This window comes from Bufo bufo, chromosome 4, assembly GCF_905171765.1.
Source record: "Bufo bufo chromosome 4, aBufBuf1.1, whole genome shotgun sequence".
In the NCBI taxonomy this organism is placed as follows: domain Eukaryota; kingdom Metazoa; phylum Chordata; class Amphibia; order Anura; family Bufonidae; genus Bufo; species Bufo bufo.
This window is the reverse complement of record NC_053392.1, coordinates 14454942-14526636: the sequence shown is the minus strand read 5'-3', so window position 1 is coordinate 14526636 and position 71695 is coordinate 14454942. Positions and strand designations below refer to the sequence as shown.

Sequence of the window (71695 nt, the reverse complement as noted above, 5' to 3'; positions counted from 1 at the left end):
CAAAATGGATATTTCATAAAGGAAACCATAAGTGTCGCTCTTTGGGAGGTCCACAAATCTGTCATGTGTTCCATAGAATGGCCTTCAAAAAATGGCCTGCAAATATAATTAAAAGTAAACCTCCATTGCTCACAGGTTTTACAGCCATTTCTGGGCCATCATGGGTTGACTCTTGATTGTATGTTTCCTGGTCATGCTTTCAGATGGGAAACCACCTTCTTCTTACTACCTCTTGAATCCCAAGGTAAATTCTTAGAGATCTACCATACAGACCTCAGGAACCTTGATACTCTTGCGACCAACAACCTCACAAAACAGAGGCACTTACAGAAGGGCAGTCCTACAGAACAGCTACTGTAATAATCTAGCAGATACCACCTTCCTGGTACCTCTTCTGGACCCTTCATTGACTTACCACCAATAATTATCTTCAACTTAAATATTTGACCATTATTACTAAGTTTTCATTTTTCACTGATAATATACTGTATACTCTACTGTTCTTTTACCACCTACTAAAAACTCACAAATCTCACCAGAACTACCAATTATGTCTGGCATAAATTAACAACTATCATTTATCCCATAAATTTAGGGAACAGCAATGGGTACCAACATAGCCCCTATCATGCAAATCTATTTATGACATCAACACACTCCCGAGCTCTTCTCCCGAGCGACATATTTCCTATTTGAAGCATTATAACTGTGGAGTGGATCCCATTTAGAGGCTTTCATGTGGTCACTAAACTCTACAATTGGTCATGTTTACTGTGTACTAATCTAATAAGATTGGCTTTTCAGTGATACACATTGTTCAATGGCAAAAACATTGCATACGATTGCGCTATGTTGACTTCAGTACCTTCAACACTGATAACTCATGGTTCCAAGACCATGCCTAACACCTTTGCTGTTTTAAAGAAGCTCTCAAGTGGTACTGGTTGTGCCAATGTTCGAGGTGTTACAAATCAGCCCTCCACCAGAAGGAAGAGAACTGCTTCTCTACTGCCACCTATAGGTAGTTATCCTTTACGTCAATGCCCGACCCGTTAAAGAGTCTTGAAACATAGCTAGAGATATCACAAAAACCTGAGACACCCATATGTAAATACAGTCGTGGCCAAAAGTTTTGAGAATTACATAAATATTGGAAATTAGAAAAGTTGCTGCTTAAGTTTTTATAATAGCAATTTGCATATACTCCAGAATGTTATGAAGAGTGATCAGATGAATTGCATAGTCCTTCTTTGCCATGAAAATTAACTTAATCCCAAAAAAACCTTTCCAATGCATTTCATTGTTGTCATTAAAGGACCTGCTGAGATCATTTCAGTAATCGTCTTGTTAACTCAGGTGAGAATGTTGACGAGCACAAGGCTGGAGATCATTATGTCAGGCTGATTGGGTTAAAATTGCAGACTTGACATGTTAAAATGAGGGTGATGCTTGAAATCATTGTTCTTCCATTGTTAACCATGGTGACCTGCAATGAAACGCGTTCAGCCATCTTTGCGTTGCATAAAAAAGGCTTCACAGGCAAGGATATTGTGGCTACTAAGATTGCACCTCAATCAACAATTTATAGGATCATCAAGAACTTCAAGGAAAGAGGTTCAATTCTTGTTAAGAAGGCTTCAGGGCGTCCAAGAAAGTCCAGCAAGCGCCAGGATCATCTCCTAAAGAGGATTCAGCTGCGGGATCGGAGTGCCACCAGTGCAGAGCTTGCTCAGGAATGGCAGCAGGCAGGTGTGAGCGCATCTGCACGCACAGTGAGGCGAAGACTTTTGGAAGATGGCCTGGTGTCAAGAAGGGCAGCAAAGAAGCCACTTCTCTCCAAAAAAACCACCAGGGACAGATTGATCTTCTGCAGAACGTCTGGTGAATGGACTGCTGAGGACTGGGGCAAAGTCATATTCTCCGATGAAGCCTCTTTCCGATTGTTTGGGGCATCTGGAAAAAGGCTTGTCCGGAGAAGAAAAGGTGAGTGCTACCATCAGTCCTGTGTCATGCCAACAGTAAAGCATCCTGAGACCATTCATGTGTGGGGTTGCTTCTCATCCAAGGGAGTGGGCTCACTCACAATTTTGCCCAAAAACACAGCCATGAATAAAGAATAGTACCAAAACACCCTCCAACAACAACTTCTTCCAACAATCCAACAACAGTTTGGTGAAGAACAATGCATTTTCCAGCACGATGGAGCACCGTGCCATAAGGCAAAAGTGATAACTAAGTGGCTTGGGGACCAAAACATTGACATTTTGGGTCCATGGCCTGGAAACTCCCCAGATCTTAATCCCATTGAAAACTTGTGGTCGAGGCAGGTGGACAAACAAAAACCCACTAATTCTGACAAACTCCAAGAAGTGATTATGAAAGAATGGGTTGCTATCAGTCAGGAATTGGCCCAGAAGTTGATTGAGAGCATGCCCAGTCGAATTGCAGAGGTCCTGAAAAAGAAGGGCCAACACTGCAAATACTGACTCTTTGCATAAATGTCATGTAATTGTCGATAAAAGCCTTAGAAACGTATGAAGTGCGTGTAATTCTATTTCACTACATCACAGAAACAACTGAAACAGAGATCTAAAAGCAGTTTAGCAGCAAACTTTGTGAAAACTAATATTTGTGTCATTCTCAAAACTTTTGGCCACGACTGTAGATGTTTTGGGGGATCTTGCACCTCGTTAGTACAGAGTAAGGTTCTATCTGGCTTGACGAGATGCCTTTTTAATCTACCAGTTTCCATCATTTCAGTCCATATACCTTCACTATACTTTTACATTTTATATTGTTGCACTGTTGAAGTGGTTACATTTTTTAAATCTCATTTATACTGGACTCTGGCCCTGGTTGTTTTGTTACTATACATATACTAAGACATTAGGATCCTTCGCACTTTTCATGTGATCCCTTAAATAAATATAGGACACAGTTTTTGACTTTTGTGGTGCTTCCCGTAGGAACATGGCTGTGAACTCACACGGCTGCCTGTCACTACGCTTCTACTAACATGAGGGCTCTAAAGCTGCTCAATATCCGGATCAAGGTAAATTAAGCAATGCGTCCTGCTTCGGAATCCATCCTGACTCACTCCAGCTACAATAACCAAAAAAGGACATCTGATTGTACAGTCCAGAAGTGGTCAGGAGATGGCATCCAGGAGATGGCACCAGAACGCTTAGCAATGCCTCTACAGCAGATGTCCCCTAGTATCTTCACTGGAAGGTGCAGAATCCCCACAGCTGAACCGCCATGCATCAAATATAGCCTTGTCCACAGGCTCAGAGACCTCCTTCAGGGACTCATCAGATCATTTAGATCATTTTGTAAACCCAGATATCCAATATCTGCTGTTTTATATTCTTTTCAGACCCCTTGATAAAGGTTGTTATCCGACCGAAACGTTGGGACTATTTTCATGGTCTCTTATATTGATGTATATTCTGGATGGAAACGAAGTACAAAATGATGTGAAACTGCACATTATGTAATAAAGCATCACTTGAGAAGAATTCCTTGGTGTGTCGTAGATCTCTCCATTGTCTCAGTACTAGTTGGCTGTGCATTAATGGGGTCGTCTCACTTCAGCAAATGCCATTTATCTTATAGAGACAGTTATTGCAAGGCACTTACTAATGTATTGTGATTGTCTATATTGCTTCCTTTGTGTCATGCCCTGCTCTGACTATGTGCGGAGGTCGGCCAGAATAGCAGCACGTGTTTAGTTTTTTGTTTTGTTTTGGAGTCGTGCTAGATCCGCCTCCCTTCAGGTGCACTGGGTGGGGTCATTGGTTTAAATCTCACTCATTCCCAGTGTTCTGTGCGGGTTATAGAAATCAGTCTGGCCTTGGAAGCAAGGAAAGAAGGATTGTCTGTTCCAGCTCAGATAAGATAAGTTTGGTTTCTGTTTTTGTTGTTTGCTGTCTAGGCTGTTTGTGTGTCGTCTATCCCCTCCAGGTTCTAAGGGAGCAGGATGCCCCTATTCCCCTTTCCCCATCTCAGGGATTCTAGGGTATTTTCAGCCCAGGCACGAGGACACATTATTCCCACCTTAAGGGTCTGAATGTGGGCTTAGCAGTGTAGGGAGAGAAGTCAGGGATTTGCTAGGTGACCTTTCCCCAGCTTCTCGCCTAGAAACTTGTTTGTTGGTTTATCTGTGTATCTGAGATCCCGTCCGCCGTGACACTTTGCTGGCTAGATTCATTTTTCCATTGCATTATGCACTGCTTGTATCCATGGCTACGACCACCCTGAAATACAGCAGGGGTGGTCGTGTTTGCACACTATACAGAAAGGTGCTGGACTATGCGCACTCCAATGGTCCCGGCTACCAGAGAGGTCTGAACTTTTTCCTATATTGTGCAAACACAGCCACCGCTGCTGGATTACAGGGTGGTCGTAACCATGGAAACGAGCAGGGTATGTTTAGAGGGAAAGTTTGTAGTTTGAAGAAGAAATTTGCCCCAGCCTGGCGTGTCAGGTGAGAAGCGGGGAAGTTTAGTACTGACGGGCAGGAGCGATGACAAAGATCAGAGGGGAGCGACATTTCGGGCAGGAGCGGTCAGCTGTGGCTCAGAAAGCTCAAAGAGATGTTTATATGCCGTCTCCCGATACGTGACTGAAGCGAGAAGTTTTACCGTCCTCAGGTTCTCAGGATATCCTCTATTGTAGATCTCGCCCAGTAGGTAAGTGCCATAACCATGCGGTGACCTGAGAATGTCTATCTTCTAACAGGCCGAATGACGCGGTCGGAGATGTTCGGACTCCCTTTAGTCATCTGCTCCATTCTCCTCCCTCGGAGTGACAGCCAGTGACATCCTGTATACCGCTGCAGCCAATCGCTGGCCTCAGGGGTGTACAGCGTGGTATACAGGATGTATTCATTAGGCACAGACAAGGCGCTGTCTCTGACGATGGCGAGTCCAGACCGCCACTGATCACACATAGATGGTGCTGTATAAAGTAGGACCCTTTAAAGAGTACCCCTCGCCTCTCCTGACATGCATTCCTTGTGTAATACCAATTCTGGGGCATCTATTCTTTCAACTCTGTTATTCCTGATAGAAGTTTACAAATAAATTGTCCAATCAGTGCTGCCAGTGTCAGGCCGTGCAGAGACACCCCCCAACTGGTAACACCCATCTGTACCTTTACTTCAAGCTGCTAGCAATTCATTCATAAACTTCTAGTAGAAATAATACAAGAACAGCATTACCTAGAGTCTGAAGAACAGAGGCTCCAGAATGATTACATGGGGAATACAAGTAGTTACTAAGACTGGTAAGTGATGCAGCCTCAAAGGTGAGATCATTCTGTGCAGAAATCATTTGACTATACGTCTCGGTTTCCTGATGATTTGCCTGCCGTGTGCGCAATATCAGATTCACTCTAGAGATATAATACAGGTCATAAAAGGTGCAACAGGGGCCTCCCCACAGGGCCCTCTATATAACACGACCCAAGTGTATGAATCCTGAGTGGTATAGTGCGGCCTAAAATGTCTCTTTATGTGTGTCACGGTGCTCCTACCTGGACACGGCTGGACCCCAGGCTTTGGCTCTGAAGCAATAAATAGGGGTGTGAGAAAAATGGATTATTATTTACTGGCAGCCCTGATTGTCATTTGATTCACCTTTTGGCATGTACATCAGTATACAGGCAAAATAAGTCCCCCCCCCCCCCCCCCAGCCATCTGATTGTCAGCTGGCAAGAAAGAAAGCCCCAGGGGTCCAGGCTTCAAGGAGGCCCCAGGTGGAGAAGGTCATACCTCAATCAGCCAGTTTGGAGGCAAGCTAAATACTGCATCAGCCCTTGCCAGGATCAATGATACCTTCCAGACATGTTGGCACCTACATTTCATAAGCAATTATGAATCGACCAGCCATCGCAGGCACAAACCGGATACATATTTGTGTCCCAGTGGCCATGATGTACGTGCCCATGGTCTTTGTTTGATGGGGCGATGTCAGGGAAGGGAGATAGCCATATCTCCCCACAGAAACCAAATAACGGCACCATGTTTGGACTCTAGTTATAGCTGGAACCCTTGTGTATCAATTTGGCCCGGAACCATCTTCCTGCGACATTCTGGTCTGGGGCTATGAGCCCTAAGGGGTTTTATGGGTCAGTTACTCCCAGCACCAGAGAAGGAGGGATGGACCCTACCCATAGGCGGGGAGGGGAGCGGCCGACTACAGGTTATAAGCCCATGCAAGCCAGAGGGCGGTGTCTTTTCTGAAGGGGGTCACATCATGCCAATGTGTTTGCAGAGACCAGGAACCAGCTGACCTCACTGCCCCCACGTGACTGCAGCCAAGTACTATTCTACCCTTATGACCCAAAGGAACTTCCATTTATCCGGTAACTGACTTTTGCTCTGCTTAACCCTGTTGTACCCATATAACCTGTATCTGTAACCTCAGACCACTGTATATATTCTCTGTGTATATTGTGTTATATCTAGTGTGCCCTTACGGCGATTAAATATATAATTTAATCTTGTGCTATCTTGTATCTCGATCACGAATCCCCACGTCCGTGTTTTGGCCTAGTTATAAGCTACCGCGGGTTGGTTTCTCACCCTATATAATCCCGTTAGCGGACCGGGCTTATATCAAACAAGAGCTGGTGGCAGATACCCCGCCTGCGACAGCGCTGTTTTCACTGCGGTGGTGAAAAGGCTCTCTCAGCTTGTTGCCTCTCTGTGCCCGCGTGGACAGGAGGTGTCTGTGTAAACTGTACCAAGCTGACCTTACCTGCTCCTCTGGAGGGCGTAACGTCATGTTTTTGGTGACCCGTGACCACACCGCGTCTCGTGAGCGCGACGTCAAGCGGGCACGTGGTGTGGTATTCGTCACAAGGGGAAATAATTGAGATATTGAAGAAAGAATCGAGTCCAGACCTTGTATGAATTTGAACATCGGCTTTACTTGAATAAATGTTCATCCAAGACAATCTTCAAGCTTTATCTTGGTCCCAGCAGACTTTAGCATTAAAACTTGGCAGGCAAGCTGGTCTCTGCTACATCTGTTTCTCTCTGGCTCTGCTGTACTGACAGGGTCGCTGTATAACTCAGACTCTTCTGTCTGCTGCACTTTCTCTCTTTGTAGTCTGTCTCTTAAGTTATGCCAGGGAACTATACTCCTCCTGGCTCCTGAATATGCTTTGGCCAGCAGAGCTGAGGGCGCTCTGGTTGGCTTGGGTTGGGCGCTTCCAGCAGAGATGTGCCCAACACACCCTCCCTTTGTAGGGGTTAAGCTGGAACTCACTAGAAACTGGTCCCCACCCTTCCTGCAGGAAGTGGGACTCGCCCACTCCTCCACAGAGGGAAGGGGGGTTAGAATGGAATGGAAAGTTCCATTCTACCTAACTGTAGCTCTGCCATGTTTGCTGCCACCTGCTGGTGAACCAGACACATTACATTTAACCATACCTAGAAATGCACATTGTGAAGGACCTAAACAAAATACATAAGATGACATTTTGTTAACCCATTAGAGACAGTAGCAGGGTGCAGAAGTGGTAATGCCACTCTGGGGCGTTACAAAAAATCATAACAATCTCCACATGTGCCCCCCCAACAGTGAAGTCCTTTAGTGCTTTGGTGTGCCCTCCTTCTCTTTGCCGGCTGTGTTTACGAGATAGGTGGGACCCGCACCTATCAGACAATGGGGCATATCCTAGAGATCTGCCCCCATTGTCTGAGATGGGAAAACCCCTATAATTATGTTCAAGCCAATTGTACATATTGTACATGTGATATACGGGAATGGACACAGGCACGGTCTGTCCTTCCCTGAACCACGCTCAGTATTTCCATACACCTCCAAGGGATTCGTGTCTCAGGTTACGTTCCTGCATCTGATCCCGTTCAGCCATCAGTAGTATCAGGTATTGGAACATTTCTAAACCTGCTGAGGTGCAGACGGAGAGCAATGGCTGCTGTTGAGACTACCCTCATGTATATCTGCTTTGTCACCTTGATCCTCTCATTTCCAGGAAACATCTTTATCCTTGTTGTGAATATTATCGATTTCTTCAGGAACAGAAGGCTTCCGTTAAGTGATCAGCTCATATTTGGCTTCAGTGCCTTCAGCCTTCTACATGGAATTCATGAAGGGTATGCGATGTACAATGATCTATATGACTTGATTATTGGTATACACAATGATCTATATGACTTGAATATTAATATACACACCTTTATGTACTTGAACTTGAACACCTTATGGTTTTCCACCCTCCTTAGTATGCATTTCTGTCTGAAGATTGTCAATATTAACCATTGGTTCTACATTTGTCTTCAAAAAAGATTTCCCAAGTTGTTTCCTTGGATTGTTCTGGCTTTTCTCCTCGGATACTTTTTCCTGATTCTTTATTCTGCCCTGAATACAAAGCCGGAGTGTCTACTGAACTCGACGTCCAAACTTATCGTCCTGAAGGAGTTTGTAAGATGTTCTTGGCTATTATTCATCTTCCTGGCAGTTTGTTTCTTGTGCACTTTCCTCTGCTCGGTATCGGCATCGACCATCCTCATCTCTCTGTGTAAACACATGGAAAGAATCCAAGAGAACATCCAGGGCTCGAGGTCTCCAAACATCGAGGCTCACGTCCGGGCAGTGAAAACGGTCACCATGTTACTGGCAGCTAATATTCTACTGTTCGCTTCAGTCTCTGTGTTGGCTTTATGTTTCGACGCATGGGTGTATCTGTTTGGTATTCTCAATTTTACATGCTATATATTTGCTTCCTACTTTTTAATTAAGGGAACAAAAAAACTGGATATGACTCTCGCAGAGATACTGAAGGCCCCATCAAAATTTTTGCATGGAATAAACTGCCGATATGAATAATGGACAAACCTGATCAAGTGGAGCCCCCAGTGACACATTGTAACACTGTCACCTATAGTTCAAATGGCGGTATGCCAGAGTAGTGCTAAGGGCTTAAAAGCGTCAAGGCGTATGTGTAGGTCACCAGTATGAATGTCTCAGAAAACCCCTCTAAATAATTACATAGTTACATAGTTGATATGGTTGAAAAAACTACAAGAGTCCATCTTGGCCAACCTTCATAGTGAAAGTGAACAAAACGCACTGTACATAGGGCAATATTACCAATGATACCACTAATGGTACTACTGGCGTCTGCAGTAGACCCTCCACAGCCTCCTCCATCCGCTCCTGAGTGAAGGCTGGTGAAGGCTCTCAGGTGGATGCTAGAGAAGCAGGAACAGATTGTGAAGCGTGGCTTGCTGATTATGGAGGAAGGCCGGTGACCACCCACCTTCCTAACTCTACCGCTAAAGACATATTTGGATGGATATTACATTCTGCAATACCAAACACACAGGGGAATAGAGCACCACATACCTCTTACATCCAGTGGTGTCTCCTCTGAAGTTCTCTTTCCTCATCTTCTCCATTAGAACCAGAACGTCATGATGAATTATGTCGGCCACTTCTCATCTCTGCAGAGTGGGCCACACACACATCTTAGGTTCCTCATTTTACCATCGACCTACCGCCATACAGTATTGCCATACAGATAGCCCTTCCTCCATTATCATTAGTAATAGTGCCAATAGTGATAATGCTCCCCTCCCCTGTAGTGCCAGTCTATAATGCTCATCTCCCCTGTAGTGCCAGTATATAATGCTCCCCTCCCCTGTAGTACTAGTATATAATGCTCACTTCACCTGTAGTACCAGTATATAATGCTCCCCTCCCCTGTAGTACCAGTATATAATGCTCCCCTCCCCTGTAGTACCAGTATATAATGCTCCCCTCCCCTGTAGTACCAGTATATAATGCTTTTCTCCTCTGTAGTAGCAGTATATAATGCTTTTCTCCTCTGTAGTAGCAGTATATAATGCTTTTCTCCCCTGTAGTACCAGTATATAATGCTCCCCTCCCCTGTAGTACCAGTATATAATGCTCACCTTCCCTGTAGTACCAGTAAATAATCATTTTTTCCCCTGTAATGCCAGTATATAATGCTCTTCTCCCCTGTAGTGCCAGTCTATAATGCTCCCCTCCCCTGTAGTACCAGTATATAATGCTCCCCTCCCCTGTAGTACCAGTATATAATGATCCCCTCCCTTGTAGTACCAGTATATTATGCTCCCCTTCCCTGTAGTACTAGTATATAATGCTCCCCTCCCCTGTAGTACCAGTATATAATGCTCCCCTACCCTGTAGTACCAGTATATAATGCTCCCCTCCCCTGTAGTACCAGTATATAATGCTCCCTTCCCCTGTAGTGCCAGTATATAATGCTCCCCTCCCCTGTAGTGCCAGTATATAATGCTTCCCTCCCCTGTAGTACCAGTATATAATGCTCCCCTCCCCTGTAGTACCAGTATATAATGCTCCCTTCCCCTGTAGTGCCAGTATATAATGCTCCCCTCCCCTGTAGTGCCAGTATATAATGCTCCCCTCCCCTGTAGTGCCAGTATATAATGCTCCCCTCCCCTGTAGTACCAGTATATAAGGCTCTCCTTCCCTATAGAGTCGGAGTGAATTAAGTACCTGTTACTGCATAACGGGATCTTCTGAGCGCTGTCTCTACGATGACTGTGAGGACCTAAGGAAGACAGTGTATATGAGATCTGCTCCATTAGATCAAGGAAGGCTGAACTAAAAACTATTTAAAAATGCAAAAAAGTAAAAAAAGATTCAGTAGTATAGCGATGCATACAGAATGGATCTTTCATAAAGGAAACCATAAGTGTCACTATTTGGAAGGTCCACAAATCTGTCATGTGTTCCATAAAATGGCCATCACGGGTTGACTTTTGATGGTATGTTTCCTGGTCATGCTTTCAGATGGGAAACCACCTTCTTCTTACTACCTCTTGAATCCCAAGGTAAAGTCTTAGAGATCTACCATACAGACCTCAGGAACCTTGATACTCTTGTGACCAACAACCTCACAAAACAGAGGCACTTACAGAAGGGCAGTCCTACAGAACAGCTACTGTAATAATCTAGCAGATACCACCTTCCTGGTACCTCTTCTGGACCCTTCATTGACTTACCACCAATAATTATCTTCAACTTAAATATTTGACCATTATTACTAAGTTTTCATTTTTCACTGATAATATACTGTATACTCTACTGTTCTTTTACCGCCTACTAAAAAGTCACAAATCTCACCAGAACTACCAATTATGTCTGGCATAAATTAACAACTATCATTTATCCCACAAATTTAGGGAACAGCAATGGGTACCAACATAGCCCCTATCATGCAAATCTATTTATGACATCAACACACTCCCGAGCTCTTCTCCCGAGCGACATATTTCCTATTTGAAGCATTATAACTGTGGAGTGGATCCCATTTAGAGGCTTTCATGTGGTCACTAAACTCTACAATTGGTCATGTTTACTGTGTACTAATCTAATAAGATTGGCTTTTCAGTGATACACATTGTTTAATGGCAAAAACATTGCATACGATTGCACTATGTTGACTTCAGTACCTTCAACACTGATAACTCATGGTTCCAAGACCATGTCTAACACCTTTGCTGTTTTAAAGAAGCTCTCAAGTGGTACTGGTTGTGCCAATGTTCGAGGTATTACAAATCAGCCCTCCACCAGAAGGAAGAGAACTGCTTCTCTACTGCCACCTATAGGTAGTTATCCTTTACGTCAATGCCCGACCCGTTAAAGAGTCTTGAAACATAGCTAGAGATATCACACAGACCAGAGACACCATCTGTGAATAGATGTTTTGGGGGATCTTGCACCTCGTTAGTACAGAGTAAGGTTCTATCTGGCTTGACGAGATGCCTTTTTCATTTACTACTTTCCATCATTTCAGTCCATATACCTTCACTCTACTTGTACATCTTTTATTGTTACACTGTTAATTTGAAGTGGTTCCATTTTTTAATCTCATTTATACTGGACTCTGGCCCTGGTTGTTTTGTTACTATACATATACTAAGACATTAGGATCCTTCGCACTTTTCATGTGATCCCTTAAATAAATATAGGACACTGTTTTTGACTTTTGTGGTGCTTCCCGTAGGAACATGGGTGTGAACTCTCACGGCTGCCTCTCACTACGCTTCTACTAACATGAGGGCTCTAAAGCTGCTCAATATCCGGATCAAGGTAAATTCAGCAATGCGTCCTGCTTCGGAATCCATCCTGACTCACTCCAGCTACAATAACCAAAAAAGGACATCTGATTGTACAGTCCAGAAGTGGTCAGGAGATGGCACCAGAACGCTTAGCAATGCCTCTACAGCAGATGTCCCCTACTATCTTCACTGGAAGGTACAGAATCCCCACAGCTGAACCGCCATGCATGAAATATAGCCTTGTCCACAGGCTCAGAGACCTCCTTCAGGGACTCATCAGATCATTTAGATCATTTTGTAAACCTAGATATCCAATATCTGCTGTTTTATATTCTTTTCAGACCCCTTGATAAAGGTCATTATCCGACCGAAACTGCACATTATGTAATAAAGCATCACTTGAGAAGAATTCCTTGGTGTGTCGTAGATCTCTCCATTGTCTCAGTACTAGTTGGCTGTGCATTAATGGGGTCGTCTCACTTCTGCAAATGCCATTTATCTTATAGAGACAGTTATTACAGGGCACTTACTAATGTATTGTGATCGTCTATATTGCTTCCTTTGCTGGCTAGATTTATTTTTCCATTGCATTATGCACTGCTGGTATCCATGGCTACGACCACCCTGAAATGCAGCAGGGGTGGTCGTGTTTGCACACTATACAGAAAGGTGCTGGACTATGCGCACTCCCATGGTCCCGGGTACCAGAGAGGTCTGAACTTTTTCCTATATTGTGCAAATACGGCCACCGCTGCTGGATTATAGGGTGGTCGTAACCATGGAAACGAGCAGGGTATGTTTAGAGGGAAACAATTTTATCGACGGTGAAAATACGTAAATGGTAGTTGTGAGAAAAAGTTGTCTTTTGTACGTATTTTAGTCCCCATGTGAGGGGCTCATTGAGACTTTTTAGTATATATACATTAAAAGTTATGTTTTAGGTAGTTGGCTTCAGTGATAGTGTATGTTTAGAGGGAAAGTTTGTAGTTAGAAGAATAAATTTGCCCCAGCCGTGTCAGGTGAGAAGCGGGGAAGTTTAGTACTGACAGGCAGGAGCGATGACAAAGATCAGCGGGGTAGTGACATTTTGGGCAGGAGCGATGACAAAGATCAGCGGGGGAGCGACATTTTGGGCAGGAGCGATGACAAAGATCAGCGGGGGAGCGACATTTCGGGCAGGAGCGGTCAGCTGTGGCTCAGAAAGCTCGAAGAGATGTTTATATGCCGTCTCCGGATACGTGACTGAAGCGAGAAGTTTTGCGGCCCTCAGGTTCTCAGGATATCCTCTATTGTAGAGCTCGCCCAGTAGGTAAGTACCATAGCCCTGCGGTGACCTGAGAATGTCTATCTTCTAACAGGCCGTATGACGCGGTCGGAGATGTTCGGACTCCCTTTAGTCATCTGCTCCATTCTCCTCCCTCGGAGTGACAGCCAGTGACATCCTGTATACCGCTGCAGCCAATCGCTGGCCTCAGGGGTGTACAGCGTGGTATACAGGATGTATTCATTAGGCACAGACAAGGCGCTGTCTCTGACGATGGCGAGTCCATACCGCCACTGATCACACATAGATGGTGCTGTATAAAGTAGAACCCTTTAAAGGGGACCCCTCGCCTCTCCTGACATGCATTCCTTGTGTGATACCAATTCTGGGGCATCTATTCTTTCAACTCTGTTATTCCTGATAGAAGTTTACAAATAAATTGTCCAATCAGTGCTGCCAGTGTCAGGCCGTGCAGAGACACCCCCCAACTGGTAACACCCGTCTGTACCTTTACTGCAAGCTGCTGGCAATTTATTCATAAACTTCTAGTAGGAATAATACAGGAACGGCATTACCTAGAGTCTGAAGAACAGAGGCTCCAGAATGATTACATGGGGAATACAAGTAGTTACTAAGACTGGTAAGTGATGCAGCCTCAAAGGTGAGATCATTCTGTGCAGAAATCATTTGACTATACGTCTCGGTTTCATGATGATTTGCCTGCCGTGTGCGCGGTATCAGATTCACTCTAGAGATATAATACAGGTCATAAAAGGTGCAACAGGGGCCTCCACCCAGGGCCCTCTATATAGCACGACCCAGGTGTATGAATCCTGAGTGGTATAGTGCGGCCTAAAATGTCTCTTTATGTGTGTCACGGTGCTCCTACACCCGAGGCTTTGGCTCTGAAGCAATAAATAGGGGTGTGAGAAAAATGGATTATTATTTACTGGCAGCCCTGATTGTCATTTGATTCAACTTTTGGCATGTACATCAGTATACATGCAAAATAAGTTCCCTCCCCCCAGCCATCTGATTGTCAGCTGGCAAGAAAGAAAGTCCCAGGGGTCCAGGCTTCAAGGAGGCCCCAGGTGGAGAAGGCCACACCTCAATCAGCCAGTTTGGAGGCAAGCTAAATACTGCAGGAAAAAACCCAGGTATCAGCCCTTGCCAGGATCAATGATACCTTCCAGACATGTTGGCACCTACATTTCATAAGGAATTATGAATCGCCCGGCCATCGCAGGCACAAACCGGATACATATTTGTGTCCCAGTGGCCACGATGTACGTGCCCATGGTCTTTGTTTGATGGGGCGATGTCAGGGAAGGGAGATATCCATATCTCCCCACAGAAACCAAATAACGGCACCATGTTTGGACTCTAGTTATAGCCGGAACCCAGGCGGATCAATTGGGCCCGGAACCATCTTCCTGCGACATTCTGGTCTGGGGCTATGAGCCCTAAGGGGTTTTATGGGTCATTTTCTCCCAGCACCAGAGAAGGAGGGGTGGACCCTACCCATAGGCGGGGAGGGGAGCAGCGGCTACAGGTCATAAGCCCATGCAAGCCAGAGGGCGGTGTCTTTTCTGAAGGGGGTCACATCATGCCAATGTGTTTGGAGAGACCAGGAACCAGCTGACATCACTGCCCCCATATGACTGCAGCCAAGGACCATTCCACGCTTATGACCCAAAGGAACTTTCATTTACCTGGTAACTGACTTTTACTCTGCTTAACTCTGTTGTACCTATATCACCTGTATCTGTAACCTCAGACCACTGTATATATTCTCTGTGTATATTGTGTTATATCTAGTGTGCCCTTACGGCGATTAAATATATAACTTAATCTTGTGCTATCTTGTATCTCGATCACGAATCCCCACGTCCGTGTTTTGGCCTAGTTATAAGCTACCGCGGGTTGGTTTCTTACCCTATATAATCCCGTTAGCGGACCGGGCTTATATCAAACGAGAGCTGGTGGCAGATACCCCGGCTGAGACAGCGCTGTTTTCACTGCGGCAGTGAAAGGGCTCTCTCAGCTTGTTGCCTCTCTGTGCCCGCATGGACAGGAGGTGTCTGTGTAAACTGTACCAAGCTGACCTTACCTGCTCCTCTGGAGGGCGTAACGTCACATTTTTGGTGAACCGTGACCATACAGCGTCTCGTGAGCTCGACATAGGCGACGTCAAGCGGATACGTGGTGTGGTATTCGTCACAAGGGGGAATAATTGAGATATTGAAGAAAGAATCGAGTCCAAAGCTTGTATAAAGTTGAACAGCAGCTTTACTTGAATAAATGTTCATCCAAGACAATCTTCAAGCTTTATCTTGGTCCCAGCAGGCTTTAGCATTAAACCTTGGCAGGCAGACTCGTCTCTGCTACATCTGTTTCTCTCTGGCTCTGCTGTACTGACAGGATCGCTGTATAACTAGGTGATTTTCCTAGTCTATAACGGAAAGTCATGGTTTTATTAAAGACACGGAGGTGAGAGTATTGCTATCTCCTTCTTTACTGTCCACCAATAGCAGCAAAGAAAAGTTTACATAACATAACGTAACCATAGTAACATCACCCTCCCCTCACAGTCCATATAACAGACGGCTCCTCCTATAGATCCTCCTCTTTCTTTACGAGCCTGACACAATGACCGGAAACCACCGAACACGAAACCGGAACCTCGAATCGGGAAACGACCAGTACGGATCCATTGGAACACCTATAACGAACACGATCAGCTCAGATTAATGGAACATCTTCATTAAAAGCCAACATGGCTATTACTGGAACAGAGCAACTGAAGCCCGAAGAGATTCAACTTCCACCTGAAAGTAATAAACATTATATAGCCAGATTAAACAAAGGGCAGGAAAATACATCGCAAGTCATACGCGATCCTGCCAGTAGAAACATATTAAGCAAACTATGCAAACATAGCACGTAAACCAGACTGCAAACCACAGAAAATACCAATATACATCATAAGGGAGGGAACCATAGGGCGGGCAATACTCGCCTCCGTGTCTTTAATAAAACCATGACTTTCCGTTATAGACTAGGAAAATCACCTAGTTTTACAGCAAGACACGGAGGCTCCTATTGCTAAGTTTAAAGTTGAGCAATAACAGCAGAAAATAAATGTGGAGGCGGTCTAAAATAATACTCCCTGAATGTTGAAGCCGAAGACCAGTCCGCAAGACGTAGAATGTCCTCCAACCGTGCCCCGGAAATGGCCAAGGCGGTAGCCAATGCGCCCCTAGCGGAATGAGCGGTAAAAATAGAGGTATCAATTCCGGCTAAAGACATCACCCACTTCATCCAGTGCGCCAAAGTAGGGCTGGACACAGGACCGAACGGATGCCGAATGGACAAGAAGAGCTGAGGAACCGAAGACGATCGGTAAGTACGCGTCCGGGATTCATACTCCCTCAGACAAGCCACGGGGCAAAGAGCTGGCGAAGATGGAAAAGATGGATAAGAGACAGACCTAATGTTGGTCTTCGTACGTCTGGATATATTGAAGGTGACCCTATCCGGAGTAAATGACCTGGTGTCGTGATCAAGCGCCCGAACATCCGAGACCCGCTTACAGGATATAAGGCAAAAGAGAACCAATAATTTGGCAGACAACTGCCGTAACGTGAGATCCGGATTACCTGGCCAATTGGATAAAAAAGACAAAACCGAAGACACATCCCAAGTCGTGGTAAAACGAGGCCTGGGAGCACGAGACATGCGGGAGCCGCGAAGTAAACGACACACGGAAGGGTGCTGCCCCGCAGGGACACCATCAAAACCCTGATGCGTAGATGAAATAGCAGACCTGAACAAATTAATTGTCCGATAAGCCTTACCCGCCTCAAAAAGGGAAGTAAGAAAATGCAAAAGATGGGTCACAGGGGCCGAAACGGAATCCAAGTCTTGTTCCACGCACCAACCAGACCAAGATCGCCAGGCTGCCCGATAAGATTTTCTGGTGCCTGGAGCCCACGCGTTGTCCAAAAGGCGTCTAGTTGCCTCCGAAATATCGTTGACCTCTCTGGGCGTCCTGAGATCCGGCAAGCGATCAGCCGCAGGGATCCGTCCGACAAGAGCGGGTGGTGCAAACCCTGAGGGTCCTGGAGGAGATCCACCCGATTCGGGAGAAGAACAGGGACATCTATCAGGAGACCCAGCAGAGACAGAAACCAAGCTTGAGTCCCCCAGAAAGGGACCACCACCACCAATTCGGCCAGCTGACGACGAACGTGCAACATCATCCTCGGGATCATAGCAAATGGCGGGAATGCATACATCAGAGGACCGGACCAGGGTTGAAGGAACGCGTCCACTGCCTCTGCCGCTGGATCCGGGCGCCAGCTGAAAAAACGTGGAAGCTGGGTGTTGAGACGCGAGGCAAATAGGTCTATAGCAAAAGGACCCCAGCTCCCGGATAACTCGGAAAAGGTCTCTGGTGCCAGCATCCAATCGCTGCTGTCCGTAAGGTAGCGAGAGCCCCAATCCGCCCGACTGTTGTGGAGTCCCGGGAGATATACCGCCTGAACCATGACCTCCCTGGAGAGACAAAATGACCAGAAATCTTTCGCCAACCGAGCCAAGGTAGCCGAGCGCGTACCTCCCAAACGGTTGATGTAGCGCACCGCAGACACATTGTCCATCCGTAAACGAATGCACGCCTGAGCCATCCCGTTGGTGAAACTCCGAATGGCAAAGGAACCGGCAAGAAGTTCTAACACGTTGATATGAAGTCGTGCCTCTTCTGTGGACCACCGGCTCTGGTTGGCTTGGGTTGGGCACGTCCAGCAGAGACGTTCCCAACACACCCTCCCTTGGTAGGGGGTAAGCTGGAACTCACTAGAAACTGGTCCCCACCCTTCCTGCAGGAAGTAGGACTCGCCCACTGCTCCACAGAGGGGGGGTTAGATTGGAATGGAAAGCTCCATACTACCTAACTATAGCTCTGCCGTGTTTGCTGTCACCTGCTGGTGAACCAGGCACATTACATTTGAACATAACAATTGCAAACATTAGAAATGCACATTGTGAAGGACCTGAACATAATACACAAGATGACATTCTGTTAACCCATTAGAGACAGTAGCAGGGTGCAGAAGTGGTAATGCCACAAAAAATCATAACAATCTCCACATGGGGTTATGGAAGTCTGAACAACCCAACCCCACAATGGCCGGACCCGTGATACTGTCGGGAAGGAAACAGGCATCTGGGACCAGGTAAGTATGGTCAGTATCACAGGTCTGGGCATTGTGGCGGGGGGGGGGGCATGTTATCGAACTATCCCTGACTCACTACACTACAAGGAATATCATTACAAAGAATATAGAAGATGATATAATAATTAAAGGAGACAGAACAAATTAATACTTGAAGGGGTATTCCCATCTCAGACAGTGGGGACAGGTCGCTAGGATATGCTCCCCTTGTCTGATAGGTGCAGATCCCACCTCTGGAACCTGCACCTATCTAGTAAAAACCAAAGCCGGCCAAGTGGTGGCCAGCAGTGCCCGATCCGGCCACCACCAAGCATTGGTATTGGCCCACCGAAAATAGCCGAATACCCATTGAAATTAATCGGAGCACACCCACCCGGCCACTACTCGCATTCACTTTTACGAGGCCGACGGAAATAGCCAAGCCAGCGCTCGGCTATTTTCGGCAGCCCCATAGAAATGAACGAAGGGCAGCCGCACATGCATGGTGTTCCCTCCTTATCTTTGCCGGCTGTGTTTACGAGATAGGTGGGACCCGCACCTATCAGACAATGGGGCATATCCTAGAGATCTGCCCCCATTGTCTGAGATGGGAAAACCCCTTTAATTATGTTCAAGCTAAATGTGTGATATACAGGAATGGACACAGGCACGGTCTGTCCTTCCCTGAACCACGCTCAGTATTTCCATACACCTCCAAGGGATTCGTGTCTCAGGTTGCGTTCCTGCATCTGATCCCGTTCAGCCATCAGTAGTATCAGGTATTGCAGGGAATAAATGACACAAGTTATGAGGAACATTTCTAAACCTGCTGAGGTGCAGACGGAGAGCAATGGCTGCTGTTGAGACTACCCTCATGTATATCTGCTTTGTGACCTTGATCCTCTCATTTCCAGGAAACATCTTTATCCTTGTTGTGAATATTATCGATTTCTTCAGGAACAGAAAGCTTCCGTTAAGTGATCAGCTCATATTTGGCTTCAGTGCCTTCAGTCTTCTACATGGACTTCATGAAGGGTATGTAATACACAATGATCTATATGACTTGATTATTGGTATGCACACCTTTATGTACTTGAACTTGAACATCTTATGGTTTTACACCCTCCTTAGTATGCATTTCTGTCTGAAGATTGTCAATATTAACCATTGGTTCTACATTTGTCTTCAAAAAAGATTTCCCAAGTTGTTTCCTTGGATTGTTCTGGCTTTTCTCCCCGGATACTTTTTCCTGATTCTTTATTCTGCCCTGAATACAAAGCCGGAGTGTCTACTGAACTCGACGTCCAAACTTATCGTCCTGAAGGAGTTTGTAAGATGTGCTTGGCTATTATTCATCTTCCTAGCAGTTTGTCTCTTGTGCACTTTGCTCTGCTCGGTATCGGCATCGACCATCCTCATCTCTCTGTGTAAACACATGGAAAGAATCCAAGAGAACATCCAGGGCTCGAGGTCTCCAAACATCGAGGCTCACGTCCGGGCAGTGAAAACGGTCACCATGTTACTGGCAGCTAATATTCTACTGTTCGCTTCAGTCTCTGTGTTGTCTTTATGTTTCAACGAATGGGTGAATCTGTTTGGTATTCTCAATTTTACATGCTATATATTTGCTTCCTACTTTTTAATTAAGGGAACAAAAAAACTGGATATGACTCTCGCAGAGATACTGAAGGCCCCATCAAAATTTTTGCATGGAATAAACTGCAAATATCAATAATGGACAGGGCAAACCTGATTGAGTGGAGCCCCCAATGACATATTATAACACTGTCACCTATAGTTCAAATGGCGGTATGCCAGAGTAGTGCTAAGGGCTTAAAAGCGTCAAGGCGTATGTGTAGGTCACCAGTATGAATGTCTCAGAAAACCCCTTTAAATAATTACATAGTTACATAGTTGATATGGTTGAAAAAAAGACAAGAGTCCATCTTGGCCAACCTTCATAGTGAAAGTGAACAAAACGCACTGTACATAGGGCGATATTACCAATGATACCACTAATGGTACCACTGGGGTCTGCAGTAGACCCTCCACAGCCTCCTCCCTCCGCTCCTGAGTGAAGGCTGGTGAAGGCTCTCAGGTGGATGCTAGAGAAGAAGGAACAGCTTGTGAAGCGTGGCTTGCTGATAATGGAGGAAGGATGGTGACCACCCACCTTCCTAACTCTACCGCTAAAGACATACAGGGAGTGCAGAATTATTAGGCAAGTTGTATTTTTGAGGATTAATTTTATTATTGAACAACAACCATGTTCTCAATGAACCCATATCAAAGCTGAATATTTTTGGAAGTATTTTTTAGTTTGTTTTTAGTTTTAGCTATTTTAGGGGGATATCTGTGTGTGCAGGTGACTATTACTGTGCATAATTATTAGGCAACTTAACAAAAAACAAATATATACCCATTTCAATTATTTATTTTTACCAGTGAAACCAATATAACATCTCAACATTCACAAATATACATTTCTGACATTCAAAAACAAAACAAAAACAAATCAGTGACCAATATAGCCACCTTTCTTTGCAAGGACACTCAAAAGCCTGCCATCCATGGATTCTGTCAGTGTTTTGATCTGTTCACCATCAACATTGCGTGCAGCAGCAACCACAGCCTCCCAGACACTGTTTAGAGAGGTGTACTGTTTTCCCTCCTTGTAAATCTCACATTTGATGATGGACCACAGGTTCTCAATGGGGTTCAGATCAGGTGAACAAGGAGGCCATGTCATTAGATTTTCTTCTTTTATACCCTTTCTTGCCAGCCACGCTGTGGAGTACTTGGACGCGTGTGATGGAGCATTGTCCTGCATGAAAATCATGTTTTTCTTGAAGGATGCAGACTTCTTCCTGTACCACTGCTTGAAGAAGGTGTCTTCCAGAAACTGGCAGTAGGACTGGGAGTTGAGCTTGACTCCATCCTCAACCCGAAAAGGCCCCACAAGCTCATCTTTGATGATACCAGCCCAAACCAGTACTCCACCTCCACCTTGCTGGCGTCTGAGTTGGACTGGAGCTCTCTGCCCTTTACCAATCCAGCCACGGGCCCATCCATCTGGCCCATCAAGACTCACTCTCATTTCATCAGTCCATAAAACCTTAGAAAAATCAGTCTTGAGATATTTCTTGGCCCAGTCTTGACGTTTCAGCTTGTGTGTCTTGTTCAGTGGTGGTCGTCTTTCAGCCTTTCTTACCTTGGCCATGTCTCTGAGTATTGCACACCTTGTGCTTTTGCGCACTCCAGTGATGTTGCAGCTCTGAAATATGGCCAAACTGGTGGCAAGTGGCATCTTGGCAGCTGCACGCTTGACTTTTCTCAGTTCATGGGCAGTTATTTTGCGCCTTGTTTTTCCACACGCTTCTTGCGACCCTGTTGACTATTTTGAATGAAACGCTTGATTGTTCGATGATCACGCTTCAGAAGCTTTGCAATTTTAAGAGTGATGCATCCCTCTGCAAGATATCTCACTATTTTTGACTTTTCTGAGCCTGTCAAGTCCTTCTTTTGACCCATTTTGCCAAAGGAAAGGAAGTTGCCTAATAATTATGCACACCTAATATAGGGTGTTGATGTCATTAGACCACACCCCTTCTCATTACAGAGATGCACATCACCTAATATGCTTAATTGGTAGTAGGCTTTCGAGCCTATACAGCTTGGAGTAAGACAACATGCATAAAGAGGATGATGTGGTCAAAATACTCATTTGCCTTATAATTCTGCACTCCCTGTATTTGGATGGACATAACATTCTGCAATACCAAACATACAGGAGAATACAGCACCACATACCTCTTACATCCAGTGGTGTCTCCTCTGACGTTCTCTTTCCTCATCTTCTCCATTAGAACCAGAACGTCATGATGAATTATGTCGGCCACTTCTCATCTCTGCAGAGTGGGCCACACACACATCTTAGGTTCCTCATTTTACCATCGACCTACCGCCATACAATATTGCCATACAGATAGACCTTCCTCCATTATCATTAGTAATAGTACCAATAGTGATAATGCTCCCAAAGAGTGCCCTCCATATTGTGCCCAATAATAATGCCCCCACAATACCCCCAGCAGTAATAATTCTACTATAATGCCCCCCAGCAGTTCTAATGTTCCTCCTGCAGTTATAACCCCCCTCTAGTGCCCCTGTATTATAATGCCCCTGTAGTACCAGTATGTATAATGCCTCCCTCTGTAGTGCCAGCATGTAAAATGCTGCCTTGTCTCCACCATAGTGCCACTACGAATAGTGCTTCTATGTCCCCCCCCCTGTAGTGCCAGTATATAATGTTCCTTACCCTGCAGTACCAGTATATAAAGCCCCTCCCCATAGAGCCAGTATACAATGCTCCCCCTGTAATGCCTGTACATAATGCTCCCCTCCCCTGTAGTACCAGTATATAATGCTGTTCTCTCCTGTAGGGCCAGTATATAATGCTGTTCTCTCCTGTAGTACCAGTATATAATGCTTTTCTCCCCTGTAGTACCAGTATATAATGCTCCCCTCCCCTGTAATGCCAGTATATAAGGCTCTCCTCCCCTATAGAGTCAGTATATAATGCCACCCCCCATAGTGGCAGTATATAATGCTCCCGCCATAGTACCAGTATATAATGCTCCCCTGTAGTGCCAGTATATAATGCTCCCCTTGTAGTACCAGTATGTAATGCTCACCTCCCCTGTAGTACCAGTATATATTGCTCCCACTGTAGTGCCAGTATATAATGCTCTTCTACCCTGTAGTACCAGTATATAATGCTCCCCTCCCCTGTAGTGCCAGTATATAATGCTCACCTCCCCTGTAGTGCCAGTATATAATGCTCCCCTCACCTGTAGTGCCAGTATATAATGCTCCCCTCACCTGTAGTGCCAGTATATAATGCTCCCCTCCCCTGTAGTGCCAGTATATAATGCTCACCTCCCCTGTAGTACCAGTATATAATGCTCACCTCCTCTGTAGTACCAGTATATAATGCTCACCTCCTCTGTAGTACCAGTATATAATGCTCCCCTCCCCTGTAGTGCCAGTATATAATGCTCACCTCCCCTGTAGTGCCAGTATATAATGCTCCCCTCACCTGTAGTGCCAGTATATAATGCTCCCCTCCCCTGTAGTGCCAGTATATAATGCTCACCTCCCCTGTAGTACCAGTATATAATGCTCACCTCCTCTGTAGTACCAGTATATAATGCTCCCCTCCCCTGTAGTACCAGTATATAAGGCTCTCCTTCCCTATAGAGTCGGAGTGAATTAAGTACATGTTACTGCATAACTGGATCTTCTGAGCGCTGTCTCTACTATGACTGTGAACAGAAGGCTTCCGTTAAGTGATCAGCTCATATTTGGCTTCAGTGCCTTCAGTCTTCTACATGGACTTCATGAAGGGTATGTAATACACAATGATCTATATGACTTGATTATTGGTATGCACACCTTTATGTACTTGAACTTGAACATCTTATGGTTTTACACCCTCCTTAGTATGCATTTCTGTCTGAAGATTGTCAATATTAACCATTGGTTCTACATTTGTCTTCAAAAAAGATTTCCCAAGTTGTTTCCTTGGATTGTTCTGGCTTTTCTCCCCGGATACTTTTTCCTGATTCTTTATTCTGCCCTGAATACAAAGCCGGAGTGTCTACTGAACTCGACGTCCAAACTTATCGTCCTGAAGGAGTTTGTAAGATGTTCTTGGCTATTATTCATCTTCCTAGCAGTTTGTTTCTTGTGCACTTTCCTCTGCTCGGTATCGGCATCGACCATCCTCATCTCTCTGTGTAAACACATGGAAAGAATCCAAGAGAACATCCAGGGCTCGAGGTCTCCAAACATCGAGGCTCACGTCCGGGCAGTGAAAACGGTCACCATGTTACTGGCAGCTAATATTCTACTGTTCGCTTCAGTCTCTGTCTCTACAGGACCTAAGGAAGACAGTGTATATGAGATCTGCTCCATTAGATCAAGGAAGGCTGAACTAAAAACTATTCAAAAATGCAAAAAAAAAAAAGATTCAGTAGTATAGCTATGCATACAAAATGGATATTTCATAAAGGAAACCATAAGTGTCGCTCTTTGGGAGGTCCACAAATCTGTCATGTGTTCCATAGAATGGCCTTCAAAAAATGGCCTGCAAATATAATTAAAAGTAAACCTCCATTGCTCACAGGTTTTACAGCCATTTCTGGGCCATCATGGGTTGACTCTTGATTGTATGTTTCCTGGTCATGCTTTCAGATGGGAAACCACCTTCTTCTTACTACCTCTTGAATCCCAAGGTAAATTCTTAGAGATCTACCATACAGACCTCAGGAACCTTGATACTCTTGCGACCAACAACCTCACAAAACAGAGGCACTTACAGAAGGGCAGTCCTACAGAACAGCTACTGTAATAATCTAGCAGATACCACCTTCCTGGTACCTCTTCTGGACCCTTCATTGACTTACCACCAATAATTATCTTCAACTTAAATATTTGACCATTATTACTAAGTTTTCATTTTTCACTGATAATATACTGTATACTCTACTGTTCTTTTACCACCTACTAAAAACTCACAAATCTCACCAGAACTACCAATTATGTCTGGCATAAATTAACAACTATCATTTATCCCATAAATTTAGGGAACAGCAATGGGTACCAACATAGCCCCTATCATGCAAATCTATTTATGACATCAACACACTCCCGAGCTCTTCTCCCGAGCGACATATTTCCTATTTGAAGCATTATAACTGTGGAGTGGATCCCATTTAGAGGCTTTCATGTGGTCACTAAACTCTACAATTGGTCATGTTTACTGTGTACTAATCTAATAAGATTGGCTTTTCAGTGATACACATTGTTCAATGGCAAAAACATTGCATACGATTGCGCTATGTTGACTTCAGTACCTTCAACACTGATAACTCATGGTTCCAAGACCATGCCTAACACCTTTGCTGTTTTAAAGAAGCTCTCAAGTGGTACTGGTTGTGCCAATGTTCGAGGTGTTACAAATCAGCCCTCCACCAGAAGGAAGAGAACTGCTTCTCTACTGCCACCTATAGGTAGTTATCCTTTACGTCAATGCCCGACCCGTTAAAGAGTCTTGAAACATAGCTAGAGATATCACAAAAACCTGAGACACCCATATGTAAATACAGTCGTGGCCAAAAGTTTTGAGAATTACATAAATATTGGAAATTAGAAAAGTTGCTGCTTAAGTTTTTATAATAGCAATTTGCATATACTCCAGAATGTTATGAAGAGTGATCAGATGAATTGCATAGTCCTTCTTTGCCATGAAAATTAACTTAATCCCAAAAAAACCTTTCCAATGCATTTCATTGTTGTCATTAAAGGACCTGCTGAGATCATTTCAGTAATCGTCTTGTTAACTCAGGTGAGAATGTTGACGAGCACAAGGCTGGAGATCATTATGTCAGGCTGATTGGGTTAAAATTGCAGACTTGACATGTTAAAATGAGGGTGATGCTTGAAATCATTGTTCTTCCATTGTTAACCATGGTGACCTGCAATGAAACGCGTTCAGCCATCTTTGCGTTGCATAAAAAAGGCTTCACAGGCAAGGATATTGTGGCTACTAAGATTGCACCTCAATCAACAATTTATAGGATCATCAAGAACTTCAAGGAAAGAGGTTCAATTCTTGTTAAGAAGGCTTCAGGGCGTCCAAGAAAGTCCAGCAAGCGCCAGGATCATCTCCTAAAGAGGATTCAGCTGCGGGATCGGAGTGCCACCAGTGCAGAGCTTGCTCAGGAATGGCAGCAGGCAGGTGTGAGCGCATCTGCACGCACAGTGAGGCGAAGACTTTTGGAAGATGGCCTGGTGTCAAGAAGGGCAGCAAAGAAGCCACTTCTCTCCAAAAAAACCACCAGGGACAGATTGATCTTCTGCAGAACGTCTGGTGAATGGACTGCTGAGGACTGGGGCAAAGTCATATTCTCCGATGAAGCCTCTTTCCGATTGTTTGGGGCATCTGGAAAAAGGCTTGTCCGGAGAAGAAAAGGTGAGTGCTACCATCAGTCCTGTGTCATGCCAACAGTAAAGCATCCTGAGACCATTCATGTGTGGGGTTGCTTCTCATCCAAGGGAGTGGGCTCACTCACAATTTTGCCCAAAAACACAGCCATGAATAAAGAATAGTACCAAAACACCCTCCAACAACAACTTCTTCCAACAATCCAACAACAGTTTGGTGAAGAACAATGCATTTTCCAGCACGATGGAGCACCGTGCCATAAGGCAAAAGTGATAACTAAGTGGCTTGGGGACCAAAACATTGACATTTTGGGTCCATGGCCTGGAAACTCCCCAGATCTTAATCCCATTGAAAACTTGTGGTCGAGGCAGGTGGACAAACAAAAACCCACTAATTCTGACAAACTCCAAGAAGTGATTATGAAAGAATGGGTTGCTATCAGTCAGGAATTGGCCCAGAAGTTGATTGAGAGCATGCCCAGTCGAATTGCAGAGGTCCTGAAAAAGAAGGGCCAACACTGCAAATACTGACTCTTTGCATAAATGTCATGTAATTGTCGATAAAAGCCTTAGAAACGTATGAAGTGCGTGTAATTCTATTTCACTACATCACAGAAACAACTGAAACAGAGATCTAAAAGCAGTTTAGCAGCAAACTTTGTGAAAACTAATATTTGTGTCATTCTCAAAACTTTTGGCCACGACTGTAGATGTTTTGGGGGATCTTGCACCTCGTTAGTACAGAGTAAGGTTCTATCTGGCTTGACGAGATGCCTTTTTAATCTACCAGTTTCCATCATTTCAGTCCATATACCTTCACTATACTTTTACATTTTATATTGTTGCACTAAGTGGTTACATTTTTTAAATCTCATTTATACTGGACTCTGGCCCTGGTTGTTTTGTTACTATACACATATACTAAGACATTAGGATCCTTCGCACTTTTCATGTGATCCCTTAAATAAATATAGGACACTGTTTTTGACTTTTATGGTGCTTCCCGTAGGAACATGGCTGTGAACTCACACGGCTGCCTGTCACTACGCTTCTACTAACATGAGGGCTCTAAAGCTGCTCAATATCCGGATCAAGGTAAATTCAGCAATGCGTCCTGCTTCGGAATCCATCCTGACTCACTCCAGCTACAATAACCAAAAAAGGACATCTGATTGTACAGTCCAGAAGTGGGCAGGAGATGGCATCCAGGAGATGGCATCCAGGAGATGGCACCAGAACGCTTAGCAATGCCTCTACTGCAGATGTCCCCTACTATCTTCACTGGAAGGTACAGAATCCCCACAGCTGAACCGCCATGCATCAAATATAGCCTTGTCCACAGGCTCAGAGACCTCCTTCAGGGACTCATCAGATCATTTAGATCATTTTGTAAACCCAGATATCCAATATCTGCTGTTTTTATATTCTTTTCAGACCCCTTGATAAAGGTCGTTATCCGACCGAAACGTTGGGACTATTTTCATGGTCTCTTATATTGATGTATATTCCGGATGGAAACGAAGTACAAAATGATGTGAAACTGCACATTATGTATTAAAGCATCACTTGAGAAGACTTCCTTGGTGTGTCGTAGATCTCTCCATTGTCTCAGTACTAGTTGGCTGTGCATTAATGGGGTCGTCTCACTTCAGCAATTGCCATTTATCTTATAGAGACAGTTATTGCAAGGCACTTACTAATGTATTGTGATTGTCTATATTGCTTCCTTTGTGTCATGCCCTGCTCTGACTATGTGCGGAGGTCGGCCAGAATAGCAGCACGTGTTTAGTTTTTTGTTTTGTTTTGGAGTCGTGCTAGATCCGCCTCCCTTCAGGTGCACTGGGTGGGGTCATTGGTTTAAATCTCACTCATTCCCAGTGTTCTGTGCGGGTTATAGAAATCAGTCTGGCCTTGGAAGCAAGGAAAGAAGGATTGTCTGTTCCAGCTCAGATAAGATAAGTTTGGTTTCTGTTTTTGTTGTTTGCTGTCTAGGCTGTTTGTGTGTCGTCTATCCCCTCCAGGTTCTAAGGGAGCAGGATGCCCCTATTCCCCTTTCCCCATCTCAGGGATTCTAGGGTATTTTCAGCCCAGGCACGAGGACACATTATTCCCACCTTAAGGGTCTGAATGTGGGCTTAGCAGTGTAGGGAGAGAAGTCAGGGATTTGCTAGGTGACCTTTCCCCAGCTTCTCGCCTAGAAACTTGTTTGTTGGTTTATCTGTGTATCTGAGATCCCGTCCGCCGTGACACTTTGCTGGCTAGATTCATTTTTCCATTGCATTATGCACTGCTTGTATCCATGGCTACGACCACCCTGAAATACAGCAGGGGTGGTCGTGTTTGCACACTATACAGAAAGGTGCTGGACTATGCGCACTCCAATGGTCCCGGCTACCAGAGAGGTCTGAACTTTTTCCTATATTGTGCAAACACAGCCACCGCTGCTGGATTACAGGGTGGTCGTAACCATGGAAACGAGCAGGGTATGTTTAGAGGGAAAGTTTGTAGTTTGAAGAAGAAATTTGCCCCAGCCTGGCGTGTCAGGTGAGAAGCGGGGAAGTTTAGTACTGACGGGCAGGAGCGATGACAAAGATCAGAGGGGAGCGACATTTCGGGCAGGAGCGGTCAGCTGTGGCTCAGAAAGCTCAAAGAGATGTTTATATGCCGTCTCCCGATACGTGACTGAAGCGAGAAGTTTTACCGTCCTCAGGTTCTCAGGATATCCTCTATTGTAGATCTCGCCCAGTAGGTAAGTGCCATAACCATGCGGTGACCTGAGAATGTCTATCTTCTAACAGGCCGAATGACGCGGTCGGAGATGTTCGGACTCCCTTTAGTCATCTGCTCCATTCTCCTCCCTCGGAGTGACAGCCAGTGACATCCTGTATACCGCTGCAGCCAATCGCTGGCCTCAGGGGTGTACAGCGTGGTATACAGGATGTATTCATTAGGCACAGACAAGGCGCTGTCTCTGACGATGGCGAGTCCAGACCGCCACTGATCACACATAGATGGTGCTGTATAAAGTAGGACCCTTTAAAGAGTACCCCTCGCCTCTCCTGACATGCATTCCTTGTGTAATACCAATTCTGGGGCATCTATTCTTTCAACTCTGTTATTCCTGATAGAAGTTTACAAATAAATTGTCCAATCAGTGCTGCCAGTGTCAGGCCGTGCAGAGACACCCCCCAACTGGTAACACCCATCTGTACCTTTACTTCAAGCTGCTAGCAATTCATTCATAAACTTCTAGTAGAAATAATACAAGAACAGCATTACCTAGAGTCTGAAGAACAGAGGCTCCAGAATGATTACATGGGGAATACAAGTAGTTACTAAGACTGGTAAGTGATGCAGCCTCAAAGGTGAGATCATTCTGTGCAGAAATCATTTGACTATACGTCTCGGTTTCCTGATGATTTGCCTGCCGTGTGCGCAATATCAGATTCACTCTAGAGATATAATACAGGTCATAAAAGGTGCAACAGGGGCCTCCCCACAGGGCCCTCTATATAACACGACCCAAGTGTATGAATCCTGAGTGGTATAGTGCGGCCTAAAATGTCTCTTTATGTGTGTCACGGTGCTCCTACCTGGACACGGCTGGACCCCAGGCTTTGGCTCTGAAGCAATAAATAGGGGTGTGAGAAAAATGGATTATTATTTACTGGCAGCCCTGATTGTCATTTGATTCACCTTTTGGCATGTACATCAGTATACAGGCAAAATAAGTCCCCCCCCCCCCCCCCCAGCCATCTGATTGTCAGCTGGCAAGAAAGAAAGCCCCAGGGGTCCAGGCTTCAAGGAGGCCCCAGGTGGAGAAGGTCATACCTCAATCAGCCAGTTTGGAGGCAAGCTAAATACTGCATCAGCCCTTGCCAGGATCAATGATACCTTCCAGACATGTTGGCACCTACATTTCATAAGCAATTATGAATCGACCAGCCATCGCAGGCACAAACCGGATACATATTTGTGTCCCAGTGGCCATGATGTACGTGCCCATGGTCTTTGTTTGATGGGGCGATGTCAGGGAAGGGAGATAGCCATATCTCCCCACAGAAACCAAATAACGGCACCATGTTTGGACTCTAGTTATAGCTGGAACCCTTGTGTATCAATTTGGCCCGGAACCATCTTCCTGCGACATTCTGGTCTGGGGCTATGAGCCCTAAGGGGTTTTATGGGTCAGTTACTCCCAGCACCAGAGAAGGAGGGATGGACCCTACCCATAGGCGGGGAGGGGAGCGGCCGACTACAGGTTATAAGCCCATGCAAGCCAGAGGGCGGTGTCTTTTCTGAAGGGGGTCACATCATGCCAATGTGTTTGCAGAGACCAGGAACCAGCTGACCTCACTGCCCCCACGTGACTGCAGCCAAGTACTATTCTACCCTTATGACCCAAAGGAACTTCCATTTATCCGGTAACTGACTTTTGCTCTGCTTAACCCTGTTGTACCCATATAACCTGTATCTGTAACCTCAGACCACTGTATATATTCTCTGTGTATATTGTGTTATATCTAGTGTGCCATTACGGCGATTGAATATATAATTTAATCTTGTGCTATCTTGTATCTCGATCACGAATCCCCACGTCCGTGTTTTGGCCTAGTTATAAGCTACCGCGGGTTGGTTTCTCACCCTATATAATCCCGTTAGCGGACCGGGCTTATATCAAACAAGAGCTGGTGGCAGATACCCCGGCTGAGACAGCGCTGTTTTCACTCTCAGCTTGTTGCCTCTCTGTGCCCGCGTGGACAGGAGGTGTCTGTGTAAACTGTACCAAGCTGACCTTACCTGCTCCTCTGGAGGGCGTAACGTCATGTTTTTGGTGACCCGTGACCACACCGCGTCTCGTGAGCGCGACGTCAAGCGGGCACGTGGTGTGGTATTCGTCACAAGGGGGAATAATTGAGGGATTGAAGAAAGAATCGAGTCCAGACCTTGTATGAAGTTGAACATCGGCTTTACTTGAATAAATGTTCATCCAAGACAATCTTCAAGCTTTATCTTGGTCCCAGCAGACTTTAGCATTAAAACTTGGCAGGCAAGCTGGTCTCTGCTACATCTGTTTCTCTCTGGCTCTGCTGTACTGACAGGGTCGCTGTATAACTCAGACTCTTCTGTCTGCTGCACTTTCTCTCTTTGTAGTCTGTCTCTTAAGTTATGCCAGGGAACTATACTCCTCCTGGCTCCTGAATATGCTTTGGCCAGCAGAGCTGAGGGCGCTCTGGTTGGCTTGGGTTGGGCGCTTCCAGCAGAGATGTGCCCAACACACCCTCCCTTGGTAGGGGGTAAGCTGGAACTCACTAGAAACTGGTCCCCACCCTTCCTGCAGGAAGTGGGACTCGCCCACTCCTCCACAGAGGGAAGGGGGGTTAGAATGGAATGGAAAGTTCCATTCTACCTAACTGTAGCTCTGCCATGTTTGCTGCCACCTGCTGGTGAACCAGACACATTACATTTAACCATAACTAGAAATGCACATTGTGAAGGACCTAAACAAAATACATAAGATGACATTTTGTTAACCCATTAGAGACAGTAGCAGGGTGCAGAAGTGGTAATGCCACTCTGGGGCGTTACAAAAAATCATAACAATCTCCACATGTGCCCCCCCCAACAGTGAAGTCCTTTAGTGCTTTGGTGTGCCCTCCTTCTCTTTGCCGGCTGTGTTTACGAGATAGGTGGGACCCGCACCTATCAGACAATGGGGCATATCCTAGAGATCTGCCCCCATTGTCTGAGATGGGAAAACCCCTATAATTATGTTCAAGCCAATTGTACATATTGTACATGTGATATACGGGAATGGACACAGGCACGGTCTGTCCTTCCCTGAACCACGCTCAGTATTTCCATACACCTCCAAGGGATTCGTGTCTCAGGTTACGTTCCTGCATCTGATCCCGTTCAGCCATCAGTAGTATCAGGTATTGGAACATTTCTAAACCTGCTGAGGTGCAGACGGAGAGCAATGGCTGCTGTTGAGACTACCCTCATGTATATCTGCTTTGTCACCTTGATCCTCTCATTTCCAGGAAACATCTTTATCCTTGTTGTGAATATTATCGATTTCTTCAGGAACAGAAAGCTTCCGTTAAGTGATCAGCTCATATTTGGCTTCAGTGCCTTCAGCCTTCTACATGGACTTCATGAAGGGTATGCGATGTACAATGATCTATATGACTTGATTATTGGTATACACAATGATCTATATGACTTGAATATTAATATACACACCTTTATGTACTTGAACTTGAACATCTTATGGTTTTCCACCCTCCTTAGTATGCATTTCTGTCTGAAGATTGTCAATATTAACCATTGGTTCTACATTTGTCTTCAAAAAAGATTTCCCAAGTTGTTTCCTTGGATTGTTCTGGCTTTTCTCCCCGGATACTTTTTCCTGATTCTTTATTCTGCCCTGAATACAAAGCCGGAGTGTCTACTGAACTCGACGTCCAAACTTATCGTCCTGAATGAGTTTGTAAGATGTTCTTGGCTATTATTCATCTTCCTGGCAGTTTGTTTCTTGTGCACTTTCCTCTGCTCGGTATCGGCATCGACCATCCTCATCTCTCTGTGTAAACACATGGAAAGAATCCAAGAGAACATCCAGGGCTCGAGGTCTCCAAACATCGAGGCTCACGTCCGGGCAGTGAAAACGGTCACCATGTTACTGGCAGCTAATATTCTACTGTTCGCTTCAGTCTCTGTGTTGGCTTTATGTTTCGACGCATGGGTGTATCTGTTTGGTATTCTCAATTTTGCATGCTATATATTTGCTTCCTACTTTTTAATTAAGGGAACAAAAAAACTGGATATGACTCTCGCAGAGATACTGAAGGCCCCATCAAAATTTTTGCATGGAATAAACTGCCGATATCAATAATGGACAGGGGGCTTAAAAGCGTCAAGGCGTATGTGTAGGTTTACCAGTATGAATGTCTCGGAAAACCCCTTTAAATAATTACATAGTTACATAGTTGATATGGTTGAAAAAAAGACAAGAGTCCATCTTGGCCAACCTTCATAGTGAAAGTGAACAAAACGCACTGTACATAAGGCGATATTACCAATGATACCACTAATGGTACCACTGGCGTCTGCAGTAGACCCTCCACAGCCTCCTCCATCCGCTCCTGAGTGAAGGCTGGTGAAGGCTCTCAGGTGGATGCTAGAGAAGCAGGAACAGATTGTGAAGCGTGGCTTGCTGATTATGGAGGAAGGCCGGTGACCACCCACCTTCCTAACTCTACTGCTAAAGACATATTTGGATGGACATTACATTCTACAATACCAAACATACAGGAGAATACAGCACCACATACCTCTTACATCCAGTGGTGTCCCCTCTGACGTTCTCTTTCCTCATCTTCTCCATTCGAACCAGAACGTCATGATGAATTATGTCGGCCACTTCTCATCTCTGCAGAGTGGGCCACACACATATCTTAGGTTCCTCATTTTACCATCAACCTATCGCCATACAAATCTACTGATAGTCTGTCCCATGGGGGCTGTATAGAGGGAGAAGAGTAGAGGACCTAGTACTGAGCCCTAAGGAACGCCGACATCAAGAGGAAGAGGAGAAGAAGAAGAGCCAGCGAATGATACACTAAAGGAGCGGCCCGAGAGATAGGAAGAGAACCAAGAGAGAGCAGTGTCCTTAAGGCCAATTGAGTGGAGCATGGTGAGGAGGAGTTTATGGTCTACGGTATCAAATGCTGCAGAGAGATCCAGCAGAATCAGTAGAGAGTAGTCACCATTTCTTTTTTGCTGTTAGGAGATCGTTACACACTTTAGTGAGGGCAGTTTCTGTAGAGTGAAGAGGGTGAAAGGCAGATTGTAAGGGGTCAAGAAGAGAGTTTGCAGAGAGATAGCTTATTAAGCGAGAGTAGACAAGACGTTCAAGGAGTTTAGAGATGAAGGGGAGGTTAGAAACAGGTCGGTAGTTAGCAGCACAGGTTGGGTCCATAATAATGTTTTATAATGAAAATAGGTTTTGTGCATTGTTTTTATCATAATGAGTATTGTACTGTATGTGATTTACTGTTAATGGCCGGGGCACTAATGGGGACATTACTATTACTGGGGGCACTAATGGGGGCATTACTATTACTAGGGGCACTAATGGGGGCATTACTATTACTAGGGGCACTAATTGGGGACATTACTATTACTGGGGGCACTAATGGGGGCATTACTATGCCTGGGGCACTAATGGGGACATTACTATTACTAGGGGCACTAATGGGGGCATTACTATTACTAGGGGCACTAATGGGGGACATTACTATTACTGGGGGCACTAATGGGGGCATTACTATTACTGGGGCACTAATGGGGGCATTACTATTACTGAGGAGCTCTAATGGGGGCATTATTACTGGGGAAATCAAAATACGGTCAACTGACCGAACAATCCCTTTAGGGGTCCTATGTATGTATTAAAACTTCAAACTTTATTATTTGCTTTTTTATATATATATATATATATATACGTCCGGAGAGAACAATACTGTGGGCTGATCTAAAACTATCGGGCTGCAGTTAGGGGCTGGAGTCAATAACTAAATATCTTTCAGTGGTCGCTGTCGCACGCTGTGCGCTCTGTTTAGGAGGTAAAATACCCCATAAATACTCTGCAGCCATTCCTGGCCCTTCATTAACTATCTGTAACTCCACTAGGGGGTGATGGTATTGCTGCGGGGGCTGTTTTCTGTATATCACCGCAGCTCCCCCGGTGTGTTTACAATGGTGAATTGTATGGTGCCCCTATAGGTTTTATATAGGAGTTCCTATTGTAAGTAGGTGAGGGATATCCCTATATGACATCCATCATTCATACCATCTCACACACAGAGACCGAGCTGTTTGTCTCCGGCCATTCACAGGGTTTTGCATTATTATGGGGGGCATTAATGGAGGCATTACTATTACTGGGGGGCACTAATGGGGGCATTATTAATTTTGGGGGGCACTAATAGGGGCATTAATATTACTGAGAAGTAATATTACTGGGGGGGCACTAATGGAGGCATTAATATTACTGGGGGCACTAATGGGGGCATTAATATTATTGGCAGGCACTAACGGGGGCATTAATATTACTGGGGGGCGCAACTGGGGGCATTACTATTACTAGGGGGCACTAATGGGGGCATTATTATTACTGGGGGCTCTAATGGGGGCATTACTATTACTGGGGGCTCTAATGGGGGGCATTACTCTGGGGGTCACTAATGGAGGCATTAATATTACTGGGGGCACTAATGGGGGCATTAATATTACTGGCAGGCCCTAATGGGGCATTAATATTACTGGGGGCGCAACGGGGGGCATTACTATTACTAGGGGGCACTAATGGGGGCATTATTATTACTGGGGGGCTCTAATGGGGCATTACTATTACTGGGGGCTCTAATGGGGGCATTACTATTACTGGTGGCACTAATGGTGGCATTAATATTACTGGCAGGCACTAATGGGGGCATTGCTATTTCTGGGGGGGCACTAATGGGGGCATTACTATTACTGGGGGGCACTAATGGGGGCATTAATAATACTGGGGGGCACTAACGGGGGCATTAGTATTACTGGAGGCACTAATGGGGGCATTAATATTACTGGGGGGCACTAATAGGGGCATTAATAATTTTGGGAGCACTAATATTACTGGGGGGCACTAATGGGGGCATTAATATTACTGGGGGCACTAATAGGGGCATTATTAATTTTGGCAGAACTAATATTACTGGGGGGCACTAATGGGGGCATTAATATTACTGGTGGGCACTAATGGGGGCTCTAATATTACTGGTGGACACGAATGGGGGCATTACTATTACTGGGGGGCGCAACTGGGGGCATTACTGTTACTGGGGGGCACTAATGGGGCATTATTATTACTGGAGGGCTCTAATGGGGGCATTATTCTGAGTGGCACTAATGGGGGCATTACTATTACTGAGGGGTACTAATGAGGCATTAATATTACTGGGGGTACTAATGGGGCATTACTATTCCTGGCGGGCACTAATGGGGGCATTACTATTACTGGCGGGCACTAATGGGGGCATTACTATTACTGGCGGGCACTAATGGAGGCATTAATATTACTGGGGGCACTAATGGGGGCATTAATATTACTGGCGGGCACTAATGGGGGCATTAATATTACTAGGGGCGCAACTGGGGGCATTACTATTACTGGGGGGCACTAATGGGGGCATTAATATTACTGGGGGGCGCAACTGGGGGCATTACTATTACTAGGGGGCACTAATGGGGCATTATTATTACTGGGCCCTGGATACACAAGTCAGCGCCCGTGCGGTGTCCTGTCATTGTCATTCAAGGAAGAGCGGAGTGGCGCGACTTGCCGGGCGGGCGGAGGAGCAAGCGAAGCTGGAGCATGCGCGATGAGTTCTGTGAGGCCGATGCCAGGACACCGCGCAGGCGCTGACATGTGTATCCAGGGCGCATGCGCGGGATTAGGGGTGCTGCACAAACATTACGTGGGAGAAGAGGAGCGAATAAATTAGCAGTGGGGCGGTGCTGGGCTCCTTATTGAGGTAATTAGCAGTAATAGCAGTATATAGTAATGTAACCCCTGGAGACGGATGTGGGGATGGTAATAGCTCAGTATGTGAGTGGGGGAGATTTATCAAACTGGTGTAAAGTAGAACTGGCTTAGTTGCCCATGGCAACCAATCAGATCCCACCTTTCATTTTTGACAGCGCCTTTGGGAAATGAAAGGTGGAATCTGATTGGTTGCTAAGGGCAACAAAGCCAGTTCCACTTTACACCAGTTTGATAAATCTCCCCCTCTGTTTCTAGAAGGTATATATATCTTCCATCATCTGGTGCACTCCAGTGTGCATCCCCTGTCAGGACTTTACTTGGTGGAGCCTCCCTGTAACCTGCAGCCCTACCTTGTCTAATTGACAATATGAGGTCTGTGACCACACAATGAGCTATTCCGGAGCCGCCATCTTTCCGTAGCTCGTTCACATTCAGTGGAGGAGGCTGGCTCCGGTAAAATGGCGCCGCAGCGCGGACAGGTTGTAAACAGCTGACGTGTCAATAGAAACTCTGGTGGGCGTGGCTTAGTAAAACCGCTGCTGAATACATCTGATGACTGTCTCGTAGCTACTTCCTACTGAGCAGGCGTTCTGAGCGCGCATGCGCGGTGCTTGTGTCCTGTCCCAGATCCTGCTGATCAGTGAACGGGGAAACGTGGAATGTAACGGGAGCGGTTATCTGTACCTACAGGTATTGGGGGCAATAGTATGTGTAATGGGGGTCTCTCTGCCCCCCCGACAGGGTATGCTGAGGTTCCTGGTCCCTCTGCCCCCCCCCGACAGGTTCTGCTGGGGTTCCTGGTCCCTCTGCCCCCCTGACAGGTTCTGCTGGGGTTCCTGGTCCCTCTGGCAGGTTATGCTGGGGTTCCTGGTCCCTCTGCCCTTCTGGCAGGTTATGCTGGGGTTCCTGGTCCCTCTGCCCCTCTGGCAGGTTATGCTGAGGTTCCTGGTCCCTCTGGCAGGTTGTGCTGGGGTTCCTGGTCCCTCTGCTCCCCTGCCAGGTTATTCTGGGGTTCCTGGTCCCTCTGCCCCCCCCTGCCAGGCTATGCTGGGGTTCCTGGTCCCTCTGGCAGGCTATGCTGGGGTTCCTGGTCCCTCTGGCAGGTTATGCTGGGGTTGCTGGTCCCTCTGGCAAGTTATGCTGGGGTTCCTGGTCCCTCTGGCAGGTTATGCTGAGGTTCCTGGTCCCTCTGCTCCCCTGCCAGGTTATGCTGGGGTTCCTGGTCCCTCTACCCCCCTGCCAGGTTATGCTGGGGTTCCTGGTCCCTCTGCCAGGTTATGCTGGGGTTCCTGGTCCCTCTGCCCCTCTGGCAGGTTATGCTGGGGTTGCTGGCCCCTCTGGCAGGTTATACTGGGGTTCCTGGTCCCTCTGGCAGGTTATGCTGGGGTTCCTGGTTCCTGGTCCCTCTGGCAGGTTATGCTGGGGTTCCTGGTCCCTCTGCCCCCCTGGCAGGTTATGCTGGGGTTCCTGGTCCCTCTGCCCCCCTGGCAGGTTATGCTGGGGTTCCTGGTCCCTCTGCCCCCCTGGCAGGTTATGCTGGGGTTCCTGGTCCCTCTGCCCCCCTGGCAGGTTATGCTGGGGTTCCTGGTCCCTCTGCCCCCCTGGCAGGTTATGCTGGGGTTCCTGGTCCCTCTGCCCCCCTGGCAGGTTATGCTGGGGTTCCTGGTCCCTCTGCCCCCCTGGCAGGTTATGCTGGGGTTCCTGGTCCCTCTGCCCCTCTGGCAGGTTATGCTGGGGTTCCTGGTCCCTCTGCCAGGTTATGCTGGGGTTCCTGGTCCCTCTGCCCCCTGCCAGGTTATGCTGGGGTTCCTGGTCCCTCTGCCCCCCTGCCAGGTTATGCTGGGGTTCCTGGTCCCTCTGCCCCCCTGTCAGGTTATGCTGGGGTTCCTGGTCCCTCTGCCCCCCTGGCAGGTTATGCTGGGGTTCCTGGTCCCTCTGCCCCCCTGGCAGGTTATGCTGGGGTTCCTGGTCCCTCTGCCCCCCTGGCAGGTTATGCTGGGGTTCCTGGTCCCTCTGCCCCCCTGGCAGGTTATGCTGGGGTTCCTGGTCCCTCTGCCCCCCTGCCAGGTTATGCTGGGGTTCCTGGTCCCTCTGCCCCCCTGCCAGGTTATGCTGGGGTTCCTGGTCCCTCTGCCCCCCTGCCAGGTTATGCTGGGGTTCCTGGTCCCTCTGCCCCCCTGCCAGGTTATGCTGGGGTTCCTGGTCCCTCTGCCCCCCTGCCAGGTTATGCTGGGGTTCCTGGTCCCTCTGCCCCCCTGCCAGGTTATGCTGGGGTTCCTGGTCCCTCTGCCCCCCTGTCAGGTTATGCTGGGGTTCCTGGTCCCTCTGCCCCCCTGTCAGGTTATGCTGGGGTTCCTGGTCCCTCTGCCCCCCTGTCAGGTTATGCTGGGGTTCCTGGTCCCTCTGCCCCCCTGTCAGGTTATGCTGGGGTTCCTGGTCCCTCTGCCCCCCTGGCAGGTTATGCTGGGGTTCCTGGTCCCTCTGCCCCCCTGGCAGGTTATGCTGGGGTTCCTGGTCCCTCTGCCCCCCTGCCAGGTTATGCTGGGGTTCCTGGTCCCTCTGCCCCCCTGGCAGGTTATGCTGGGGTTCCTGGTCCCTCTGCCCCCCTGGCAGGTTATGCTGGGGTTCCTGGTCCCTCTGCCCCCCTGGCAGGTTATGCTGGGGTTCCTGGTCCCTCTGCCCCCCTGGCAGGTTATGCTGGGGTTCCTGGTCCCTCTGCCCCCCTGGCAGGTTATGCTGGGGTTCCTGGTCCCTCTGCCCCCCTGGCAGGTTATGCTGGGGTTCCTGGTCCCTCTGCCCCCCTGGCAGGTTATGCTGGGGTTCCTGGTCCCTCTGCCCCCCTGGCAGGTTATGCTGGGGTTCCTGGTCCCTCTGCCCCCCTGGCAGGTTATGCTGGGGTTCCTGGTCCCTCTGCCCCCCTGCCAGGTTATGCTGGGGTTCCTGGTCCCTCTGCCTCTCTGGCAGGTTATGCTGGGGTTCCTGGTCCCTCTGTCCGCTCGTCCATCGCCTCCCCCCAGGATATGTTATAATTCTCACCCTCTTGTGTTTTGCAGGTGAAGATGGGCAGACGCCGGCACCCCGACCTGTACTGCGCCCCCTTCCCCCTCTACACTGTGCGCGTTCACCGAGACACAGGGACAGTGGTCACCGGCGGAGGGGGCGGAGCCTCTAAGACTGGCATCAAGAATGCCCTGGTAAGTGTGCAGCACCCACCCCTGGCACAGTGAAGCCCGCCTCTGTACTGACCACCGCGCTTCTCCCCCCAGCACTTCCTGCGGCTGGAGCGGATCTCAGGCCGGGTCAGCGCCTCGCTGCTCCATGCTCACGACACTGACACCAGGGCCACTATGAGCCTGGCGCTCACCGGAGACATGCTCGCCACCGGCCAGGACGACTGCTGCTACATCCTCCAATACCAGCACCGCCAGGGGGACGGGCGCAACGACCAGACCGGTAACTGAGCCCCCTCCTCACTCCCCAATGACTGTGACCCCTGGGCCAGCCTCTGCCTTCTGTGTCCCCCCTCCCCTCCAACTAACCTCTGCCCTTTGTGTGACGCTACTCCCCCCCCCCCCCCCCCCCCCATCCAGACTATCCTTTGTGTCCTATACCCCCCCTCCCCGAACTAACTTCTGCGTCACCCTTTCCCCAGACCCTAACCTCTGCCTTCTCTGTCACCTTCCTCCCCCCCAACTAACCTCTGCCCTCTCTGTGACCCTACTCCCCCCCCCCCCCCCCCCCTTAACTATCCTCTGCGTCAACCTCTGCCTCCCCCAGACTATCCTCTGTCCTCCCCCCCCCCCCCCCCCCAAACTGTCCTCTGCTTCACCTTTTCCCCTGAGACTATCCTGTGTCCTCCGCGTCACCTTTCATTTGCCCCCACCAGACTATCCACTGTCCTCCCCATCTCCCCTGACCAGACTATCCTCTGTCTTTTGCATTACCCCCTCAGACTATCCTCTGTCCTCCCTGTCACCCCCTCAGACTATCCTCTGTCCTCCCTGTCACCCCCTCAGACTATCCTCTGTCCTCCCTGTCACCCTCCACCTTCCCCTACCAGACTATCCTCTGTCCTCTGCGTCACCCTCCACCTCCCCCTACCAGACTATCCTCTGTCCTCTGCGTCACCCTCCACCTCCCCCTACCAGACTATCCTCTGTCCTCTGCGTCACCCTCCACCTCCCCCTACCAGACTATCCTCTGTCCTCTGCGTCACCCTCCACCTCCCCCTACCAGACTATCCTCTGTCCTCTGCGTCACCCTCCACCTCCCCCTACCAGACTATCCTCTGTCCTCTGCGTCACCCTCCACCTCCCCCTACCAGACTATCCTCTGTCCTCCCCGTCACCCCCTCAGACTATCCTCTGTCCTCCCCGTCACCCCCTCAGACTATCCTCTGTCCTCCCCGTCACCCCCTCAGACTATCCTCTGTCCTCCCCGTCACCCCCTCAGACTATCCTCTGTCCTCCCCGTCACCCCCTCAGACTATCCTCTGTCCTCCCCGTCACCCCCTCAGACTATCCTCTGTCCTCCCCGTCACCCCCTCAGACTATCCTCTGTCCTCCCCGTCACCCCCTCAGACTATCCTCTGTCCTCCCCGCCACCCCCTCAGACTATCCTCTGTCCTCCCCGTCACCCCCTCAGACTATCCTCTGTCCTCCCCGTCACCCCCTCAGACTATCCTCTGTCCTCCCCGTCACCCCCTCAGACTATCCTCTGTCCTCCCCGTCACCCCCTCAGACTATCCTCTGTCCTCCCCGTCACCCCCTCAGACTATCCTCTGTCCTCCCCGTCACCCCCTCAGACTATCCTCTGTCCTCCCCGTCACCCCCTCAGACTATCCTCTGTCCTCCCCGTCACCCCCTCAGACTATCCTCTGTCCTCCCCGTCACCCCCTCAGACTATCCTCTGTCCTCCCCGTCACCCCCCTCAGACTATCCTCTGTCCTCCCCGTCACCCCCTCAGACTATCCTCTGTCCTCCCCGTCACCCCCTCAGACTATCCTCTGTCCTCCCCGTCACCCCCTCAGACTATCCTCTGTCCTCCCCGTCACCCCCTCAGACTATCCTCTGTCCTCCCCGTCACCCCCTCAGACTATCCTCTGTCCTCCCCGTCACCCCCTCAGACTATCCTCTGTCCTCCCCGTCACCCCCTCAGACTATCCTCTGTCCTCCCCGTCACCCCCTCAGACTATCCTCTGTCCTCCCCGTCACCCCCTCAGACTATCCTCTGTCCTCCCCGTCACCCCCTCAGACTATCCTCTGTCCTCCCCGTCACCCCCTCAGACTATCCTCTGTCCTCCCCGTCACCCCCTCAGACTATCCTCTGTCCTCCCCGTCACCCCCTCAGACTATCCTCTGTCCTCCCCGTCACCCCCTCAGACTATCCTCTGTCCTCCCCGTCACCCCCTCAGACTATCCTCTGTCCTTGTACTTACATGCTGTCTGATCTTAGGGGTCAATGATCGGGGATCAAGGAAGAGGAAACCTTCTAAGAGTAACCCAGAGACCTCAGCGGGGGGCACCAAGAATGAGACCCCAGAGATCTCCCTGCACCCAGTGACAGTGGTACAGACCGACCTCAGTCCTGATCACCTACAGAAGGCTGTGTGCTTTAGTGTGGACTCTACCAAGCTGCTGACAGGGGGAGCCGATGGGTGCGTGCGTGTGTGGGAGGTACGTACTCTATGGTATGGAGGGACGCATCTCATGAGACCCGCGCTCAGCTAAATACAAAGTGGAAGTCTTGAAATGTCAGTGATGGAGGGTGCAGGTGGAGTGATGGAGGGTGCAGGTGGAGTGATGGAGGGTGCAGGTGGAGTGATGGAGGGTGCAGGTGGAGTGATGGAGGGTGCAGGTGGAGTGATGGAGGGTGCAGGTGGAGTGATGGAGGGTGCAGGTGGGCTGTACCTGACTCCAGACACGAGGAAACCTGCTGCCAAAATACCTCTAGCTAAGAGTGCTGACGGGGGGAGAGGAGGGGCGTCCTACTGTGACGGGGGAGGGGAGGGGCGTCCTACAGTGACGGGGGAGGGGCGGTTTGCGGAGGGGCATCCTACGGTGACGGGGGGAGCGGAGGGGCGTCCTATCGTGACGGAGGAGCCCTGTGGTCCCTTCATTCTACTAAAAGTAGGCCCCCTGCAGACACGATGAGGGGGGTGGGGTGGCGGTCTCTCCCTGTGGTCTCTTCATTCTCATCTTTTCTTCTTTATCTTTCAGTTTCCTGAAATGAAGAAACTTTATGATTTCAAAGCGCATGAAGGAGAAATAGAAGACATCACTGTCAGCCCTGATAATAAGGTGACCGAGGGGCGCTAGTCATCTGTCGGGGGGGAAGGGGGGGGTGCTAGTCATCTGTCGGGGGGGGGGGGGGAGGTGCTAGTCATCTGGGAATTTGGTGGTCTCTGGTGGGATATTCCCGGGGGCTTCTCATGTGGGTGTCTGGTGATGGTCATGTGACTCGCGCAGGTGGTGACGGTCGGCCAGGATTTCCGCTGCTGTGTCTGGGAGTCCGACCAACTTCTTTCGGAGCTGAGCTGGAATGAAAATCTTCCGAACATCCCGGACAGAATGTATAAATACCGGTCGTGCAGGTGAGGGGGTGTGCGTGTGCGGGGGAACACGGGGCACAGTCCGTATATGAGGGGTGACTGTACATCTCCAGGTTCGGGAAGGTGCTGGATCAGAAGAAAAGTCTCCGTCTCTACACAGTGCAGATCCCTCATAAAAGAGAACGGCGCCCCCCGCAGTGTTACATCACCAAGTGGGACGGACACAGCTTCCTGCCGCTCCTCACCGAGCCGTGTGGTAATGAGGTCATCTCCTGCCTGGCAGTGAGGTGAGGACCCTGCCCGTGATGTCTTATTGATGACCCCTCCCCCCACATCCTGTCTCTTCCCGTTATTGATGACCCCTCCCCCCACGTCTTGTCTTTTCCTGTTATTGACGACTCCTCCCCCCACGTCTTCTCTTACCGTTATTGACGCCCCCTCCCCCACGTCTTCTCTTCTTATTGATGACCCCTCCCCCCACGTCCTGTCTCTTCCCGTTATTGACGACCCCTCCCCCATGTCTTGTCTCTTACCGTTATTGACAACCCCTCCCCCCACATCCTGTCTTTTCCCGTTATTGAAGACCCCTCCCCCATGTCTTGTCTCTTACCGTTATTGACAACCCCTCCCCCCACATCCTGTCTCTTCCCGTTATTGAAGACCCCTCCCCCCACATCTTGTCTCTTCCCGTTATTGATGACCCCTCCCCCCTACTTCTTGTCTCTTTTTGTTATTGACGACCCCTTCCCCCATACGTCTTGTCTCTTCCCGTTATTGAAGACCCCTCTCCCCACATCTTGTCTCTTCCCGTTATTGACGACCCCTTCCCCCATACGTCTTGTCTCTTTTTGTTATTGACGACCCCTTCCCCCATACGTCTTGTCTCTTCCCGTTATTGAAGACCCCTCTCCCCACATCTTGTCTCTTCCCGTTATTGACGACCCCTTCCCCCATACGTCTTGTCTCTTTTTGTTATTGACGACCTCTTCCCCCATGTCTTGTCTCTTCCCGTTATTGATTAACCCCTCCCCCGCGGGTCTCGTCTGTGTGGAGCTGTGATAATACCATTGGTCCTCTTGTTGTTGCAGTGACTGTGGAACGTTCCTCGGTCTTGGCTCCGTCACCGGCTCCGTTGCCATCTACATTTCTTATTCTCTTCAGGTTTGTGCTGCCATGTTGTAGTCGGGGAGGGGGGCTACGGTGGGAGGGTCCTGTGATGTAGGTTAAGTGTCTGCATCATGTTGAGTGTCTGCACTTGAGGTCAGAATTGTGGCAGGACTGTAAAATATGATGGGACTATAGAATGGCAGGTGCAGCTTTAGATGTGACTGGAGGAAAGGGTCAGTGTGTCTCATAGTGGGCTGTTGGAGGGGCTAGGAGCAGCCGTAGTATGGGAGTCGTAACTGCGGTGGAGATCTGTTAATGTGTTGGCGTATGCGGATCTCCTGCGCTTACTCTTCTTCTTTTTCGCCCTCCTCTCCCTTCTGACCCTTCTTTCTTCTACCACTCCATGTTCTTCTTAATCTTCATCTCTTTCTTCCCCCTCCTCCTTATTCCTCCTACTCTTCTCTCATCATCTTCTTCTTCCCTTTCTTCTCCTTCCTCTTCTCCACCTCATCATCCTCCCCTCCTCCTTTGCATCTTTCGCCTCTTCTTCTTTTTCTCATCCTCCTCCTCTTCCTCACTGTCTTCATGCCCATCACCTGCTGTCTCCTCTCTCTCTACAGAAGCTGTACTACGTGCAGGAAGCGCACGGCATTGTGGTCACTGACTTGGCCTTCATCCCAGACTCAAAGGAAGGACGGGCTCTACGTGGCGACAATGAGACGGCCATGCTGAGTGTGGCGGTGGACAGCCGCTGTAAACTACACGTGCTGCCCAACAGACGTAGGTGTCCACCCTCCCCCCAGCTCCATAAAGAGACATGAGGCATCTGCAGAGTCTGTTGAACGATGAGGGGGATGTTGAGGGTCACCAAAATGTAATCTGAGATGTGGGAATCTTTAGATTTGTGCTCTGTGACGGTCCCGACCTTGGGAGACTAGGTTCTTTGGGCTCAACATCAGGGGCAAGAGGTCTACTAGTAAGATGTTAAAGTGTCACAGCCTCGCCTCTTCCTCCCAGTCACAACCTTGCTGAGCTATGTCCTTATAGCTGGAGGTGATATGACTAATGCATCTTCTGATACTGGGTCATTGGTTAGATGTCTCCACTCTTGGGTAGATCCAGTGACACAATGTCTGTCGTCACCATTATATGATGAAACCTTCTGGTAGACTTTGTCCCGGTTGTTTAGCTCATAAAAGCTGGCATGGAATGGGTATATTGTGCCAAACCTTCAGCTGTGTGAGCAGGACTTTTGAATACAGTAAAGAATAGACCGTTTCAAAAGTTCTACAATGATGAAGACGGGACAAGTCCTTGAAGGGTTGTGGATAAGTATTAAGTGATGTCCTCCTATGGCCTTTCTTGTGTTTTCTCTTTAAGGAACCTACCCTGTGTGGCTGCTCTTCATCCTGTGTGCGGTGCTGGTCATCGGTGCCATCATCCTGCTCCAGTACACATTTCCAGACTTCTTCTAGAGGTTTCACCTTATTGGAGATCCTGTGACAGTCCAAAACTTGACATGTACCTGGGTGTATCGAGGGAAGGGAGGACATCGGGGCCTGTATGATGCGGTGACGTCTTGCTGGCTAGTCAGTTATTCACACATGACTTACTGCATAGAGAAGAACAGATCATGTTCCCCTCGTCCTCACCTCCACATTCCACGTCTTCTGCTGTGAAGATTTGTAGTAATTGAACCGATAATGAACGGTGGTGGTCGACCACGAAGAACTGATCTTTTATCTCTCTGATTATGAACCTTTCTCTAACGATGTTGTCTCTGGATATGTTCTGTAGACTGATGAGCGGCGCTCCATGATGGTGATTGCCCTGTCTGTGGACCATGCAGAGAGTGACTACGTGGCTCTCAGGCCCTGTATCACTTCCACCCCTGCAATGTCTTAGTAATGGAGATGACAACATAAGATGCTACTGGAGGCTGCGTCTGACTAATAAAGTGGGGTTTTATACTCATTGCTTCCGCTCTCAATGTTCAGTCCTGCATGTTCTTCTGGGTTTTCCCAGCGGCCTTGGCATTTACATAGTATGAAGACGTAATGCTGGAGGAGCCTCGTGAGAAGCCTACAGCATGGACATGATGATGGCACACAGCACTACTACTTCTCCTACAGATTGGAGCATGCTTGTCTGTGAGCTTCAGGTCTAAGAATCCAGAGCACGATAGACACAGATTTTATCCAATGTTATGAAGTTTATTATTTCATTTTCCTTTATAATATTCAGAAGCCACATTCTCCCCATCCCCAGAGCATCAGGAAAAAGAACCATCTCATCATGACCAAAGATCCAACACCATCTTGGGATCGGACGTCCACATGTACTCAGTCTCTGCTCTCAGCCAATAAAAAGACCTCTGGGGACGGCAAGTTGTCTCTGAATGTCTCAGAAAGCCTAGACCTTGACTGAGTCTTGTAAGGACTCCAGACCGTCATTTACGGTGATGCTTAGAGCTCCACACCCAGATGTGATAAGGTGTTTATTGTAGGAGGTTTCATGCCAAGAACCCTGTCTTCTTGGCCGGTGAGGCCATCATAGTGGACAATTTTGGCTCAGGATCAATGACCTCAGGGCTGTGGTTTGTTATTTTTTTATGCCATCTGTATTCGTAGCCCTTAACTCCTTTTCGACCACCGCCGTATATATATATGCGTCTTTAAACCTGGCGCCCGCTCACACGTGCAGTGGGCGCCATAGCCGCCAGGTTTCTGATGTTTCAAACAGGAGAATCCCACTGCAGAAGTATGCCACCATCAGCCTTACTGCTGTGGTCAAATGTTACCACAGCATCTGAATGGTCTGGAAGCGGGAGCCGACTGATCGGGGAACCTGTTGCGCTACACTAAGAGACCGAGGCCACAAGCAGGCTTCAGCAGCTATTAGTAACTTATACCAATACAGGCCACTAGGTGGCAGCACTGTACTGTTATATTGAAAATGAAGTGTTCAATGATGGCTATTAGGGATGAGCGAATCGACTTCGGATGAAACTTTATTTCAATACTGTACAGAGAGAGCACTCCGTACAGTATTAGAATGTATTGGCTCCGATGAGCCGAAGTTATTACTTTGCGAAGTCTTGCGAGACTTCGCATAATAACTTCAGAAATTGACTTATACTGTAAAAAAAAAAAAACATTTCCCGAACTCTGGTTCGGTTCCAACTGGTACCACTTGAAACCGAACCAGAGTTCTGGAAATGTTTTTTTACAGTATAAATCCATTTCTGAAGTTATTATGCGAAGTCTCGCAAGACTTCGCAAAGTAATAACTTCGGCTCATCGGAGCCAATACATTCTAATACTAGACGGAGTGCTCTCTCTGTACAGTATTGAAATTAAGTTTCATCCGAAGTCGGTTCGCTCACCCCTAATGGCTATATAGCTGTCACAGAACACAATGGGCAATCTAATGATTGCCTAGGGTGACTTAAACATTTTTTTAAGTTTTTTAAAAATATATAAAAAAAAAATCCTGCTACCCACTACATTGTATTCCACTGTAGATGGAGCCATTAGAAAGTACAACTTGTCCAGAAAAAAAAAAAGGCTGTGAATGGAAAAATAAAAAAGTTATAAGGCGGGGAGTGAAGAAGAGAACGGTAAAGCGCCCAGTCCTCTAAGGGTTAAACCAGTATAAAGCTATGTCCAACAGGGACAGTGTCTACATCATTTTGCCTTTGTACCACCACAGTGGATGTGACTGAGGTGGAGACTTCGGCTTTAACCCTTTCATGCGATGTCTATATCCAACACATTAGGGACAGTTTGTGCTCCACGACGTATGTACATCATAGTGATCTCACAGGCGCCCCCCAGAAGATCAGCAGCAAGAGCACAAGTGATGCAGCCAGCTCCAGCTGTAACTGCCAGGATCGGAGCTGACTCCAATCCTGGCATCGTAACCCCTTAGATGCCTGTTAGCGGTTAGACAGAGGGATAGGGTTCCCTTTGTCAACCTTCTACTCGATTTTGTGGTATGAGCAGCCAGTGTCCTAGCAATGGCTTCCGGGTCTGCCATCTACAGTGGCCTATTAAGCTCTGACAGAGGTAGGGTCTAATAGGTTGCCTGTCCCTGTTAAACTAACAGGTGTCATGCATTGAATCACAATTTCAAGTCCCATAAGTGGGATTAAAAAAAAATTAAAGTTAATTAATGAATATACACCTGCGCTGCCGCTTTTTTTCTATGTGTCTTCCTTCAAGGGGAATCGCTGCTGGTTCTCCAAAATAAAGTCTCCTGCCCAGATTCACAAAAGTATATACATACGGATAATAGAGGGTTAACTGGGTCCCCGCACTGAAAAGCTATAGAATTTTTTTTTCTGGAAAAATAAAATTTGTTGCCCAAAGAACAGATACATTTTTTAGGGGAATGTATTATGTCCATTTTAACTCATAATTATTTTAAATACGAAAATGAATTTTAACTTCAGATGTGGGGGACCGCAATGGGGACCAGTTTCGCGCCCAGTTTCGCTAACCTATATATGGGGAGGTGGGAAGAACTAATGATATATCCCCAGGGCGTTCTGGGCGCGGACCTTGTCCTCTGGAAAAGATTCATTGATGACGTTGTTTTTATTTGGAAAGGGGGTGAAGCTTTATTGACACACTTTTTAACGCACTTTACTCCAAACTGGAGTCGCCAAGAAATACAGTTTTTAGACCTCACAATTTTTATTACGGATGGTCAGATCCAAACTAAAACCTACCACAAACCTACAGACACTAATAGCTTTATTTCATTAAATAGCCGTCATTTATCCATATGGCTAGCAAATATTCCCCGCAGTCAGTATATTAGACTACGGAGAAGCTGTAGCACAATTGAACATTTCGAAGAGGAAGCGAAAGAATTACACAGAAAATTTGAGGAAAAAGGATATGAAATTAACAAACTAGAGCCCATAAAAGAAGAAATAAAGAAGATGAACCGTGACACCTACTATAAAAGCAGAACGTAAGGAGGATGGAGAAATTATAACACAATATAGTGAAAAAGAAAGGATCTTTGAACGAATTGTCAAACGACATTGGGACATCCTCAAACAGGATAAAATTATAGGGGGAAAAATAACGACATACCCTATTTTCACTTTCAAAAAAGCACGTAATCTGGCCAGTTTAGTAGCCCCCTCTATAGGTATAAATCAAACCTGAGTAATAAAAATAATAATAAAAAAGTTATTTTTCCCTGTAAAATGTGTAATAACTGTAGATTAGTAAAGAAAAAAAAAAGAATATCACAGAAATTAGGGATGACCTAGACCAACGTAAAATTGAGGACCATATTATATGTAATACAAAAGGAGTAATATACTACAAAAAATGCCCCTGCGAGAAGATGTATGTAGGGCGAACCAAAAGGGCCCTAAAAATAAGACTAAGGGGACATATAAATAATATACAGAAGACGTCGCTACACGGAACATCGTGGAGGACCGTTTTTAGGTTCTTCATTTGGAGGTATTGAGAAAGTAAAAATGGATGTGAGGGGTGGGGACTATATAAAACAAGTGTCACGATGTGAAGGTAAGGTGGATTTATAGGGTTAATAGCCCAAGAAATTGAACTGTTTTCTTTTCATCAATTATGTGCCTGTGGAAAGTAGATGAAGGGAAATCATCCATAAGAAGCTCCTTCAGCGATCTCTCAAAAACGTCATAGTCTAGAAAACGGATTGCTGGAAATATGGTGGGAATAAATAAATAGAGGCAGGTAAACGGTTAATCCCATTGAATCATGCAGGAGTTGTCATGGGAACGGAACGCCTATGTAACCAGGAGGACTAAGATACTTACCTATGACGAAGAAACACGCATGTTCTTTTTACCTTTGGAGGCATCCGTACTTGCAAGTGTGACGTCACGCAGGAACGCTCCCGGACTAACTTCTGTTTGCTTCCCCACGCGTACGCCAGCTGCCGGCCGGAGCGGCACACGCAGGAGAGGGGAAGCGAGAAGACTCAGTGTTTTAACAAGTACACTTGGGAGGGAATAAGACGATTACCTGCCCTATATCACTAACGATTTTTGGAACATCAATGATAGGTGAGAACTTATAACATACTAACCTGGACCATATGTATCAATAAGAGAAAGTATCTTTATTAACTACATATGAACAGCAACTTTATACATCAATAGAAGGAAGGGTCTTTTCCAGTTAACCGTCTATTATCCGTATGTTAAAATTCCAAAAAGTTGTCCTTTTCTCCTCCATATTGACCCACTGGCGCCTGCACTGACCTCTGACTATGCACATATTCGGCCTGACCTTGGCCTGTTACCTGACTACGTTTGCCTGATCCTTTGGTGCTTTGACCGGCGTCTCTGACCCCATGGGTCAGCTGCCAACAACACCGAGAGGGTGGGTCAGCTGCCAACAACATCTCGAGGTAGCGGCCTGGTGGCTCCACTGCAGCGAAGTCCAGATCTGTGTATAGCATTTTAAGGGTGAAAATCAGGGGACCACCAGTATAACGCCCTTAGGGATGGCCCACAGGCAAGTTGGCACAAAAAAAAAACTTTCCATAAATTGGTAAAAATGTGGTAACACCATAATCCTACTGATTTACAGAATAAATTTAACATGTCCTTCATACCGCACTGTAAAAATGAAATCCCCAAAAAACTGTATCCTAATGTGGTATACAGCTGTAACGGGCAGTGGGTGTGAAATCGCTGTGCCAACTTGGCTGTGGGCTATCCCTAAGGGCGTTATACTGGTGGTCCCCTGATTTTCACCCTTAAAATGCTATACACAGATCTGGACTTCGCTGCAGTGGAGCCACCAGGCCGCTACCTCTTGAGATGTTGTTGGCAGCTGACCCACCCTCTCGGTGTTGTTGGCAGCTGACCCATGGGGGTCAGAGACGCCGGTCAAAGCACCAAAAGATCAGGCAAACTCGTAGTCAGGTAACAGGCCAAGGTCAGGCAGAATATGTGCATAGTCAGAGGTCAGTGCAGGCGCCAGTGGGTCAGAGTTGGTAATACAGGCAGGGGTTCAGTACATGGTCATAATAATGCACCTTCACTGATAACTAAGAACCCTATTGCTCAGACACTTCCTCCTGGGGAAAGGTGCCTTAAGTACCCACAGATGTCCAGCCATTGGCTGGCGAAAATACAGAATGGATGCAATTTTCGGGCTCAATTGACAGGAAACAACACGTTATCACTTACTAATAGTGATTGTTTACCTGTAATGCCCTGTTTTCCTGCACCCCATCCTGGTAACGTGACCTTTTCCACTGTGTTCGTACCCTATCCCGATGACATCACGTCTACATCTGAGGCGTGGCAGGACTTGTAAGGATATGCTCTGTAGATACATCATCAGTAACCTTGCTTCTGAGGGCAGTTTTCTGCTCCGGGGCCCTGCCCCGTAGACGTAATAAGCTGTACGATATAGTGAACATATTATTTATGGTGATTGGTAAATGGCATAATTTTTTCCCTTTATGTCAGTAATATACTATTTATTTTAGGTTACGCCTGTGAAGAAAATAGCTTTTTAGGCTGAGAAAATTTAGCTATCCCGACACAGCAGGTCTGTAGTGTAATGGTCACTCTTTTGCCTGCCATACAGAAGGTCTGGAGTTCAAATCCTGATGAAGTCCTATTAGATAATTTCTTTAATTAAAGATTGTGTGCTGTAAAAGGGGCCGCCCCCCCAACCCATATCTAATACGGCTTCATTAGTAGTCACTGAAGTGAAGGCCCTGCTTGGATCTGTGATCTTCTAGCTGGAAGGAGAAGCTACAGTCACTACCCATGAGTTTTGCACTGGGATTTAAACACGGTGCGGGTTACAGATCAAAATTATGCTGGAGGATTCAAAATGCCCTCAGAACTTCATCATCTGATTTATATAATGCAGTAAGGTTCAATGCTGGTGTTATTTATTTTTTTGTGTAACTGGAAAACCCCTTTAAGAGTCGGGAGGCCTGCATGCTTCCAACAGGACAGGAAAGTAGGCCTGGCAGGGAGTGCAGGCTGCCTTCTCCAGCAGGGGACTGAGGACTCTGGGGGAACTTATTCATGGTGTTCAACCGACCTCTTAATCCTTACGGTATCAATTTAGGAATTTTGGACATTTTTTTAGTCACAGGATCAAACATAATTAGACAATCAACTGATCAGCAGTTCTGTGGCCGGTGGCCTCTTCCCATGTTGTGTCATGACAAATGAGATAAAAGGTATGGCGCTGATTTCAAGTATTGAGTTTCCATTTAGATGATCTTCATCTAACATCTGCTTCATGGATGTGTCAATGACAAAATTAGGAAATAAAAGACAAAATGAACAATTCCTAGAAAAGAAGGAATACATTAGAGAGCTCAGTGACAGCAAAAAACCTGGAAGAGGACTGACGACAAAGAAAGTGGAGATTGCAGAATTTTCTCCTTCGTGGCCTCTCGCCAAGTCACTTTCATTGTGGAGGAGGTCAATGTATCTGCAGTAAAGATGCCTTCTCGAATGTAAATCAAGAAGGATCATCTGGAGATGTAAAGCACTGGGAACACAAGAACAAAAAGACCATAATACCTAAAACCAAGAAGAGAATTAGTCTAAACCTGAAACCAAGATGAAGATTTAGCAGAATGATGGGTAGAGAAGAGTTTGGAGGACAAGCTTATGGACAGCAGAATCCATGTTACCCATCAACCATGGTGGAAGCAGTATATGATACGGACATGCATGGTGCTGAGGGTATTTTTTATTGAATTTTTGACTTTGGATAGAAGTAGCAAGAAGAATTCTGAGGTATATAGAGCTATACATTCTGCTCGCGTCCCCGTATAAAAGGTGAACAACCCAAAACACAGCGCAAACCAAGTCACCAAGACAAAAATGAGCCACAAATGAACAGCACCTGAAGATGGCTGTGATAGAGACAAATCATCTTGAGGTAGGAAACTCCACATCAGGTGATGTCCATGGCTCCACTTATTTAAAATAATTCTATTTATCATTCTATACATGTATATGTTAGTTTGAGACTGTGAAAATCCATTGTGATGATGTACAGACTCTAAATAATGAAAACTGTGGCACTGTCCAATACTTCTGGTAGACATGACTATCAGTTTCTACTTGTGTGTAGTGGTTTGTGCAGGAAAGCATGAGACGTCAGTAGCTACACTTATTTACTACATTGCTCGTCTTCCTCTGTACCCAGGGGATGCTATTGCTCCTGTGGAAAGCTTGTAGTAGTCCATGTGGTGCTCCTCAGGGAAAAAGGTATTAAATTTAGCACTCTTTTCAGAAGGAAAATTAAATTGTGCCTTTAGTGCCTCGTAAGGCAGCAATTCTCTACCGTGACACTACAACCTGACTAATGATATAGTCCCAGTGTGAGACCTTTATAGGTTAGGACCTCTATTGTTGGTCCATGTTCTCTTCTGATTCAGAAAGCCAGCATAGTGGGAAGGTAGACCATGGCTTAGGACAGTTTTCCTCAACTCCAGTCCTCAGGGTCCACCTGCCAGTCATGTGTTCAGAACTTCCTTAGTATTGAGCAGGTGATATAATTGGTGTCAGCATCAGGACTTGCCACAGGTCTTCATTCTTGGGGTATTCTCAAATCATGACCAGCAGGTGGGCCCTGAGCACTGGAGTTGAGGAACACTGGGCTAGGATGTTTTACCTTCATGTCTATAGATCTGTTCCCAATACATATAGAGGGGACACAGGCTGTAGATATTCTGAGGACCTCCTCATAAGCAGATGTCCGTCAGTTCCACCAGGGCGAGAACATTTATAAAGTAACTGACCCCACCGTAGTGCATGGAGAAAAGTGCTAGAGTTGAACCACAGTTCACAAGGTACCTCCTGTGCCTGGAGCCCCTGTGCCCTCAATCGTTTACTGCAAGAGTAGAGTCTTAGTTTGTGCCCGTTCTGGAAAATTCATTCATGGTGTCTGAGGTATCTATTTGATGAGTTTATGACTTTGATTAGTGTTTTAGTCCATTACTGGTAATGTTCTTGAGTTCGTCACATTGCTGGAGTGCAGCAGCCGCAAACTGTGAAAAAACACGATTCATGTACCGCTGGTGATTCGGAAAGAGACCATCCAGGAAGCCAATGTGTCCACCATGAGCAGTAACCAGAAGAGCCACGTAAAGATGGGAGGAGGCTTCATCCAGGGGAAGGGCTGTCACAAAATGGATAAGTGCAATATATCATCAAAGCCAGACCAAATATACAGAAGCCCCACCAATAGATATTATCCACAATATAAGAAACTCTTCCCATAAAGGGTGGGGAAATCTTGTCTGAATGCACTTTTCTCGGGTGATTCTTGGTAAGTGTCCAAGTTGCTTCTAGAATCAGGTCTGATCGCCTTTAGAGCCATTATCATTAACGATTATATTTTTTGTGGCCAACTTTACTGGAATAACTTCTATCATATATAGGCAACAGACCGCGGAAAACTTAGGATATGTGAATCAGTGTCAGGGAGCTGCATGGTGTTCACGTGTTCTGAGCTCTAGTGTCTTCATGCTCCAGTTACCAACTACTAGAAACTGTATGAGGTAGGGAGATTGGATTGTGAGCTCCTGGAGTGTGAAGCTGGCCATACACGTTAGATAGAAGTTGGCTGATCGTTGAACAAGCAATCAGCTGGTAAACATTAATTTCACAGACACGGCCATACACATGTTGGCTGTTACAGTTGGTCAAATGTGGCCATACATGTTCAAAGAAAGATCTTTCGCTCACGAACAGTCTTTCTTTGAACTAAAGTTCTTTTGTCTACCAGACAAAAGTATAAAATGTGGCAGCGAACGTTTGTTTTGACCAACTTTAAACTAATGTGTATGGGTTCCTTAATTCTGTGCATAGTGCGGTGGGCTGTAATCACGTATCGGTCCGGACTTCTCAGTCCACTGTAGAACTTACCTTCACCTGGAGAGAAAGGGTCATCTGCGGCATTGAGGCACAGCACAGGTGTCTTGATCTTCTGCAGCTTGTCGTAAGTGTTGGCATCGCGGTAATAATCATCGCACGAGTCATAACCAAACACCACGGATGTGTAACGCTCATCAAACTCCCGGATGGAGCAGGACTGGAAAAAACCAAGAAAATGATGAAGAAGCCAAGTGTATTGGGGCCCCGCATTTCATCGGCTTGTAACTTATTACATCAAAAAGCAGTCATCTGCCTGAATCTGATTCCCTGGACATGGACTCCTATTGTCCTCTTTTAAGATCTACTTCACTTTCATACATGTTCCTGGATGCCAAGTACTCCCTGATAGGTGTGAAGCTTCTCACCTGTAAGATATGGTCCACGTCTAGAACAGTACTAATGACATCACGGAACCTACAAAACAACAGACACAGAGAGGCTGGAGATGGGAAGAAGATAGACCAGGAGCGGAGACATGATGGAGAAGCTGCTGCTCAGGTGGCACTTACTTGTCCACTGTGTTCCGGAGTGTGGTGACCAGCGAGCGATTAAATAACCAGTAGTTCAATGGCTGTTCCAGGGACTTGGTGGACACAAAAACATTCCATGGAGTGGAGAAGACCAGTGCTGCACGCAGGTGACATCTGTGACCAGTGGCAGCCAAATAATTTAACAACATCATCCTAAAACAGTTAAACAAATTATAGATATTAATGAAAGGAGGACACAGTATGACTAGCAGGGCTGGTATCAGTAATGATGGTCAGAAGCTGGGTTAGTATAGGCAATCATGGTCAAGAGCGGGATTAGTATGGGTGATGATGGTCAGGAGCTGGGTTAGCATGAGTGATGATGGTCAGGTGCTGGGTTAGCATGGGTGATGATGGTTAGGAATGGGGTTAGCATAGACGATGATAGTCAGGAATGAGGTTAGTATGGGTGATGACAAGCAGGAGTGAGGTTAGAACTGATGACAAGCAGGAGTGATGTTAGTATGAACCATGATGGTTAGGAGCGGGATAGGTATGGCTGATGATGGTCAGGAGCGGGGTTAGCATAGGTGATGATGTTCATAAGCGGGGTTATCATGGGTGATGATGGTCAGGAACAAGGTTAGTATGAGTGATGATGGACAGGAGTGATATTAGAACTGATGATGACAAGCAGGAGTGATGTTAGAATGGACGATGATGGTTAAGAGCGGGGTTAGTATGGGTGATGATGGTCTGACAGGAGTGAGGTTAGTACCTGTGATGACAAGCAGTGGTGTTAGGATGGTCAGGAGCCTGGCTATTACCTGTTATGATGAACAGGAGCAGGATTACTACCAGTGAGGACGGTTAGTCGGGATCACAATTAGTGTGGATTATGGTGGTCAGGAGAGGGGTTAGCACCAGTGAGGATGGTCAGGAACAGATTTAGTATTGATGATGACAGTCAGGATCACAGTTGGTCTTGAATATGATGGTATGGGGTCGGTTAGGGTACCCCCGCCCCAACCGGTCAGGTTTTCTGATTAAGTTTTGGAAGCCAAACCCAGGAGTGGATCATAAAAGGAGAGAACGCGTAAAGGACACATATGACCGCTCCTTTTTCAATCCTGGTAGTGGCTTCCAAAACCGCATCAGGAAACCTGACTGGCTGACCATACCCTTAGGGTTACTGTTTCAAAAATGCTTTGTGTGAACACTACATGTAGATTCAGAGGTGGCAGTGACAGGAATGGTCCACTCATGTCATGCTGGTGACATTGTTCTGTACCCATCTCCCCATAAGGGGAATCTGTCATACCAAGTTCTCAGATTTGTTGCAGATCTAATTGTGCTTGGAGTACTCAGGTCATCAATCATTTCCATGCTATAACCACTATAAGGTCCCTAGAAACATAAGACGTGATGTGACATAAGCACTTACCCTCCAAGTGACACCCCCACAGCCATTAGAGGAGCAGCTGGGAAGCGGCTATGGACATAGCTGACCACCCGGGCCAGATCTTCTGTGTTGGCTGCACAGAAAGTGCGATGAGTCTGTAGAGAGATGGAGGACGTCAACCCATGACTGCCATTCATGGTCTCCTCATGGAACATTGAACCAATAACTGGTACTTACCAGCAACTTCTCTCCACCAAAGCCGCGGTTATTAAACACAACACACCTGCCAAGAGCAGACACCATCTTATCACCCACTGGCCAGAATATACCCCCTAGACATTACATGTGTATCAATAAGGGTATATTCACATGGGGCAGAGTTACTGATAATTATTTCTATACTTCTGTATGGGGTTGTTTCTGCAGCAGGTGCATGGATTCCCTTTAATGATGAAGTTCCTTTGAGCTGGTGGCCACGTGTCACCTCTCATGGAGACTCCGATGGCATTACTATGTAGACTGCAGAGCCCAGTTCTTACCTGTAGCCATCGCTCTTGGCTTGTGCCACCAAGTGCAGCATATAGGACTGCTGACTGTTTCCTGTAAGGCCCGGCAGTAGGATAATAGTGGGACGCCAGGCAGCGTCTGGGAACTGAGGGCTCTCATTATTGTCCATCCAGTCCAGAGATACTTGTCCACCATCTTCCGTGCTGATGATCTCACTACATAGAAAAACCACGATGTGGTAACATTAATACAGACACAAGATGGAGGAGACCGGAAACAGATTCCCATTAGGGTGTGATTGTGAAATGAAGGAAAGTTGTCACCACATACCTTCATATCAATCTAAATTAAATGGGTGCCTCGAGTAGGGGTACTGTAAAGTCTGGAAAGTTATAAACGTCTTACTTTATTTCACTTGAAAGGGTTAACTTGCACTGTTTAATACTGTGTAACTGCATTTTATATGTTGTGATATATATCCTGTTCATTTGCACTGTATTTGTGAGGAACTGTGGAAAGGGTTAATGAATACTTAGAGACTTTTGGGACTTTGAATGAGAAGCTGGTAATTTTCCACAGCTGCCATAGGGTTTAGAGAAGAGCATGTTTTGGAGGGAAAAAGTCAGACGTTGTTTACCACCAAAACCAGACAGACTGACCTTTTGACTGTCTGGTTTACCTATGTTGTTATGTCTGGAAACTTGTTTTTGTCTGGAAAACCTGCTGTGTCATTGCCATTGAGTATCATTGAAGCTCTAATGTAAGTCTATGAGAGACGGAAAGTGTTACATTGTATCTGTTTGTGCTGAGCTCCTCCACTCCACCCCTCCCTCTAGAAGGTCTAGTCTAGATAAAACTGTATATAAGGAGGGCAGTCAGAGCCTCTAGGGTGCTGCAGTTAGGGACCAGTGCTTGGAGGGGAGACTCTGTCAGTCTGCATGAGTGACCAGAAGAAGACGCTGGGATGGGGACACTGAGCCACAGACCATGGGTCACTAGCCCTGTGACCAAGGAGCCACCCGGACTACTGAGCTACAGACCGTGGGCTTTTGACCAGGGTACCAGCCTTCTGAGAGAGAGAGGGACAGCTATCTCAGGCCTTTCCTCAGCATCAAACCCTTCTTCTGCCAGGGAGGAGACCGGAGAAGCCAGCCCTATGCCTCTTCTGTATTGTTTTGCACCTGAATTCCTCCAGTAAAGAAGCTCACTGGTTACTGCAGACCCTGACTCTCTGGACTTATTTCCCATTGGGGTGCACAACGCCTTACCGTCCCTTCCGGAGAGTAGCAACACGTGTTGACACCTCGATGGGGACCCAGCGTAGCGTTTGGGCCACTCCAAACCCAGCCACTGCACTTTTCCCAGAGTAAAATGTTCCCAATCCCATCCTAATTTTTTCCCACATTTTGGGGGAAATTCTTCTTTTTCATATGCAAATTAACTAGTCAGTGCAACAAGGGGATCCCCATTGCACTGAAAGCCATGCTCCTTACAACTTCTCTCTGCACTCCCCATCTTTAAGTGACAGTGCCAGGTGATGTAGTCTCACCTGGCCCTGTGTTACTGCGTGTGCACTGTCACATCAGGAATTGGTGCACACACAGTACAGGGCTAAAGTCATCTGTTCTGCACATGCACCGACTCACGATGAGACCGTGCACGCGTAAACAATACAGATTCAGCCCTGGCAAGCAACAGGGCTGTACTGCATTTGCACCATTTTCAGAAGTGACGGCACATGCACAGTAACAAATGACCAGGTGCGGGAGTAAGGAGCGTGGATTTCAGTGCAACAGTGATGCGCTCAGTGCACAGACCAGTTAATTTGCATATGAGAAAAATAAGAATTTCTCTGGATTGTTCACAACAATCAGGATAGGATCAGGAGCGTTTTACTTGGGGGTGATCGGCAGTGCACGTCTAATTTACATTGATATGAAGGGATGTGCTGACAGATTCCGTTTAAGCAGTTACATGAACTTACACAGAACTCCAGAGGGGTCACTTACTTCCTGTATGAGACTTTGAGTTTGTGATTTCTGGAGGCCAACATGACCCTGACAATGGTCTGTAATCTCCCTCCAGGACACCAGAAGGTTGGGCAGAATTTTTCCATCACTACTGGGCAGTGAGACTCTAGGAACCGGCGCAGAAGCCCCGAGGACACAAGGCGAGGTCTCTACATGAAAAACACAAATCCACCAATGTCATCCTGATATAGGGAAGTGTAAGAGTGACACACAGATCATGGCCTGTACAAGGGCAACCCTCTACAGAGGGTTCTGCAGAGGCCTAGAGGAGTCTGGTGGGTGACAGGAGAGTCTGGAGGAAGGACAGAGGAGTCTGAAGAAGAACAGGGGGGTCTGGAGGGGACAGGGGAGTCTCGAGGAGGACAGCAGAGTCTGGAGGAAGGACAGAGGAGTCTGAAGAAGAACAGGGGGGTCTGGAGGGGACAGGGGAGTCTCGAGGAGGACAGGAGAGTCTGGAGAGGGGCATAGGAGTCTAGAGGACGAGAGAGCAGTGTGTAGGGAAACAGACGTCTGGAGAGGACTGGAGTTTAGAGGAGGACAGAGCAGTCGGAAGGAGGGCATATGAGATGGATGGGGGCAGGGAAGTCTAGAGCAGGACAAAGGAGTTTGGTGAGAGCAGTCTGGAGAGAAAGGAGAGAGGTGTCTGCAGAGAAAGGAGAGATGAGTCTGGAGAGAAAAGAGAGAGGAGTCTGGAGAGAAAGGAGAGAGGAGTCTGGAGAGAAAGGAGAGATGTGTCTGGAGAGAAAGAAGAGAGGATTCTGGAGAGAAAGGAGAGAGTTGTCTGGAGAGAAAGGAAGGAGGAGTCTGGAGAGAAAAGACAGAGGAGTCTGGAGAGAAAAGAGAGAGGAGTCTGGAATGAAAAGAGAGAAAAGTCTGGAGAGAAGGGACAGAGGAGTCTGGAGAGAAAAGAGAGAGGAGTCTGGAGAGAAAAGAGAGAGGAGTCTGGAGAGAAAAGAGAGAGGACTCTGGAGAGAAGGGACAGAGGAGTCTGGAGAGAAAAGCGAGAGGAGTCTGGAGAGAAGGGACAGGGGAGTCTAGAGAGAAAGGAGAGAGGAATCTGGAGAGAAGAGACAGGAGTCTGGAGAGAAGGGACAGAGGAGTCTGGAGAGAAAAGCGAGAGGAGTCTGGAGAGAAGGGACAGGGGAGTCTAGAGAGAAAGGAGAGAGGAATCTGGAGAGAAGAGACAGGAGTCTGGAGAGAAGGGACAGAGGAGTCTGGAGAGAAAAGCGAGAGGAATCTGGAGAGAAGGGACAGAGGAGTCTGGAGAGAAAGGCGAGAGGAGTCTGGAGATAAGGGACAGAGGAGTCTGGAGAGAAAAGCGAGAGGAATCTGGAGAGAAGGGACAGGGGAGTCTAGAGAGAAAGGAGAGAGGAATCTGGAGAGAAGAGACAGGAGTCTGGAGAGAAAGGAGAGAGGAGTCTGGAGAGAATGGACAGAGGAGTCTGGAGAGAAAGGCGAGAGGAGTCTGGAGATAAGGGACAGAGGAGTCTGGAGAGAAAGGCGAGGGGAGTCTGGAGAGAAGGGACAGAGGAGTCTGGAGATAAGGGACAGAGGAGTCTGGAGAGAAAGGCGAGGGGAGTCTGGAGAGAAGGGACAGAGGAGTCTGGAGAGAAGGGACAGAGGAGTCTGGAGCAGGAGGAGTGATTTTTGGGTCTTGTGTGCTGCCTTGTTCCGGATGTTTGAGACATTTATGTTTTCACCATGATTTCTCATTGTAGATTGGGTGAAGGCCATACTACGTATCTGACAGGGTTGTCTGCTGTGGTTTTTGCGGTGTGGGGGTTGGATGACTCTAATCTCGAGGCTGAACCTTGCTCTCTGTTTACGCTCTGTATGATTTTCTAGTTCTACCAGAATCTGTCTAATCAGAGCAGAGAGGAATCTGAGTAACCGGAAGACTGACCCGACAGATCTGTGTCCAGTAGTAGAGCAACCAGATCCCCCCAAGACTCAAGAAAAGGGGAGTCCACACAGGGGTCGAGGATTGATGGCGAGACCCTCCACTCATGTCGTCTCCTGTGCCTGAAACACAACAAGAATAAACTGATTGCACAGAGCAACAAAACCTACAAACAACATAACAAAGCATAATACAGAAGACACACGGCTGGTAGGCGTCTTTTGCAGATCCGCAATTCGCAGAGCGTAAAAACGGCAACGGCCGTGTGCATGAGCCCTAAGTGTAACACAACATACGACGGAAAAAGCTGCACAATACTTCAATTAACGTGACACAACATACAACTGTAATGTAAAGTAACATACAACAGTGTAACAAAGTAACAGTAATGCATCAAAGAATGTGACACAACGTACAACGAAGTCACAAACAGCAAACCTAATACATCGATAACAAAAAGTAACACAGTGAACAACACAATGCAGTAAACAGCCTAATGCATCAATCATTGTAACACAATGTGCAGCAAACAATGTGAGAAACAACTAACAATGTAGCACACACTATAACACCCAGCGTGTCATGTGCCGCCTCCACCAGTACCCTGCGCCCTGGACTTCTTGTGACTTTTACCGGTCGCCTCTGAATGTGACACAGGAGAAGCTTCACACCCTTCATTCTGCATTCAGCCCCGCCCACTCCAGTACATGCCACTCCCACACACAGATCTCTGCGGCCATCTTTGTAATGGGAAGCCTTGTTAACTCTTCAGTTTCTAGACAGGATATTATGGCAGAAGGAAAGTAAATCCATGTATTTAATGAACATGGCTTCTGGGGCCGTAGGCAACCTCTAACACAGGGATCAGCAACCTCCGGCACTGCAGGTGTTGTGAAACTACATCTCCCATCATGCACACTTGCTTGGCTGTTCTCTGAACTCCCACAGAAGTAAAAGAAGCATGCTGGGAGTTGTAGTTTCACAACAGCTGTAGTGCTGGAGGTTGCTGATCCCTGCTCTAACGGCTTCACCTCCATCTGTCCTACCTCCACCGGCCTCACCTCCATCTGTCCTACCTCCACCTGCCTCACCTCTATCTGCCCTACCTCCATCTGTCCTACCTCCACCTGCCAAACCTCTATCTGCCCTACCTCCATCTGTCCTACCTCCACCTGCCTCACCTCCATCTGTCCTACCTCCACCTGCCTTACCTCCACCGGCTTCACCTCCATGTGTCCTACCTCCACCCGCCTCACCTCTATCTGCCCTACCTCTACCTGCCTCACCTCCACCGCCCTCACCTCCATCTGTCCTACCTCCACCTGCCTTACCTCCACCGCCCTCACCTCCATCTGTCCTACCTCCACCTGCCTCACCTCCATCTGTCCTACCTCCACCTGCCTCACCTCCATCTGTCCTACCTCCACCGGCCTCACCTCCATCTGTCCTACCTCCACCTGCCTCACCTCTATCTGCCCTACCTCTACCTGCCTCACCTCCACCGCCCTCACCTCCATATGTCCTACCTCCACCGGCCTCACCTCCATCTGTCCTACCTCCACCTGCCTCACCTCTATCTGCCCTACCTCCATCTGTCCTACCTCCACCTGCCTCACCTCCACCTGCCTCACCTCCATCTGTCCTACCTCCACCTGCCTCACCTCTATCTGCCCTACCTCCATCTGTCCTACCTCCACCTGCCTCACCTCCACCGGCCTCACCTCCATCTGTCCTACCTCCACCTGCCTCACCTCTATCTGCCCTACCTCCACCTGCCTCACCTCCACCGCCCTCACCTCCATATGTCCTACCTCCACCTGCCTCACCACCATCTGTCCTACCTCCACCTGCCTTACCTCCACTGGAATCACCTCCATCTGTCCTACCTCCACCTGCCTCACCTCTATCTGCCCTACCTCCATCTGTCCTACCTCCATCTGTCCTACTTCCACCTGCCAAACCTCTATCTGCCCTACCTCCATCTGTCCTACCTCCACCGGCCTCACCTCCATCTGTCCTACCTCCACCTGCCTCACCTCTATCTGCCCTACCTCCATCTGTCCTACCTCCACCTGCCTCACCTCCATCTGTCCTACCTCCACCTGCCTCACCTCTATCTGCCCTACCTCCATCTGTCCTACCTCCACCTGCCTCACCTCCACCGGCCTCACCTCCATCTGTCCTACCTCCACCTGCCTCACCTCTATCTGCCCTACCTCCACCTGCCTCACCTCCACCGCCCTCACCTCCATATGTCCTACCTCCACCTGCCTCACCACCATCTGTCCTACCTCCACCTGCCTTACCTCCACTGGAATCACCTCCATCTGTCCTACCTCCACCTGCCTCACCTCTATCTGCCCTACCTCCATCTGTCCTACCTCCATCTGTCCTACCTCCACCTGCCAAACCTCTATCTGCCCTACCTCCATCTGTCCTACCTCCATCTGTCCTACTTCCACCTGCCAAACCTCTATCTGCCCTACCTCCATCTGTCCTACCTCCACCGGCCTCACCTCCATCTGTCCTACCTCCACCTGCCTCACCTCTATCTGCCCTACCTCCATCTGTCCTACCTCCACCTGCCTCACCTCCATCTGTCCTACCTCCACCTGCCTCACCTCTATCTGCCCTACCTCCATCTGTCCTACCTCCACCTGCCTCACCTCCACCGGCCTCACCTCCATCTGTCCTACCTCCACCTGCCTCACCTCTATCTGCCCTACCTCCACCTGCCTCACCTCCACCGCCCTCACCTCCATCTGTCCTACCTCCACCTGCCTCACCACCATCTGTCCTACCTCCACCTGCCTTACCTCCACTGGCCTCACCTCCATCTGTCCTACCTCCACCTGCCTCACCTCTATCTGCCCTACCTCCATCTGTCCTACCTCCATCTGTCCTACCTCCACCTGCCAAACCTCTATCTGCCCTACCTCCATCTGTCCTACCTCCACCTGCCTCACCTCTATCTGCCCTACCTCCATCTGTCCTACCTCCACCTGCCTCACCTCTATCTGCCCTACCTCCATCTGTCCTACCTCCACCTGCCTCACCTCTATCTGCCCTACCTCCATCTGTCCTACCTCCACCTGCCTCACCTCCATCTGTCCTACCTCCACCTGCCTCACCTCCATCTGTCCTACCTCCACCGGCCTCACCTCCATCTGTCCTACCTCCACCTGCCTCACCTCTATCTGCCCTACCTCCACCTGCCTCACCTCCACCGCCCTCACCTCCATATGTCCTACCTCCACCGGCCTCACCTCCATCTGTCCTACCTCCACCTGCCTCACCTCTATCTGCCCTACCTCCATCTGTCCTACCTCCACCTGCCTCACCTCTATCTGCCCTACCTCTACCTGCCTCACCTCCACCGCCCTCACCTCCATATGTCCTACCTCCACCGGCCTCACCTCCATCTGTCCTACCTCCACCTGCCTCACCTCTATCTGCCCTACCTCCATCTGTCCTACCTCCACCTGCCTCACCTCCACCTGCCTCACCTCCATCTGTCCTACCTCCACCTGCCTCACCTCTATCTGCCCTACCTCCATCTGTCCTACCTCCACCTGCCTCACCTCCACCGGCCTCACCTCCATCTGTCCTACCTCCACCTGCCTCACCTCTATCTGCCCTACCTCCACCTGCCTCACCTCCACCGCCCTCACCTCCATATGTCCTACCTCCACCTGCCTCACCACCATCTGTCCTACCTCCACCTGCCTTACCTCCACTGGAATCACCTCCATCTGTCCTACCTCCACCTGCCTCACCTCTATCTGCCCTACCTCCATCTGTCCTACCTCCATCTGTCCTACCTCCACCTGCCAAACCTCTATCTGCCCTACCTCCATCTGTCCTACCTCCACCTGCCTCACCTCCATCTGTCCTACCTCCACCTGCCTCACCTCTATCTGCCCTACCTCCATCTGTCCTACCTCCACCTGCCTCACCTCCACCTGCCTCACCTCCATCTGTCCTACCTCCACCTGCCTCACCTCTATCTGCCCTACCTCCATCTGTCCTACCTCCACCTGCCTCACCTCCACCGGCCTCACCTCCACCGGCCTCACCTCCATCTGTCCTACCTCCACCTGCCTCACCTCTATCTGCCCTACCTCCACCTGCCTCACCTCCACCGCCCTCACCTCCATATGTCCTACCTCCACCTGCCTCACCTCCATCTGCCCTACCTCCACCTGCCTTACCTCCACTGGAATCACCTCCATCTGTCCTACCTCCACCTGCCTCACCTCTATCTGCCCTACCTCCATCTGTCCTACCTCCATCTGTCCTACCTCCACCTGCCAAACCTCTATCTGCCCTACCTCCATCTGTCCTACCTCCACCTGCCTCACCTCTATCTGCCCTACCTCCATCTGTCCTACCTCCATCTGTCCTACCTCCACCTGCCTCACCTCTATCTGCCCTACCTCCATCTGTCCTACCTCCACCTGCCTCACCTCTATCTGCCCTACCTCCATCTGTCCTACCTCCACCTGCCTCACCTCCATCTGTCCTACCTCCACCTGCCTCACCTCCATCTGTCCTACCTCCACCGGCCTCACCTCCATCTGTCCTACCTCCACCTGCCTCACCTCTATCTGCCCTACCTCCACCTGCCTCACCTCCACCGCCCTCACCTCCATATGTCCTACCTCCACCGGCCTCACCTCCATCTGTCCTACCTCCACCTGCCTCACCTCTATCTGCCCTACCTCCATCTGTCCTACCTCCACCTGCCTCACCTCCACCTGCCTCACCTCCATCTGTCCTACCTCCACCTGCCTCACCTCTATCTGCCCTACCTCCATCTGTCCTACCTCCACCTGCCTCACCTCCACCGGCCTCACCTCCATCTGTCCTACCTCCACCTGCCTCACCTCTATCTGCCCTACCTCCACCTGCCTCACCTCCACCGCCCTCACCTCCATATGTCCTACCTCCACCTGCCTCACCACCATCTGTCCTACCTCCACCTGCCTTACCTCCACTGGACTCACCTCCATCTGTCCTACCTCCACCTGCCTCACCTCTATCTGCCCTACCTCCATCTGTCTTACCTCCACCTGCCTCACCTCTATCTGCCCTACCTCCACCTGCCTCACCTCCACCGCCCTCACCTCCATATGTCCTACCTCCACCTGCCTCACCACCATCTGTCCTACCTCCACCTGCCTTACCTCCACTGGCCTCACCTCCATCTGTCCTACCTCCACCTGCCTCACCTCTATCTGCCCTACCTCCATCTGTCCTACCTCCACCGGCCTCACCTCCATCTGTCCTACCTCCACCTGCCTCACCTCTATCTGCCCTACCTCCATCTGTCCTACCTCCACCTGCCTCACCTCTACCTGCCTCACCTCCATCTGTCCTACCTCCACCTGCCTCACCTCTATCTGCCCTACCTCCATCTGTCCTACCTCCACCTGCCTCACCTCCACCGGCCTCACCTCCATCTGTCCTACCTCCACCTGCCTCACCTCTATCTGCCCTACCTCCACCTGCCTCACCTCCACCGCCCTCACCTCCATATGTCCTACCTCCACCTGCCTCACCACCATCTGTCCTACCTCCACCTGCCTTACCTCCACTGGCCTCACCTCCATCTGTCCTACCTCCACCTGCCTCACCTCTATCTGCCCTACCTCCATCTGTCTTACCTCCACCTGCCTCACCTCTATCTGCCCTACGTCCACCTGCCTCACCTCCACCGCCCTCACCTCCATATGTCCTACCTCCACCGGCCTCACCTCCATCTGTCCTACCTCCACCTGCCTTACCTCCACTGGCCTCACCTCCATCTGTCCTACCTCCACCTGCCTCACCTCTATCTGCCCTACCTCCATCTGTCTTACCTCCACCTGCCTCACGACCATCTGTCCTACCTTCACTTGCCTAACCTACACCTGCCTCAACATCATCTGCCTCACCACCGTTTGTCCTACCTCCACCTGCCTCACCACCATCTGTCCTACCTCCACCTGCCTTACCTCCACTGGAATCACCTCCATCTGTCCTACCTCCACCTGCCTCACCTCTATCTGCCCTACCTCCATCTGTCCTACCTCCATCTGTCCTACCTCCACCTGCCAAACCTCTATCTGCCCTACCTCCATCTGTCCTACCTCCACCGGCCTCACCTCCATCTGTCCTACCTCCACCTGCCTCACCTCTATCTGCCCTACCTCCATCTGTCCTACCTCCACCTGCCTCACCTCCACCTGCCTCACCTCCATCTGTCCTACCTCCACCTGCCTCACCTCTATCTGCCCTACCTCCATCTGTCCTACCTCCACCTGCCTCACCTCCACCGGCCTCACCTCCATCTGTCCTACCTCCACCTGCCTCACCTCTATCTGCCCTACCTCCACCTGCCTCACCTCCACCGCCCTCACCTCCATATGTCCTACCTCCACCTGCCTCACCACCATCTGTCCTACCTCCACCTGCCTTACCTCCACTGGAATCACCTCCATCTGTCCTACCTCCACCTGCCTCACCTCTATCTGCCCTACCTCCATCTGTCCTACCTCCATCTGTCCTACCTCCACCTGCCAAACCTCTATCTGCCCTACCTCCATCTGTCCTACCTCCACCTGCCTCACCTCTATCTGCCCTACCTCCATCTGTCCTACCTCCATCTGTCCTACCTCCACCTGCTAAACCTCTATCTGCCCTACCTCCATCTGTCCTACCTCCACCTGCCTCACCTCTATCTGCCCTACCTCCATCTGTCCTACCTCCACCTGCCTCACCTCCATCTGTCCTACCTCCACCTGCCTCACCTCCACTGGAATCACCTCCATCTGTCCTACCTCCACCTGCCTCACCTCTATCTGCCCTACCTCCATCTGTCCTACCTCCATCTGTCCTACCTCCACCTGCCAAACCTCTATCTGCCCTACCTCCATCTGTCCTACCTCCATCTGTCCTACTTCCACCTGCCAAACCTCTATCTGCCCTACCTCCATCTGTCCTACCTCCACCGGCCTCACCTCCATCTGTCCTACCTCCACCTGCCTCACCTCTATCTGCCCTACCTCCATCTGTCCTACCTCCGCCTGCCTCACCTCCATCTGTCCTACCTCCACCTGCCTCACCTCTATCTGCCCTACCTCCATCTGTCCTACCTCCACCTGCCTCACCTCCACCGGCCTCACCTCCATCTGTCCTACCTCCACCTGCCTCACCTCTATCTGCCCTACCTCCACCTGCCTCACCTCCACCGCCCTCACCTCCATATGTCCTACCTCCACCTGCCTCACCACCATCTGTCCTACCTCCACCTGCCTTACCTCCACTGGAATCACCTCCATCTGTCCTACCTCCACCTGCCTCACCTCTATCTGCCCTACCTCCATCTGTCCTACCTCCATCTGTCCTACCTCCACCTGCCAAACCTCTATCTGCCCTACCTCCATCTGTCCTACCTCCACCTGCCTCACCTCTATCTGCCCTACCTCCATCTGTCCTACCTCCACCTGCCAAACCTCTATCTGCCCTACCTCCATCTGTCCTACCTCCACCTGCCTCACCTCTATCTGCCCTACCTCCATCTGTCCTACCTCCACCTGCCTCACCTCCATCTGTCCTACCTCCACCTGCCTCACCTCCATCTGTCCTACCTCCACCGGCCTCACCTCCATCTGTCCTACCTCCACCTGCCTCACCTCTATCTGCCCTACCTCCACCTGCCTCACCTCCACCGCCCTCACCTCCATATGTCCTACCTCCACCGGCCTCACCTCCATCTGTCCTACCTCCACCTGCCTCACCTCTATCTGCCCTACCTCCATCTGTCCTACCTCCACCTGCCTCACCTCTATCTGCCCTACCTCCACCTGCCTCACCTCCACCGCCCTCACCTCCATATGTCCTACCTCCACCTGCCTCACCTCCATCTGTCCTACCTCCACCTGCCTCACCTCTATCTGCCCTACCTCCATCTGTCCTACCTCCACCTGCCTCACCTCCACCTGCCTCACCTCCATCTGTCCTACCTCCACCTGCCTCACCTCTATCTGCCCTACCTCCATCTGTCCTACCTCCACCTGCCTCACCTCCACCGGCCTCACCTCCATCTGTCCTACCTCCACCTGCCTCACCTCTATCTGCCCTACCTCCACCTGCCTCACCTCCACCGCCCTCACCTCCATATGTCCTACCTCCACCTGCCTCACCACCATCTGTCCTACCTCCACCTGCCTTACCTCCACTGGAATCACCTCCATCTGTCCTACCTCCACCTGCCTCACCTCTATCTGCCCTACCTCCATCTGTCCTACCTCCATCTGTCCTACCTCCACCTGCCAAACCTCTATCTGCCCTACCTCCATCTGTCCTACCTCCACCGGCCTCACCTCCATCTGTCCTACCTCCACCTGCCTCACCTCTATCTGCCCTACCTCCATCTGTCCTACCTCCACCTGCCTCACCTCCACCTGCCTCACCTCCATCTGTCCTACCTCCACCTGCCTCACCTCTATCTGCCCTACCTCCATCTGTCCTACCTCCACCTGCCTCACCTCCACCGGCCTCACCTCCACCGGCCTCACCTCCATCTGTCCTACCTCCACCTGCCTCACCTCTATCTGCCCTACCTCCACCTGCCTCACCTCCACCGCCCTCACCTCCATATGTCCTACCTCCACCTGCCTCACCACCATCTGTCCTACCTCCACCTGCCTTACCTCCACTGGAATCACCTCCATCTGTCCTACCTCCACCTGCCTCACCTCTATCTGCCCTACCTCCATCTGTCCTACCTCCATCTGTCCTACCTCCACCTGCCAAACCTCTATCTGCCCTACCTCCATCTGTCCTACCTCCACCTGCCTCACCTCTATCTGCCCTACCTCCATCTGTCCTACCTCCATCTGTCCTACCTCCACCTGCTAAACCTCTATCTGCCCTACCTCCATCTGTCCTACCTCCACCTGCCTCACCTCTATCTGCCCTACCTCCATCTGTCCTACCTCCACCTGCCTCACCTCCATCTGTCCTACCTCCACCTGCCTCACCTCCATCTGCCCTACCTCCACCTGCCTCACCTCCATCTGTCCTACCTCCACCTGCCTCACCTCTATCTGCCCTACCTCTACCTGCCTCACCTCCACCGCCCTCACCTCCATCTGTCCTACCTCCACCGGCCTCACCTCCATCTGTCCTACCTCCACCTGCCTCACCTCTATCTGCCCTACCTCCATCTGTCCTACCTCCACCTGCCTCACCTCCACCTGCCTCACCTCCATCTGTCCTACCTCCACCTGCCTCACCTCTATCTGCCCTACCTCCATCTGTCCTACCTCCACCTGCCTCACCTCCACCGGCCTCACCTCCATCTGTCCTACCTCCACCTGCCTCACCTCTATCTGCCCTACCTCCACCTGCCTCACCTCCACCGCCCTCACCTCCATATGTCCTACCTCCACCTGCCTCACCACCATCTGTCCTACCTCCACCTGCCTTACCTCCACTGGAATCACCTCCATCTGTCCTACCTCCACCTGCCTCACCTCTATCTGCCCTACCTCCATCTGTCTTACCTCCACCTGCCTCACCTCTATCTGCCCTACCTCCACCTGCCTCACCTCCACCGCCCTC

The 71695-nt window shown here is 48.6% G+C and overlaps 4 protein-coding genes across 5 annotated transcripts; 3 read left to right on the top strand and 1 right to left on the bottom strand.

Annotated features, from left to right (window-relative positions):
* The first annotated feature begins 7940 nt into the window (after positions 1 to 7940).
* On the top strand, positions 7941 to 8858 carry LOC120997716 (taste receptor type 2 member 4-like). Its single transcript, XM_040427953.1, has one exon. It carries the CDS (start codon positions 7941 to 7943, stop codon positions 8856 to 8858), a length of 918 nt encoding a protein of 305 aa, XP_040283887.1.
* Positions 8859 to 32570: 23712 nt separating this feature from the next.
* On the top strand, positions 32571 to 33488 carry LOC120997711 (taste receptor type 2 member 4-like). Its single transcript, XM_040427945.1, has one exon. The coding sequence runs from the start codon at positions 32571 to 32573 to the stop codon at positions 33486 to 33488; it is 918 nt and encodes a 305-aa protein (XP_040283879.1).
* A 4256-nt stretch (positions 33489 to 37744) lies between these two features.
* On the top strand, positions 37745 to 47240 carry PREB (prolactin regulatory element binding). The gene is made up of 10 exons (XM_040426857.1): positions 37745 to 37874; positions 40238 to 40378; positions 40451 to 40637; positions 42639 to 42859; positions 43403 to 43483; positions 43652 to 43776; positions 43848 to 44021; positions 44823 to 44895; positions 45462 to 45621; positions 46222 to 47240. The coding sequence occupies exons 1-10, from the start codon at positions 37785 to 37787 to the stop codon at positions 46314 to 46316; spliced, it is 1347 nt and encodes a 448-aa protein (XP_040282791.1). The 5' UTR covers positions 37745 to 37784; the 3' UTR covers positions 46317 to 47240.
* Positions 47241 to 54430: 7190 nt separating this feature from the next.
* Positions 54431 to 62788, bottom strand: ABHD1 (abhydrolase domain containing 1). Of its 2 annotated transcripts, none has more exons than XM_040426854.1 (10): positions 62690 to 62788; positions 62090 to 62208; positions 60166 to 60335; positions 58189 to 58371; positions 57887 to 57932; positions 57692 to 57804; positions 56287 to 56460; positions 56143 to 56191; positions 55769 to 55934; positions 54431 to 55019 (listed from the first exon to the last, which is right to left on the bottom strand). In XM_040426854.1, exons 1-10 carry the CDS (start codon positions 62769 to 62771, stop codon positions 54820 to 54822), a joined length of 1302 nt encoding a protein of 433 aa, XP_040282788.1. In that variant the 5' UTR covers positions 62772 to 62788; the 3' UTR covers positions 54431 to 54819. The 2 variants fall into 2 exon arrangements, with proteins under 2 accessions (XP_040282788.1, XP_040282790.1); XM_040426856.1 differs by having other exon boundaries at positions 62637 to 62719.
* Positions 62789 to 71695: the final 8907 nt, after the last annotated feature.

Coding starts and splice junctions, on each gene's coding strand:
- ABHD1 (XM_040426854.1), bottom strand. CDS start 62,771: ATGCAGAATGAAGGGTGTGAAGCTTCTCCTGTGTCACATTCAGAGGCG. Junction 60,336..62,089: donor ACTGGACACAGATCTGTCGG/GTCAGTCTTCCG, acceptor TTTTTCATGTAG/AGACCTCGCCTTGTGTCCTC. Junction 55,935..56,142: donor ACGTGGACCATATCTTACAG/GTGAGAAGCTTC, acceptor GGTTTTTTCCAG/TCCTGCTCCATCCGGGAGTT.
- LOC120997711 (XM_040427945.1), top strand. CDS start 32,571: ATGGCTGCTGTTGAGACTACCCTCATGTATATCTGCTTTGTCACCTTG.
- LOC120997716 (XM_040427953.1), top strand. CDS start 7,941: ATGGCTGCTGTTGAGACTACCCTCATGTATATCTGCTTTGTCACCTTG.
- PREB (XM_040426857.1), top strand. CDS start 37,785: ATGCGCGGTGCTTGTGTCCTGTCCCAGATCCTGCTGATCAGTGAACGG. Junction 37,875..40,237: donor GCGGTTATCTGTACCTACAG/GTATTGGGGGCA, acceptor TGTGTTTTGCAG/GTGAAGATGGGCAGACGCCG. Junction 45,622..46,221: donor ACACGTGCTGCCCAACAGAC/GTAGGTGTCCAC, acceptor TTTCTCTTTAAG/GAACCTACCCTGTGTGGCTG.